The sequence below is a fragment of the Lytechinus variegatus genome, chromosome 6 (assembly GCF_018143015.1).
Source record: "Lytechinus variegatus isolate NC3 chromosome 6, Lvar_3.0, whole genome shotgun sequence".
NCBI classification, from domain to species: domain Eukaryota; kingdom Metazoa; phylum Echinodermata; class Echinoidea; order Temnopleuroida; family Toxopneustidae; genus Lytechinus; species Lytechinus variegatus.
The window spans coordinates 30,581,544-30,653,632 of NC_054745.1; the positions used below are offsets into that span (position 1 = coordinate 30,581,544).

Sequence of the window (72,089 nt, forward strand, 5' to 3'; positions counted from 1 at the left end):
ATGTTGATGCCGATAATCTTTGGCTATTTTTTGCTTTTTTGTTAATTTTCCTTCATTTTTCCACCATCACCATAATCATCACCATCACCATAATCATCACCAACATCATCACCATCATCATAATCATTATCATCATCATCACCACCAACATTATTATGTCAGCCACTATGGCTGATTAACCTAGACGTAAAATGTTTTCAAGGTAATTGATTATATACCAGCTTGGCGTTTACCAGCAAAAAATGCTGTCCTGCCGAGTTCCTACGGGAGTTACCACAAACATCATAATCACCATCACCATAATCAACTTAATTATCTCCATGTTCAACGCCATCTTTAATGACATAATGGTTGGAAGACGGCCTGTTGGAAAGAAGATGAACGTTCTATTGTTCACCCGGAGAAAAACTTTAAAACAGATAAATTAAAAAAAAATGATATTGGTGAAAGTTAAAGAAAAATCCATCAAAGATAATAATAATGATAAAGCTGGATTTAAAAAAACGCTTTTTGCCAGAGGATACAAAGCGCTGCTATAATTACCACGGCTTTAGCTCGAGCTATCATCACGAATTTCAGGGGAGACACCAGTTATATTTTCAATAGGGGCAATTAAATACCTTCGCCAGTTGATCTGTTATAGTTTCATTGTCATAACGCCACCTGTGTTAAATATGTGAAGAATGGCCGTTCGATACGTGGGCTTCGCCTTGGCCAATATAGGTGTTGATTTTCACTACTAATGCGAGCTTCATACAAATGTGACGTCATATATTTCTCTCATATGGATAACGGTGATATTGCAGCGTTACACTACACCGTAAAAACGATGTCTAAACTTTTAAGCACTTGTTTAAGCCTGTCACTCTAACGACAGGTTGTTTGATCTTTCAAGTAATTGCTGCTTTGAATTTGTTTAACCCTTATTAAACAACTTTTTCAAAACTTAAAGCAATATTCATGATAGTTGTTAGGCAAAGCGTTTAAAATTTTGAATAGCGTTTTTAAAGTACAAGGGCACTGTCTTGAACTTTCAATTGTGCATCCAGGGGTCCGTTTCATAAAGCTGTTCGTAAGTTAAGAGCAACTTTAAGAACGACTGGTGATACTTTCTTATGCGCTAAACCATCGCCAATTAACATTTTGGTATATACTCTTTACCACAAGAAAGGATCACCAGTCGTTCTTAAAGTCACTCTTAACTTGCGAACAGCTTTATGAAACACCCACCTGGCTGGGGCGGCGCACCCCACCCCCTTATATTTTAAGAATTGCCCATTCATGTCACTGAACCTGCATATATGGCTAAATATATGAAATTTGTCATTCTTTTCCTTTTAAAATCTACGTCATTTAAGCGCACTCTGATTAATTTGCAAACAAAAGTTAATAATTATGACACAAATAAACTATAATAGTCATACTTTGCAGAAGCATCACGGGGAAATATAAGTTAACATCTACGATCATAACCTTTATATTCCAGTTGATCATACTTCATAGTGTGTTCACAGTAAGCTCAAAGTGTGTTCTGCGTGTGTTCACAGTATGCACAAAGTGTGTTCAAAGTGTGTACACAGTGTGCTCAAAGTGTGTTCAAAGTATGATCAAAGGAGGCGCGATAGCTCAGTCGACAGAGCGGGAGTTTTATGCATATTCCGGTGACCCAGGTTCGATTCCCACTTGATACGCTAGTGCCCTTTAATAAGGCACTAATCCTCATCATCTGGTCCCACGGACAGGAACTTAAGCCGTCAGTACTCTGGTTGCTTTCCTACAAGCATTAATTGTTTCTGAGTAATCAGGTAAAATGTGAGTTCAAATTCTTTTACAGTGTGTTCGAATTGTGTCCGCAGTTTGGTCAAAGTACATGTTTGATCAAAGAATGTTCGCAGTATGCTCGAAGCGTGTTCAAAGTGTATTCAAATGCGTTTATAGTGTGTATTTACAGCGTATTCACACTGTGGTTACTATGTGTTTACAGTGTGTTCACAGTGTGTTCAAAAGCGACTATGTGGAGTTGTTAAAATCAAACAGTGTGAAAAACAATTTCACTCTTGACAATAAAACCGTGTGTGTTTACAGTGTGTTCACATGCATTGTCAGTATATGCTATTCACATTTGCCGTTGATAAAAGACACTGTGAAGATGATTACCAAGTGAGCATACAGTGTGGATGAAATGTAGTCCGCATTGTGTGGAAACCATGTACTCGTTTCAAAGCAAAATCAAAGTAACAGTACATATTCGAATATCACAAGCATATCAATGATAGTACATTAAAAATGAGGCAAAACTGACCTGAGGTGAACGGCAATGATTTTGGCTCTATAGAAGTAAATAATACAGAACTTGCCAAGAAAAGCCAAACTGGTATGAAAGATAACGGAACACTGTTTTGCACTATTCTTTAATCATTGTGAGTTAAAGGTATTGTTTAACTTTGTGAGCAGCCGATTTTAAAAATTCTCAAACCAAGATGAAACATGTGTACAAGTGCACGAATTAGAATTAATAAACTCTGAAAACAACCATTATTGACAATGAAAAGCTAAAACTACAAGGCAAACCCCGATTATGTAAATAGGCGTCTTATAGACGCCTAAATAGTACACATAAGTGTATGGGATAAAATTAAGATGGTATTTCCGGTCACTTTATATTTCAATTTTTGAAGCACTAAATAATGATTTTCGAATGCAATTTTTTCTGGGCTTCATTTTTGTAACATATCACAGACACAGGTGACAAGTGTGACATTCTCGCTCAGATTTTTTAAAAGTCAAACCAATGTTAACCAATCACTTTAAGACATATTCTTATTTTATGTTGTATTATGGTTTAACAATTTGTATATTTGTTTGTTGATACCGACAACCATTTGCCATTTTCCTCACTTGTTTTCCTTCGATCTTTCTTTTCGTCTTTCTTTTAATGTCTTTTCTTCTCAATCAATTCTTCCTTTTCTTTCTCGATTTTCTTCCGATTCCCGAATCCCCCTTTTCAAAGAATTGTGATGAATTAAAAACACACTCAAATTGAGATCACTATTTTTCATCTTTTAACTATATATTTAGAACAATCTTAATTGAGTTTGATATATTTACATTTTTATCTCCATGTTACTGTTCCCTTTATGTAGCTCTTATTTTTAAACAGTCAAAACTAACTGTCTTTGCTATACAGCTAGGGTATTGTTTCTTTTCTTATAAGAAAATTGTAGTCATGCCATATTTTTTTCATTTCTCTTTGAATTTTTTTTTCGCTTTCTTTATTTCCCTCTCCCCCCCCCCCCTCTCTCTCTATGTCAATTGCATGTCTAGTAAATCTGTCTAGAGCAGTGGCGTTAATGAGACAAACATTTTGAAGGGGCCAGATATATATGGCATATCTTCTTTTTTGGTTTTTATTGTTTTTATTTCTTTATTTCTATATATATATATATATATATATATATATATATATAATATATATATATATATATGTAAAGCTTTACATGTACAACAGCTTTTGGCAACTCTTTTTTATTTAAATATTGTAAAGAAATGGATGAAGAGAACAATGGTAGGCGTAGCTTAAATCAAGGTTCCCCAGAGCTATCTACCCTTTGGAAAAATTGGTGATGCCGAAAAAATGTCTCTGCCGGGAATCGAACCCGGGCCCCCAGCTGAGGCATGGCGGCTTGTCATTGTTCAAAACTCACCTTCACCCGACAAAGGAAAATATAATTGGTATAGTGTCGAAAATCTGTCTATCTGACGGTCAATCGGATCTGGCTCGCCCTCACCATTAACCCGTCTCTGTGGTCTAGTGGTTAAGGCACCGGCGTTCAAAGCTGGGGGCCCGGGTTCGATTCCCGGCAGAGACATTTTTTCGGCATCACCAATTTTTCCAAAGGGTAGATAGCTCTGGGGAACCTTGATTTAAGCTACGCCTACCATTGTTCTCTTCATCCATTTCTTTACAATATATATATATATATATATATATATATATAATTATTATTATTTGTTTTTTTTTTTTTGGTGATAAAGCATAGACCCCCCCCCCCTGTGAGCCAGTGGTCTAGCGTCTATTTACTGAATTCTTTATTCACCTACTATACGCATTATACCGAGAGAGGGCGCGACTCCTATAATCTATTGGCGGCAGAAAACCGAGTCTCGGTTGACGCCATCAGTCACCTTTTTTAAAGGATGTTTTATTGTATTCTCTCAAATCCAAATACACAATCACATTCTATAAGATATTTGTACAAACTGTTTGAAACATGATTATAAATTATACACTAAATCCATAACAAATATAAGTATACAAATTATACATCAAACTTTAAAAATACTAGAAATTAATACTAATACGTTTCAGAAATTACAAAATGAAATATTAACAAAACATATGACATGTTAAGAGAGAGAAAAAAATGTTGTTCCACCTAACACCCCCCCCCCCTCAGTCCCCAGTTTAGGAGCATTCTCCCCTTTATGCCTATACTCCACATGGAAGGGACTCCGATTCTCCGTATTGTTTTTTTTTCTTCATGTGGTTTTATTTATTTTGTTTTGTGGCATTGTCTCTCGTTGTATGTTTACCTTTGCCTCTGTCTCCCTATTTATTCTTTCAATTAAAATTTTCTCATTTCCTTCAATGAAGAGACATCTTACCTCTACCTAGCGCCAGCCTTCTTTCTTCCCATTCTTCTTCTTTAAATTACATTTTAATTTCATCCATGGTTATAAGTGCACCCTTTTCCCTCCCTTTAAAAATTAAAAATGGCGCGAATAACATTTTCTCATTTCTTAAATGAAGAGACATCTTACCTCTACCTAGCGCCAGCCTTCTTTCTTCCCATTCTTCTTCTTTAAATTTCCTTTTAATTTCATCCATGGTTATAAGTGCACCCTTTTCCCTCCCTTTGAAGATAAAAAATGGCGCGAATAATCGATTGCCAAATAACACAGAGATTAGAACTGGTACCTTGTAAACGAAACCCCAAACCCCCGCTCTACACTTAAATCTTAAACCTAAAACGACTGGGCTATTTGAGATGTATTGGGGACTGGGGGCATGATGACCTCCCCCCCCCCCTCTTCAGGGTCCCGTTTCATAAAGACTTGCAACTGTTGTAACTCTGCCAACTTATGGCAACTACCATGGAAACCTTGATTTTGATTGGCTGCTGAACCTTGTTGCCATGGTAATTGTCATCATGAAACAGGCCTCTGATCTCTGCCGCCGGTCGCGCGATCGCGGCACGCACATTAACATAATCTACAAATCAGTACCAAAGAAAAATCTTTAAATGATGATTTTTTTTTTATCTACATGTATTATGAATAAAATATGCAAATTTATTCGGGAAAAACATTATTTGCATATCTAACACCCAATTTCACTTCAAATTTTCCTTTTTTTTCTAAATGTCGTCTTTTTAATCTAATTTAAAGGTTTCCACAAAGAAAAGTTGCGAAAGTTAATTTTCCCTTGGTATTTCTTTGGTGTTTTTTTATGTATTTCTTTGCGTTTTCATCTTTTATTTTTCATTGTTTTTTTTTCAATGGAAATTATTTCAGACCATTTAACAGCTAAATCAAACCCTAGATTAATTAAGCAGACCAACTAGAATGAAAACTAAGCACACTTTCATGAATTTCATCACCCAAAGACTTTGAAATTTTGCATTGTTACTTTGATTTTGTTATGGGCCATTTACGGCACGACATCGTCTCACAAAAAGTCCCGTGGCGTCGCAATGCTATACCCGTACGACATGAATTTCATTTGGCCTCAAAAGTTGTGCGAGACTTTAAAAATAAACTTATAACATTTTGCGGCGTTAATTCTTTAGTTTCGGAAATATCGCGCGAAGTGTCGAGGGGGAAGGGGGGGGGGGCAGCATGGCCCCAGTCCTTTTAGGGTTAAGTTTAGCGTTAATTATTCTACGATTTTATTTTGTGTTTGCATTCATTCTACTGTATTCATGGGTATTGTTCATTACTGGTGTAGCCTACGAATGATCTAGCTGATCTAGCCCCCTCCCCCTCCAAAAAAAAAATAAATGAAAAACCGCACGACTAAGAGATAGGGGATCAAATGAAATGCTAAGCTGGATATATGATAATATCTAGGCTTATCGATTGTATGTTGTTAAGCTTTATCACAAAATCACATCTTTTTATTAAAGGTCAAGTCCACCTCAGAGAAATGTTGATTTGAATCAAAAGAGAAAAATCAGACAAGCACAATGCTGAAGATTTCATCAAAATCGGATGTAAAATAAGAAAGTTATGACATTTCAAAGTTTCGCTTATTTTTAACGAAATAGTTATATGAACGAGCCAGTTACATCCAAATGAGAGAGTTGATGATGTCACTCACTCACTATTTCTTTTGTTTTTTTATATGAACGAGCCAGTTACATCCAAATGAGAGAGTTGATGATGTCACTCACTCACTATTTCTTTTGTTTTTTATTGTTCGATTTATACAATATTTCAATTTTTACGAATTTGACAATTACGACCTCCTTGCCTGAAGCACAAAATGTTAAAATAATGGAATTTCACGTGTTCAGGGAGGAATGAAACTTCATTTCACATGACAATGACGAGAAAATAAAGATATTTAATATTTCAAACAATAAAAAACAAAAGAAATAGTGAGTGAATGACATCGTCGACTCTCTCATTTGGATGTAGCTGGCTCGTTCATATAACTGTTTTTGTGAAATGAAGCGAAATTCTGAAATGCCATAATTTTCTTATTTTACATACGATTTTGATGAAATTTTCAGTGTTATGCTTGTTGAATTTTTCTCTTTTTATTCAAATCAAATTTTTGTTGGGTGGACTTGTCCTTTAAAATGGCCAAAGATTTTGCTCACTTCCTTTTTAAAATATTGCCCCCTCAAAGATTTTGGCTCGCTACGCTACTGTTGTTGTTCATACATTATTTGGGTCTGCGTATAGGGGGCAAATCCATTTATTGTTCACATGGAAACGAAATTTAAAACATCCATGTCGTCTCTTTCGTTTCCGCCTTTTATATCATCCCTTTTTACAAGCCTTTATCTCGCCCCACCCCTTAATTTCATCTCAATTCATCCCTCACCCCCTCTCGAAAGCGCTCATGGACCCGCCACCGACCCTCTTTCTCTTTTGTCTGACTAATTAACAATCGGGCATGTTGATTGGACACTTCCTTCGCAAACTTCCTGCCAAGTTAAACCAGCGAGGAGCATTCATGTAACGAGCTCTCTGATTGGCCAAACATGCTGTCTGTCAAACGAGCGGTATACAGGGGGGACACGTGTGAAGGGGATTGATGTTATTCCACACACAGTCACGCGGGGATGAAAGGAGATCATTTAAAAAAACGCACCGGAAACGAAGTGAGGATCATTATTAGTGTCGCATACCTAGTGCTTAATTTGGCCCCGGTTAATGTGAATTATTATCATACTTCGGCGAAATTCTTCTGCGTGGCACGACAAGCGTATGTGACTGATTCAAATTGAAAGTACCATTTCTTTCTTGTTCGATTACATGAACTTAATGAATATTAAACTCGACGTTTGGATACATAGAGAGAGGGAGGGGAAATTCAAGAGAGAAACAAGAAAGGCGGACTGTGCTACGTGGTTATTCTTCGCAATATTTTGAACGGAATTTATCTAATGAAGGAAATATAAGCGGTAAGTGCATTTTGACATCGATAGTTTAACGGTACGGTTACACCAACGTAAGGGACCACAAGCCCAACCGATCGTATGTCATTGGTAATAACCTAATAGCTTTGATCGGTCTGGTATCGGTTTCCTTTAGTGTGACTGATATACAAATGTATTTTTAAAAGAAATGTGAAATATTTTAAGGTGTGTATCGTTGTTACAAAACATGAAAATAGCTTGTCGAGTTTGTTTCATTCCATATCGTAATACACTGTTGGAAAAAACATATTTTCTTTTTAATGAAACAAACTCGACAAGCTATTTTCATGTTATGTAACACTTTTTTCATTTCCATTTATGCTCTATATTATACTGTTTTTTTTTCTGTTTTACGAACTAAGAATGCCCTATAAAATTGTACTTGATTTGTATTGCTTTATATTACTTTGTATTATATTTTGAATGGAAATGAAATAAAAGAATCGAATTGAATTGAACAACAATACACAACTTTTTTTCCAAATTCCATATCGTAATACACTGTTAGAAAAAAAATGAAAATTTTGCAGAAGAAAAAATTTTAAAACAGATTTTACAGAAAGAAATAACCGAATCATTCTGTAAAATTGTTATAGCAGGAAAGATTTTTTTTACAATTTTCTACAATTTTACAGAACACGTCTGTTTAAAAAAGGGGAAATTTTTTTAATAAATGTGTAAGGTTACATACACCAATTACCAATTTTCTGCAATTTTTTTTCACAGATGCATGTTAGAAACACAGTGCAGTAAGTTTATAGGTGTTCACGAGACTCTGCTGCAAGATTTTTTGTTTTGTTTTAAAGTACAAATTTTCTAACAGTGTACACTCTAAAAATAGGATTTGTTAAAATGAATGTCTCTTGAGTAATACGTGTCCAAGCACCGAGAAAAATAGTAAAAGTCGACCAATTTTGGATTGGTTGAAATCTACCAGGAATTTGATTGATTTGGACCAATTTTATTTGGCGGACATAAGAGAATGGTAATTTTTACCATTCCCTATTTAGAATGTATAAGAAAAGAATGTTTAATATTTTTTTCCGGTTTTCTCCCCGATATCCTGTTTTGACAACACGTTTTCATCCACCCCATTAATAATAATAATAATAATCCGCTTTTATATAGCGCTTAATCCATCGGAACGACGTTTCTAAGCGCTTTACAGATATATTATTACCCCGGTCATCGGATTCAATCAGTCATTCCCGCACACAATGTGTGCACATCCTCCACTCCCTGGGGAGTATTCCAGTCAGTCGCCTGTGAGGCGCACACAATACTGGTCAAGCTACAATGACTTTCACATCCTACCGGGTACCCATTTAGCACCTGGGTCGAGAGTGGCAAAGTGTGGATTAACGCCTTGCCAAAGGACGCCAGACCGCGGTGGGATTCGAACACACGACCCTCTGTTTACAAGGCGAGAGTCAGAACCACTACACCACGGCTCCTCCATTAGCGTCAGTGGTCAAGTTCATTTATGTAAATAGACGTTGAGGCTGATCAAAAAAAGCATTATCTTTTTAAAATCAAAATTGGATGCCAGATTGATTGATTTGATTTGATTTATTCGTTCTCTTCTGCATGCATTCATAACATAAAAGAATATTGCACAGCATACAATTTTTTACTGTAATTGGCATGGATCATAGAATGTATGAACTAAAAATGCCATTATAGCACACGTAAAGCAATGATCCACTATTAATGGTCAAGATGAAAGCTATGGAGATTATGATGGTCATGATGGAGATAATGGTGATGATGATGATGATGATAATGATGTTGATGATGATGATAATGGTGATAATGATGTTGATGATGATGATAATGGTGATAATGATGATGATAACGGTGATAATGATGATGATGGTGATGATGATGATAATGGTGATGATGATGATAATGATGGTGGTGATGATGATGATGGTGATGATGGTGATGATGATGATAATGATGATGATAATCTGATGATGATTAAAGTAAAAAATTTGTTCAAAGTTACGAGATTAAGTTCGCTTAGATAGCACGAAACAAAATTGTAAGCATAATTGTTGCATAAGATGTATTAAAAAGTCAATTTGTGTAGTTCTAAAAAAGGAAGATAAAGAAGGGCTTGATCGAATCATTTAAAATTTTATTACTGTCGATTGCATATATACTTAATGGAGCTCCTAACATTTTTTTTTACATTTACTAGAGAAGTAAACTGATTTTCGATTCACATTCAGTGATAAACTAAAAAAAAACTAAAGATAACAAATATAAAAACGATAATCCATATTCAACATCCGATTTCGATGAGATTTTGATGTTACGCATGTTTGATTTTCTCTATTTCATTAAAACGAATTGTTGGCTGTGTAGATAGAATCTTGGCACCGAAACATTTTGTGACAAACTGACTGGGAAATTGGTTCATGTCTGATATGCTCTCAAATCGTTGTTGAATTAAGTAATGGTTTTATTGATCGCTTGTCGTCCAAATGCGTTTTGAAAGCGTTCCAAGAATTTTTTTTTGACAGGGGAGTTTAAAGTAGCCCGGACGGCGCCTACACTCTAAACAAAAATACCGGGTAAAAGTGCTCCATGAGGGTAATTATGTGTCCAACCAACATTGGGTATTTCTTTAAGGCATTTTATTTATTTATCCAGTGTGATGAAAATTTCGCCAATTCTAAAGTAATTGCTGCTTATTTTTTAACCTTACTGGACCATATGCTTCCGACATTGGGTATAATACTGCCCAAAATTGGTTGGATACATGATTACCCTCGTAGTGGTAAAAATTTTACCCAATATTTTTTACAGTGTATAAAGGCGGTTCCATATTAAAGAGGGGGAGGTGGGCAGGCGGGCAACCTCCCTTTGCGATTGTTTAAAGTAGTGCAACGAAGCAGAAGAGGAGAAAAAGTGGAAGAAAAGGAGAAAAGGAGGGGAAAGGAAAACAGATACATGCATTAGCATTGTGATACAGTTGCGAAGACAAATGTTTCGTCCAAATGGCCCCCTGTTACTTTGTGTAAATGGCATTCGAACTAGCAGCCTAAGTGAAGAGCCCGACCTCAGGCTTTCAATATCGTATATCTGGCCAAGTTCATTACCCATAAAGCATTATTCTGAGCGGTATAGTCTTGTAATAGAGACCACTTGAATGATTGCACAGAAATTCTATGCTCGATGCATTGATTCTTATCTCAACTCTCATGTTACCAAGAGGCTAAACGGTTACTTTGATTGATAACGAATTTATTTCATTTCAACATTTTCGATAAAATTACAAAGTAAGGCGAAAGCATTGTGAAATGAAATGCGAACCTTCAGGAAAGCAAACCTTATTCATGAAAGTTCTCTTCAATAAATAAGTGTAAGACATACACTGTAAAAAAATATTGGATAAAATTTTTACCACCACGAGGGTAATTATGTATCCAACCAATTTTCGACAGCATTTTAGCCATTTCGGAAAGCATATTGTCCAGTAAAGTCATTAAAAAACCCAGAAATTACTTTAGAATGGGCAAAACTTTCATCACACTGGATAAATATAAATGCCCAGTGTTGGTTGGACACATACACATAATTGCCCTCATGGAGAACTTTTACCCAATATTTTTTAGAGTGTATTAACACAGATATACAAATCATGTATTGCATATTAAATATAAAAAATAATTGCACAAGTAAAAGGCTAATTTGTTCTTTGTATTTATTTATCTATTGGATTATTTGTTTTATTTATTTCATACTGCAGGGTAAGCCTGTTAAGGTATGCAAAACTGCTTTCCAAAGGCGCCCTGCAGTTTAACAAATAATTCAATATCATAGCAAATCAATGTATGTACCATATAATACAGTAAAAACAGAAAACATTATACACACATAGAGTGAAATCAACAATTACTCATGGAATCATTACATTTACATCAAGTTATTCAGTGTAATTACATGTATGACAGTCAGAATTTTAATGATTTACAGTGTTGTTTAAATGCATGTTTGAAATGCGTGCTTTTTGTAATACAAATTGTTGTCTCGAAATGTAAATTTTTCAATTAAGACCAGCTATTTATATCACATAGTCAGTATGAAATCATGCAGGGTTGGTCAGATCTGTCACCTTTAAAATAACATGGCACTTCGGCCTCCCATATTAACATCTGTTGTTATGAATCATGCTACACCTAACAGTGATCCTACACATTAAAAAACGAAGAGCTAATTTAGCTCTTAAAGAGTGTGTATGGTGATTGCACTTCGGAGTGCTGATTTGTCTAGTTCAAATTTGAACGAAAAAAAATCAGCGCTCCGAAGTGCAGTCACTATACACGCTCTTTAAGAGCTAAATTAGCTCTTCGTTTTTTAGAGAGTACAAATTAAAGGGGAAGTTCACCCGGACAGAAGTTTATGTAAAAATAGGGAAAAATGGAACGAAAAAATATTGCCGAAGATTTGAGATAAATCCAGCAAAGAATAAAAAGGTTATTAGGTTGTTAAGTATTTGATTTGTGACGTCATATGCTCGCAGCTTTCCTACATATCGTCTGGGTTGGGTTCATACTTTCTTCAATTGTAATTACAATTACGTAATTGACGAAATCTTAAATTACAATTACTTTTCAATTAGATTACCTTATTTTTCAATACAATTACTTTCTAAATTAGTTAAGTCATGAATGAAACCAATTTTTATTCTGTAGATCTACATAGGAACAACCTATTTCTACATCATTTTAAGTTACAGAGAAACTGGCAAGATGAAGGTTCAGGATTAAGAACACGTATTCTGCCTGTTATTATCTTTGATGATAAAGCATTTGACATGAAAAAGGTCATGAAATTTAATTCATTAAATAAGCAAGTTACCGTAATTAAATGTAATTAAAAGAAGTTCACAGTAATTGAAGTGAGTTACTTATTTTTTTTTAATTACGAATACAATTACTTCCCGTCTCAAAACTTCAATTACAATTACTAAAAAATGTAATTAATTACATAATTAATCAATTACCTTGTAATTGAGCCCTGCATATCGTATGGTAAAAAATAAAAGAATTAAAAAAAAAATTTAAAAATCACGAAAAGGGTTTTGATTATGCATTCAGTATATCAGTAGTCAAATTATTTCACACCCATTCCTAAAAAGAAAACAAAGACAAGACATCAAGAACCATTAATTTTTTTTGAAATTTATGAATTATTATGATACATAACATACGGTGCAGCTGCTCGTTTATGACGTCACAAATCCCAAACTTAAAATCTAATGACTTTTTTAATATTAAATGAATTTTCCGCAAACATTCACGAATAATTTGTATTATTTTTTTCTGTTAGTTACAAAAGACCTTTTTTCAGGGTGAACTTCTCATTGCGTGAAGGCCACTTGTTCAGTGCAACCACCCTGCCTGTGGAGAATCAGATGTAGTTCTCTGCAACATTCAACACACATTTTAGATTTTTTTTTGTTATTCACCAGAGCGTTCAAAATATTTAATTTTGAGCATATTTTTGTGTTGGCCCTCTGTTGGTGGAAAGTGAAGTTTGTCTGAATTTTCACCAAGCATGCCAAGTAATCTCTCTTTTTAATTTAGAAAAAAATGACTTTAAAAATTCGATTTAATTTAGAGCCAAGTTATATGATGAATAGCTGTTATAGAAACTGACAGTGTCAAAAAAATCAAGCATTTATTCCCCAAAACAAAAGAAAATAGGCCAAACATTGCCAACCTTATTTCACCACTCAGGGAGTTCCTACCTAGGGACAATGTTATATCATAACCTTGTACATTTGACAAGTGACATAGGTCTATTATTATATACTGTAAAAGATGTTGTTTTATTTTTCAACACGTATTCTATTTCCTGTTACTCTAACAGCATTTTTTTTTTTACTTTTAAACAATATTTTGATTTCATAAAATAGATTGTTTAAAACATTGAATGTTTAAATTTAAAGAACATGTTTAAACTGTGGGAACAACAGATATTAGAGTGACGGGTTTAAACAACGTGTTAACATTCTCAAACAGCGTGTATACAGTTTTTTTTTATACAATATGATATTAACTGAATGAATATTTTGATGATCTGCATTCGCTTCAATGCACAAATCAGTAAATTTAGGAAATCTATGTGAATGCTTATTTACTTTGTACGATACTTTCTTTTCATTTTAATTTCAAATGAATTTGAAATAAATGTGATTTTGAAATGTATTTTTTTTTATTGATGTTATCATTGTATTTATACCAATATCCCGACCACTACTTCTACCACCACCACTACTGCTGCTGCTGCTACTATTACTACTACTACTACTACTACTACTACTACTACTACCACCACCACCAATAACAACACTACTACTATAGTACGATTATTACTACGTACCATTACTATTATTATTATTATTACCATTATCATTATATCAGCATTATTATTATCATTATTTTCATTACTGTTAATATAATTCTTTTATTATTATTTTGGTTGTTATTTTTGTTTTGTTGCTGTCATCATTGTTTATACATTAAAACTCTGTTATTTTACAGTACAGATCAAATACCGTTGATAATTAGTGAAGCTTCATCAAACTTGTTTGATTTTTTCTTTTCCTTAACAGGAAGCCTGCCATTAGAGTACAAGTGGTCAAAATATCAGGATATAATTTGTCTAATCACCAAATGGAAGTACCCGGATGTTCAATATAACGGCTTATACACCATCCGAAGACAACGTCGAAGGCAGGACAATACACCTGGTTTACTTTCAAATATGATAAGGTATTTTTTACTTTGTGATCATTAAAAAAGCTCTTCTTTCTGACTTATATCATATGCTAGGGTGTACGATCGGTAAATTGCAAATTCGTCCACTGCCAACTCGTCCACTCACCACATGGTCGACCTTCATTTAGTCTGATGCCATTTCGTCCATCAACATTTCTATCAACCATTAGGCCCAATAACCTTTTGGTCGAATCATCACTTCGTCTGATCACCAGTTCGTCTAATTACCCATATTCTTTTCATTCATTTTGCACAATTAATACCATAAAGTAATGAGACCAAATGGTGTACGGACTAAATGGCTATTGGACCAACTGGTTATTAGACGAAATGGCATTAGACTAAATCAAAGTAGACCATGTGGTGAGTAGACGAACTGATGATAGACCAAATGATAGTATACGAGTTGGTAATTGGACGAATCGGCATTAGATCAATTCGAAATAAACCATACGATCTTTCATACTGGGAGCGACCCAGAAATCGTATCTCCAATATCACAACCCCCCCCAGCCTTAAATGGGAAGTTGAAGTTGAAATTTGTTGTGAAAATAGCAGAAAAATAATGGAAAAATATTGGTAAAGGTTTGACGAAAACCCATTAAAAATCAAGAAAGTTATTAGAAATATGTGACGTCATAAGCGAGCAGCTGCCCCATATGTTATGCAATGTAAAAGGCAAAAATTTCAAATTTTTAATGGTTTCTGATGTCCTAGTTTTGTTTTCTTTCTAGGAACAAATGTAACATTAATTACGGTGTGCCACAAGGAAGCCTTTTGGGACCTCTTCTTTTAATAATATATATTAACGATTTTTGCAGATCATCTTAAATTCTGTCTTTCATAATCTTTGCTGATGACACCAATTAATTTTTTTCTGATAAAGACCCACACACTCTTGTTCAAACACTCAATCAAGAACTGTCTAAAATACTCGAATGGATTAGAAGTAACAAACTTTCTCTTAATATTGAAAAAACAAAATACATGTTGTATAGTAACACCTTAACTTCATCACCTAATAGTATTAAGTTTGATAATTTTCAATTGGAATGTGTATCGACTATTAAATTTTTAGGTGTCACTGTAGATAATAAGCTTTCTTGGAAGTGTCATATTGACCATGTTGACAGTATTTGCAAAACAATTTCTCGTAATATTGGTGTTATGAATAAATTAAGAATGTTCCTCCCGTCGACTTCCTTACTCACACTCTACTCTTCTTTAGTATTACCATATCTTCACTACGGTCTGCTTATATGGGGAAACACACATCAAACTTTACTTAACAGGATTTTATTGCTGCAAAAGAAAGCACTTCGAATTGTTTTTTCTTCTCACATACGTTCCCACACTGATCCTAAATTTTGAAGATCAGTGATCTTTACCTACTCCAGCTTGGCCAATTCATGTACCAATACAATAATAATATGCTTCCTTTTATTTTTCCTGACATGTTCTTAAAAAACAGCTCCTAACACAATTTCCCTACTAGAGGTCGCGACGACCTTCATTTGCCCATGTTCAGAACACTGTTCGCCCAATATACATTTACATATAGGGGCCCAAAATTCTGGAACTCTCTTCACCCTGATATCCAGTTTTCCCCTTCTTTTAATTCATTTAAAAGAAAATTAAAATTTATTTTGTTGCAATCTTACAAAACTTCACATTGATTCCTTTTCCTCTATAATTCATTTGTTTATTTAATGTTTACCTGTTTACAGGTTGCCCTCGGTGTTGGTGTCAGATTGACTACACTTCCCCCCCCCCTCTCTCTCCTTCTATCTTTCTCACTTATCCCTGCGGTTTTTCGCAGTTTGTGCAGCTATGTTGTTTATTTTTACTCTTGTTTGTGTGGTTTATTTTTGTTGTTATTGTTGTTGTTTTGTTTTGTTGTGTCTTCATGTCTTTTTTGTCTCTGCTCATCTTTTAATTTTAATTTCCTTTATTATAATTATTATTTATATCTTTATTTCATTATCTATTTTGTATTGCCGCTCGTTTTTGACCCATATAGTTTTAAGTGTTATACTTTTTTTCGTCTTGAGTGTTCCACACTTTACAAGCTTTGCTTTTCAGTGGACCACTTCGTTTTTCCAACATTTTTGATATACATGTATTATCTTCTAAATCAGGTGTATATTCTTTATATTTGGTTTATTTGAATATTTATGTCATTTGTATTTTCTGATCTTATATTTTATTTGTTGTAATTATTGCTCATAAATTTTGTTGGAAAATTTAATAAATGAATGAAATGAAAATGAAATAAATGATTTTTTACTGATATAATGAAAGTACAACAAAAAAACTTTTTCATTTTTTTCATTGATTTTTTACCATATGGTACGTAGGAAAGCTGCTCTCATTATGACGTCACAAATCAATTAATCAAAATTCTAATGACTTATTTCTTCTTTTGCTAGATTTTTCCCAAACCTTTGGCAATAGTCTTTATTATATTTTATGTTATTTTTACAATAAACATTTTGTCAGGGTGAACGTCCCCTTTAACATTTCATTTCATTGTATCTTATTGCAAAGGTTCAGGGGACACCATATTACAGCACATTTTGGTAAAGTAGGACACTGTCGGCATAGTTCTTTCACCCCTCTCTGGCACTCTGATCTCTAATAAACGATACATTGATACATTAATCACATTAATTAACATGCTATGTTTTCCTATGTCCTACATTGGCAGATACGCGAGAGTTCCCCCTCCCCCTGGGTTTTATTGTTGCCATGACATTACCTGATTCTTGGCCAAACAGAGGTTATCTCTTCAAACACGGTCGTACTTCATACAAAAAACAACAAACACTTAAAGAATAAAATCAAAATACAGTTCAACAAAAACAAAAGAATAACGAAAATGTTAACATTGAAGCCAAGGTTTCCACTCAGGCAAGTCATGGAGCTCCATGGTCAAGCTTGGATTATAATGGCAACCTAGTCTACAGGCCCAGACCTTTTATTTTGGCAATTTGCATAGTGTATGATACATAATGCAGAGTCTGAAGTTGTGAGACTAGACTCACTTTGTCCTGTGGCTGGCTGTACTTATTTTTATACAGAAAGAAAGTTTGGCGTCTAGTCTTCGCTCTAGACCGGGTATAATCGTTAGGGTGTAAAAATTTGAGTCTGTACTTACAGACTATGGCCAATCTTTGCAACCTTCTGATATGCCATAGAAAATACAGCTTATTATTATTATTATCATTAATATTTTGTTTTGCTTGTTAAATATTTGTGACATATTCTGTTTACTGTATTCTCCTTGTAAATTTGTTTATGAAAAAGTGGCAGAAATCAGTAAATGACTGAAACTGAAAATCGGGGGGGGGGATGAAGATCTGCGGTTCATCTGCCCCCCGCCTCCCTTCCCCAAATTCGCTATACACTGTAAAAACTGCGGTGTTAAAACTGACTCCAATTGGTGTTAATAGAGGACCACACCCTGAGGTGTTAAAATTACACCCTATAGATTAAACATAACACCAAAGAGTGTAAATGTAACAACAAAAGGTGTTGTAATAACACCTATAGGTGTAAAACTAACACCACCAATTTAACACCGGTGTAAAATAACTGGTGTGGTCCTCTATGTACACCGGTTAACACCACGGTTTTTGCTGTGTACTACTGCACTACTATATTAAAATCAATGAATGCTTAACCTGTCCATGAACAGGGATCTTGTAGTTAATTATGTGACTAAAATCCGGTCGACAGCTATGAGGGAATTATTGTGGGGCCGGGTAGTCTTTTTATTATGCGATGAACAGTGTAAAGGGGGCTCCGGACATGACACAGGATATGTGGATTAACCAAGGAAAAAAGACATGATTTGATAGACCAGCTTACACTTCCCATTTGAATTCCACCTAGACTAACTTGAACGATATGTATGTCGGGCAGCTTTTAATTTTGCCCCTGGTTTGCCCGACATATCATTGGTATTAAATGAAGACTTTTAAATCAGCTTTTCTACTTACAAGGGTTGCTAAGATCAGTTTTATTAGATAAGTGAGTTAGAATTTTTGATACCCATTCGAGAAACATTGGTATATGCCTAATTTACATTTTATTAGTTTACCGACTTTGGCTATTACTTCATGAATATTCAATAGCATAATCGCCAATCACATAGTGGAATTTTAACACACCTTTCCACATTAATAATACGTGAAAACGGTGATGAATATTCATTTCAAAATGACAAATCACGAAATGAAATTGCTACCTGTATACACGTGAATGGGTAAAGAGGGTTCGGAAAAGGGATGTCAATGTTTCACAAAGACAATTTCAAAAAGGGTAATATATAAGGTCAAGCTGTTGTGACGTCATGCTATATTGTATCATTTTGGCGGGAAGCCACGGATGATGCCCAACGATACGCCGCCCCAGAGGACATTATATTTTCCACAGAAGTGATGGAGACAATAATATTTTTATGACAGGAAGTTTGTCAATGATAGAGAATTGAAAACTAACTCAATATATCAGGCGTGTTCTACTTTGCGATATATTCTAGGTCGTTCTTTCCTCAAAAGTAAGCTAACACGTAGCCTTGTTGGGATTCAATTTTGTTGAAATAAAATATATAAGAAGATAATAGATGAAGATGATAATATGTAGTTTGTCATATTCAAAGTAATACACTGCAAAAACTCTGGTGTTGATTTAACACCAGTCCGGAATCTATATCTGTCCACACCAGAGAAGTGTTAAACAACACCAGTTTCGTTTTGGTCTAACACCAGATAGGTGTTTATAAAACACCGATAACAGCATCGGTTTGATTCCAAACTGGTGTTGTTTCAAAACTTTTCTGGTGTGGACATATATAGATTCCGGGCTGGTGTTAAATCAACACCGGAGTTTTTGCAGTGTGAATATTGCAGGAGACTTAAAAGAGTATGGCGTTTCGTGAACATTCCCGAGCTCTTTTGCTAAGACACGAGCCAAAATCATAATTTGTACCTTGAACAATGGAGCCTTTGTTAGGGGAGGGCGTAGGTCGAAAACGTATGTATTTCCAAAAGTAAAAATACAGCTCTACACAATAATACGATGTTTGTCGGGAAATATATACCATAAACATGGCAGGATTGGGATTTTTGACGCAAGACATTTCTGAAAATATAGAAGTCTTCAATTATTAATTTTGTTAACTTCAGGGTGTATTCCATTTGCTTATCCGGTTTTCAGTTGGAAATCCCCCGGGCTGCCGGACTACATGTACTTTGCAATATGATGACTTCATTCGTCATTCTAAGTAATTCATGCCCGCTATTTCACTAGCTCGCCTCTCTAGTTCGTTTCTTCATGGACCTATTACGAATGGTTTCTTTCTCCTTTCCTCATTCGCTTCCGTTTAGTCCTTTCTTGTTTGTAAATTGCTGTTTAAGTCATAATTACAACCGTATGCTTTCTGGATTTTACACTGCAAAAACTCCGGTGTTGATTTAACACCAGCCCTAAATCTATGTCCACACCAGAGAAGTATTGAAACAACACCAGTTTGGAATCAAACATTGGAATCAGAAATCGAACCGATGTTGTTTTGATACTAATTGGTGTTGTATAAACACCTATCTGTGTTAGACCAAAATCAAACTGGTGTTGTTTAACACTTCTCTGGCTTGGACATATATAAATTCCGAGCTGGTGTTAAATGAATACCAGAGTTTTTGCATTGCAGTTATTATTACCTCGGTCATCGCAAAAATTACCATTCAAGTGTCTGTTTGCCTAGTTAAAAAAGGGATGCGCTAAATTAATGATTACATAAGAAATTGGGTAATGCTGGAAATTAGCCAAATGAGCATAAGTTTCAAGCAAAATGTCGGAGTTTCAAGTTAAGTAATACTAATACACTGTCCCACATGTGCTTTTTTCGTGTTTGCTATTCACAGTGTGATTGATTTCAGCAAAGATTTCATGATTTCAAAAAGTTCAGTTTATGCAGGGGTGGTGGATCGAATTTTCGTTTTGGGGCAAAGCCAAAAAATGGGCACTTTAAAAAAAAAACATTTTGGTGCAAACGGATATTTTTACCATGAGATTGTTATCTGGGTGAAGACGTTGTGTTTTGAAGTAATTAAGTTGAGCAATTTTTTTCTAAAATGATTTCTGATTGATAAGATATATATTTAGGTCTTATTTTTCGTGAGCGAGCGTAGCGAGCGAACGGTTGGAGAAATGATCAAATCTGAAGTTGTAAAACTCGCTTTTTGGTGAATTAGGGACCTAATTCCTGTTAAAAGGGCATCCTTGCGAGATGTGCGAGCGCGAATCAAATAAACATTCCGAGCATTTTTTTGTATAAATCATGGTATCATAATCATATTACTAAAGAATTAACGCGAGCGCGAAGCGCGAGCATGAATCTCAATAATAATAATATAGTGACCAGAAAAGGAACCTTTTACAAATGAATTTAGTGGCTCATGAATAGGATACGGGCTACATATCTCACCAATCGAATAATGCGAGCACGAAGCGCGAGCTAAAAATTTGTGATATTCTAACCATAAAAATTGACATTATAGGGATTTTTGTAGTTCCGAACAGGACAAATACCTTATAATAACAATAATTGATGCGAGTGCGAAGCGCGAGTCAAAACTTTTGTGATTTTCTGACCTAAAATATATTATGTTTTACTTCAAAAAGGGTATTCCAATTTGAAAAATGGCACATTTCATTTTGAAAAAAAAGGGCATTTCTATTTTCAAAAAGGGGCATTTTTTTCTACAGGGATTTTTTTTTGGGGGGGTACTTGCCATGCCCTTCCGCCGCCCCTGAGTTTATGTGACTATACCAGATTTGCATCAAAGATAATGAAGCGGGAATCAATCTTGGTATTTTATGAAATCATGGTTTACTGCAAATACTTTCATTTATCTTTACCCTACCTTTATGTATATTTTCAGAATCATATGGTCGTCGAGACGGCTTATATTAGCATGGTGTTTGGCACTTATATTCACAATCATGATTAGCGTGAGAACAACACCCCGACATATCACCAGGGCACGGACGAAAAATCAAGAAAGTGAAGGTATGTACAAGTTTTCATAGGAGAGGTTGTCCATCTGTCTCCTCTTTAACCCTTTTTTTCATAGTTTAACCAACCAGGTTAGGGTTTTGTTGCATATTTACAGCTATTCTAGATCTGGACGTTAGTAGTTATTCATTTAGAAAACCCTCCTCATTTCTCTCGCTTTCCACAGAGGACCGATGTATTGGTGTGTGAGTGAGTGGGGTTTTCCAAACAAATAACTACTAACGTCCAGATCTAGACTAATTCACAGCAAGTACTGTGCGTTGTGGCGTGCGCCTGTAATCCAAGCTAAGCTATGAGGGGAAGTTACAAATTGGTGCAGAGGTTCGAGGTTCGAGCCCTGGTCACGTCTTTTGGATGGTGACGTTAAAGGTCGGTCCCAGACGTAAATAATCATATCTGATTGATACACGTCTGACAAAACTCAAATACACACACACACACTCACACACTGTGGAGTTGACCATTGTTGACTGGTGTACATCGATGACCACACCGTCGGTGTTAAATTGTAGGTTTTCTTTCGTCACCTCATGGGTGCTAAACTTAATGTAACCTTTTATGGTGTAATTTCTTACACCTCGGGACTCCGTTTTAACACCGTATATTTAACGATTGATTGCAGGACACTTACCATTGACTCAATTTTCAATTAATCATTACAAAATCAGTCCCAATCTTTGTTTTAAGGGGCCTTATTTCTCTCATTGATTTTATGTGTTTATTGAAGCTTTTCTTTATTATTGATTATTCATTTGTTCATTTCTCATGCAGTGTTATTCATTCTTCGATTATATTTTCATTTCTTCATTTGCGATTAAATTTGATTTCACAAGGATGGTGGTAAAGGGGGGGGGGGGGGTCGGCCGAGAAAAAGGGACGTCACGTCAGGGATCTGTTTCATAAAGCTGACTATATTAACAATTACAGTTAAAAACTACTGAAATCCTTCAATCTGACTGGATGATATAAAATTTGTAGGGATCGTGCGTATTTTTCCGCCCAATCCCTATCAAAATAACAAGGTGCCGCCCTTGATGCCCCCGTCTTACAAAGAGGTGCGATTGATTTGATCCATCTCAACTATGGAAAGCCAACAACCCCAAAAATGCATTCAGTTCAAAATGCTTTCTTGATATGATGTATACTTAAAGGTCAAGTCCACCCCCGAAAAATGTTGATTTGAATTATTAATAGAGAACAATCAAACTAGCACAACACTGGAAATCTAATCAAATTTGCACATGTATATAAAATAAGAAAGTTGTGTTTCGCTTAAGTTTCACAAAACAGTGATATGCAAAATTCAATAACGTGCAAATGAGGCAGACGATGATGTCCCTCCCTCACTATTTCTTTTGTTTTGATTGTTTGAATTATACATTATATTGGGGTTTTTTATTCAGATTTGACAGCAAGGACCAACTTTGAAATGTAATAACTCTCTAATTTTACATCCGATTTCGATTAAATTTTCAGTGTTATTCTTGTTGGATTTTTCTATTTTTATCAAAATTACTTTTTTGTTGAGGTGGTCTTGGTCTTTAATATAGATCCATTTTTGTCTCGACGATTTGGTAATTTGCTCCTGTTTAATTTTCCAAAAAAAATTTTTTGTAAGAATGACGACAATGATGGATTTCTATATAGTTGAGAATGGCCGATCAATCTCAACTCTTTGTGAGACCGGGTCCGATAATTTGACATTGATTTTTGTTCGATTTCATCCAATTATATTCATTTATGTTTTTCTTGTTGTTGCTTGGATTTGGGGTTCGGGTTTATCTTCACGCGATTCCACACACCTACCTGACCAATCAAACCAACCCACGCCAAATGCTGTGAAGGCATCGTCATCCTTTCGAGAAAAAAAATTCCTACAATTTTGTTTCAAAGAAAATCATTTATGAAGTATCCCTGACTAGATCTTAATGTTTCCTTTAATGGGGCTTATGGTTTTCTTTAAGGGAGCGTGTGATTTTCTTTAATGGAGCTTATGGTTCTCTTTAAGGAGATAAGGTTTTCTTTAAGGAAGATAATGGTTTTCTTTAAGGGAGCGTATGGTTTTCTTTAATGGAGAAATGGTTTTCTTTAAGGGAGCTTATGGCTTTCTTTAATGGAGATAACGGTTTTCCTTAAGGGAGCGTATGGCTTTCTTTAAGGGAGCTTATGGTTTTCTTTAAGGGAGCTTATGATTTTCTTTAAGGGAGCCTATGGTTTTCTTTAATGGAGATAATGGTTTTCTCTAAGGGAGATAATGGTTTTCTTTAAGGGAACGTATGGTTTTCTTTTAGGGAGATAATGTTTTCTTTTAGGGAGCTTATGGTTTTCTTTTAGGGAGCTTATGGTTTTCTTTTAGGGAGATTAGAGTATTCTTTAAGGGGGCTTATGGTGTTCTTTAAGGGAGCCTATGGTTTTCTCTAAGGGAGCTTATGGTTTTCTTTTAGGGAGCTTATGGTTTTCTTTTAGGGAGCCTATGGTTTTCTTTAATGGAGATAATTGTTTTCTCTAAGGAAGATAATGGTTTTCTTTAATGGAGCTTATGTTTTTCTTTAATGGAGATAATGGTTATCTTTAAGGGAGCTTATGGTTTTCTTTAAGGGGGCTTATGGTTTTCTTTAAGGGAGCTTATGATTTTCTTTAAGGGATATTATAGTTTTCTTTGGGGCTTATGGTTTTCTTTAAAGGATATTATGATTTTGAAAATTTAATTTGCTTTTTTGTTTGTAGGTTTGAATGTGAGTTCCTCCTTGCCTAAGGGGTGTCCTACGATGGGTAAGCTAACAAGATTCTTGTAGCTAAAGAGCTCCAAAGGGTATTTAGGCTGAAAAAATAATGTATATCAAAAAGAGTTACAAGGTTCATCAATCAAAAACGCTGAAAATGTCATCAAAATCTGATAGCAAATAACAAATTTATTGAATTTAAAAGTTTAGCCTTGTTTTGTGAGAACAGTTCCATGCAGTCTTGAATATGCAATTTGTGATTTAATAATGTCTTGTTTCCATTTTCCCTTTTTGTGTTATTAACATAAAATCATGATTATTTTATATTTTCATACATGTGTGTATGACATGTCTCCTTTGTACCAAAACAGGTTGCAGCACATTTATCTTATGAAATAAGTAGTTATTCATTTTTTTTTCACTTTTGGACGTGGCGAACAAAATTTAAATAAATAATATTTTATACAATAGAACTAAAAAAAATATATATGACATCATTTTGCTCATTGAATATCCATGAAGACGTGCCATAGAGCTGTTCCATTGTAATAATGCACATCTTTAATCCTTTAATCTTTTCCGATTTTGATCGAATTTTCAGTGTTTTTTTTTCTTCTGATTCACCTCCAGAGTAGAACTTGAATTCGTGATTGTGATTAGCGTTCGTGATTCTAGTTTGGTTTCACATGTGCCAAATATTCGTCATTAGCCGTATTTTTCACTGGAATCATCAGTCAAATTATGATTTTCATTTTAAACTTTTGAAAGGGCGGTTAGTGTCATAGGCCCGTATTCTGAAGTCAGGTTTAGCTTAGACCATGGTCTAACTCTGTGCTAAAATTATAAGAAGCCAAAAGTGTCAAAATTCTTATCAAGTTGTTGTTTCTTATGTTTACCATGCTCTTTCCTGATTCATCGATGGTAAAGACAATCATCATTTTATACTTCCTAGACAATTATGAAGGATTTGAAAGCCAAATGAGCTGAAATATGTAATAGTGATTTATGTATTAAACGATTGACTATCCATATTTAAACCACAAATTTAAACCTGAGTTTAAGTTAAACCCGACTTCAGAATACGGGCCATTAAATCCATTTATTCTTCCAGCCTCCTGAAATCCTTATAATTGCATTGGTCATTCTCCGTTACCTGTTGCATGGGCTGAAACAGGTCTCCATGTGATTGAAAGGGCTGAAAATTGAACCTCTACACTGCAAAAACTCGGTGTTGATTTAACACCAGCCCGAAATCTATATTTGTCCACACCAGAGAAGTATTGAAACAACACCAGTTTGGAATCAAACCGATGCTGTTTTAATACTAATTGGTGTTGTATAAACACATATTTGGTGTTAGGCCAAAACCAAACTGGTGTTGATCAACAGTAGATTCCGAGCTGGTGTTAAATAAACACCGGAGTTTTTGCAGTGTAGACCGGTCTTTCCTAATACTCAGAAGGACGGGGAGGGGGCTAAACATCATTATTGTTGTTTTTGTTTGTCATCCTCATTGTCACGTGGGAAGTGACTTTTTTTATTATTTAACTACTGCTGCTCGACACCAAATAAGGAATACGTAAAAACTGAGGTTTACATTTATGAAAGATTTAATCAAAGCTCTTAAATCATTCTGTGGTTTCCTTTGATTTCTTTTACAATGAGTTACATGAAAATATACATGGATATGGATTATGGATAACAAAATATAACTTAACTTAAACGGTAATATCGTTGATGTGAGCCACCATCACCATATCTGGTCTGACACGCCCCACTTGGCCCTGGTGGTCGGTCCAGTTCCTGGCCTCCGCAGGTTGCGATGTCTCTTCTCCACTCGGCCTCGGCCTCCGCAGACTGTGTTACCCCTCGATGAGTATAGCCCCCAGATAAGAGAGATGTGGCTTCAACGAATTAGTGGACGAGATCGAGCCCCCAATGATGACATGAAGTTTGACCAGTCATGTCGGTGGAGAACCGGCGGCAGCTGGGGTCGTTATCTCGTCACCGACGTAGTCCCTCAGTTATAACTTAGACTGCCTATACGAACATCTGTAGTCTATTCTGGCTTAGGTGGTTCTCTGTGCGGTGGAGATCGTATGGGTTGATTGGTGGTTAGCAAGATTTCACAACTAGATACGTTTGTCTTTTTAGGGATATCAGTGAATACGTCTTGATATTCACAAAGGATCTTTTGAACTTGCATCTTCATGCATTTTCGTTCCTTAATGAACCTAGCAACCTCCTTTGGACAATCAGTCAAAAATTGCTCTCGCAATATCAGATCCTCAAGAGCCCCTCTACTACTACTATCTATCTTAGCTTAGATACGTTTGTCTTTTTAGGGATATCAGTGAATACGTCTTGATATTCACAAAGGATCTTTTGAACTTGCATCTTCTCATTTTCACCCAAAGCTGAATCTTTCTCAACACTATCTACAAACTCCTTTTGAGTTGAACTAGGCATTTTAGGCATTTCATTACCCAACTCAGAATTAAGTTCGGTCATCTCTTCAACTTCCATGACCTCATCCATGAGCTGAATGACCTCATCATCATCATCAACTTCAAAGCAACCAACAACGGGTGTGTTCACTGGACGACTATGATATTTCTTCAATAAATTGATGTGATACGTCTTAGCTACACCCTCAACATCTACTATATAATCATAGTCAAATTTGACTCCTCTGATTTTGTAGGGACCTTGCCATCTCACCAACAATTTATTGTGCTCAGTCGGAAGGAGAATGAGCACGTCGTCACCTACATTCAACTTTCTAGTCCTAGCTTTCCTATCATAGTACCCCTTGTACCGTTTCGCAGAAGACTTCAGTGTTTCTTGCGCAATTTGCCAAGACTTGATTAACCTATCTCTCAATTCTATGACATATTCATATTCACTCTTAAGTTCAGGCTCTAACTTATCTGCCGTCCACAATTCTTTCAGGCAGTCCAATGGGCCACGAACATATCTCCCATATAATAGTTCAAACGTGGAAAACCCCAAGCTCGAACTCGGCGCTTCTCGTAAAGCAAACAATAGAGCCGGGAGGTATCTATCCCACTGAGACGGTTCTTCGGAGCATAACCGTTTCAAAGCCGATTTCACAACCGCATTGTAAAGCTCGACTAACCCGTTACACATGGGATGGTACCGAGAACTTGTCAGTTGTCTGACCGACAACAACCTACATACTTCATGTCATCATTGGGGGCTCGATCTCGTCCACTAATTCGTTGAAGCCACATCTCTCTTATCTGGGGGCTATACTCATCGAGGGGTAACACAGTCTGCGGAGGCCGAGGCCGAGTGGAGAAGAGACATCGCAACCTGCGGAGGCCAGGAACTGGACCGACCACCAGGGCCAAGTGGGGCGTGTCAGACCAGATATGGTGATGGTGGCTCACATCAACGATATTACCGTTTAAGTTAAGTTATATTTTGTTATCCATAATCCATATCCATGTATATTTTCATGTAACTCATTGTAAAAGAAATCAAAGGAAACCACCGAATGATTTAAGAGCTTTGATTAAATCTTTCATAAATGTAAACCTCAGTTTTTACGTATTCCTTATTTGGTGTCGAGCAGCAGTAGTTAAATAATAAAAAAAAAGTCACTTCCCACGTGACAATTTTGGCATCGTTCTCTTGACCATTGTCATCATGGTCATTGTTTTCATTCTGTCCGTGTTATCGTTTGGATTTAGGGCCTTTTCACGCGTGAATCTTAAAACACCATTGTAATAATGATAGCCACTGTAATCGTGACTGTGATTAGCGTTCGTGATTCTAATCATGTTCTAGTTTGGTTTCACACGTGCTAAATATTTATCATTAGCCTTATTTTTCACCGGAATCATCATTAGAATTACGATCTTTTTAGCCGTGTGAAAGGGCGGTATATCTTGTCACGTCAATCAGCAATTTTATCGTCTTTTTCTTCACTTGTTTTATTTTCAGACTGTGCTTGTACTACTAGCTCAAGGCAGGATGGACATAAAAACCAGCCATCATCTGACGCAAAATGTACTACGCATTCAAGATTTGGTATGCAAGGCTTCATATCATATCTAATTCGTAATCATATAATATCAAACATAAAGTTACGTGTGTGTGTGTTGTAACGTTTGAACAGTTAACTTTCATTGATGCCTTTTAAGTCTCCAACGTTTTCAAGGAAAAGTCCACCCCAACCACATGCCAACGATTAGTTGATTCGAATGAAAAGAGAAAAATATATATACTATATGAAATATTCTAATTTTCTCCTAATGGTCAAGTGAAACAACGATTAATTCCTCCATGAACATGTGGAATTAGCATTGTTTAATACTATTTGGTTCAGTTGTTCCTTATTATCAAATCTGTAAAAGATGAGATACTGTGTCATTAAAACCAAAAAAAAGAAAAGAAATAGCGAGGGACATCATTGACTGTCTCATGCATGTTACAGAGTTGTGCATATAACTGTTTTGTGAAAAATAAGCCAAACTTTAAAATGTCATAACTTTATTATTTTACATCCGATTTTGATGAAATTTACAGCGTTGTGCTAGTTGGATTTTTCACCATTTCTTCAAATAAACATTTTTCTGGGGTGGACTTGACCTTTAGCATGTTTAGGGGGAAAAATATTGTATATGTAAATTTTCATTCGCTACCACATGTAGTGTTCAGACGGTAGGCAAGTATGCTTTAAAAATCATACCAGATTTTATCATTTTTTTGGCAAAGCTATTCGGACAATACATGTCGCAAATGACCCGTGCAATCCATGGCTAATGATCGAAATTAAATTGATGAGGGTTAATATTAATTACTGAACATTTGATAATAAACGGATTCAATGTCATAGAAAATAGCAAGAATAAACAACCCATTAATCAATTAATTTGTAATTAATGCCATCAATCAAGTGAGCATGTAAACGTCATTAAAACATTAGCAATTTTATCAATTTATCAACATTTATATGACAAGTAATATCGTTAGATAGGGTGTTACAACAATCAATATTGGCAATTGCTAAACTCTCCTTATATCAAAATGACAATTTCTTATGTAGCTTTTATCAGAGGGATTGAATGACGTGTCAATTCTGTATAACAGTATTTAGTCCTCATTATAAAAGGCTTGATGACATATAGACAAGGGGATGTAGGGACCCCTCCCCCGATCGTTTAAAACCGTTTTCCTACCATTTTATTGTCGCAGTGGTACACTCGCACACGTACACACAAACCATAACACTAACACACACAAGTGTGAAAATGGTTAGAAAACAATAAAGAAAAAGAAAATAATGGATAGAAATTTAGAGAATATAAAATAGGACTGTATATACAGTCGCGTGTACTGTACCTTTTTTTAATTGAGAAATAACTATATCGTATCTTGAGGTTGTCTATAACCCCATGATAAAATACCATGACGCCGCCCTTACACACATACGCACACCACATGTTTATCCCATCTTACAGGCCACCCACACGCTCATACTATCTCACACACAACCCACACACTCATATCATCTCACATGATGTCACACACACCACACACACTTACCACCACCCACACACACACATGCTCACACCCACCTGCACGCACCCCACACGCTCATACTATATCTCACACACAACCCACACACTCATATCATCTCACATGATCTCACACACACCCATACACACTTACCATTACCCACACACACTTTTTTTAAACACACACGCTCACTCACACCTGCACGCACCCCACTCATACAATCTCACACACACGCTCATACTATCACACAACACATGCACACTCATCCATTCTAACGCACAGCCCACACGCTTAAAACATCACACACACACACACCATCATACACATGCACGCTCATCTCGCCCGCACACGTGCGTACCAAGATTGAATACCCCACAATGCGATTCAACGAGCATTATTTACTACAAACTTACAAATAAATTTGACAGCATTTTCACAGAGGATAGCATGAAAATTAATACACTTCTTAATAACTGAAAGCGTGTGAGTCATTGTAGAATGTATAAAATGAAATCCTTGAATGCTAGGGTAATCAAAATTGAGATGTTTATCATGTGCAACTTGTTCTCATTTTCTTTTTAATAAATATTTAAAAGCCAAAATCAAATGCATTTACTTTGCAATACAAATACATAAAAATCCAATTGATCGAAACCTACGTATGTCTAATTACAATATTTTTAGAGAAATAAATTTAGAAAGAAAAAAAAACGTCCTAGTTTGACCAAATGGGTAATATTTAATTTAACAATACATGAAGGCCTACATACAATGATTCATCTTGAAATAACACTGTAGAGCACCTTATCATCTTATAAATGTTCGTTAAATTTCATTTATCTTTTCTCTTCATATTAGAACTCAACAAAAGCTATCAAGTCAATGTATCAAGTATCGATATTGCATCTATCGAAGATATCGTATTTGGTGACGATCGTTCCTGCGCAGAAACGTACGTAGAGAGTGTAAGCGCAGCCTTGATGACGTCATCGTCTGATAAATTAACACCGTACTATAAAAACCATACAGCATTCATTGAGGCCGAAAAAGGCGGTATACAAATAGGAAATTACACCTATTCTCCAGGGGGAAGGTGGAAACCTACAAATTGTAAGCCTAAATGGAAGGTAAGACTCTCAATCTTGTTATATTATTTACTTTTTTCTTCATGAAATTTATCACACTGACGGATCCGGGTAGGGGCACTTTCGGCACCGTGCCCCCCCCCCTTAATAACACACCTGAAACAATGAAAATATGTCATGCTTTTTCAAGTGATGACCTTTTTTCTTTCTTCTTTTTTTTTTTGCTTGTCATTTTTTTGTATACAAAATGACCCCGATTTTGTAGTGAAACCATTTCTTTTTTCTCTCAAATTTTTCATTTAATAAAAATACCCCTCCGAATTGGACCCCCCCCCCTCCCCTGCTGGATGAGGCGTTTTAAAGATGCATGAAAGGCGTGTAATTTGCCTGTAATCCTGCATCATTTCCCATGGGCCCTGGTGCACAAAGACTTGCGGTCAGTCACAACTAAAAAAAGTTAAAGCGCAAGTCTCTAATACACGCATTTCATTGGATGAAAATCAAATTGCGATTGAGTTTTGTGAGTTACGGGCCCGGGTTATATACTGCATGGTCTTCACATTGCGCCAATTATACGTGGTACAGACAATGCTGCAATAAGCAATGGAATGCAATACGTGATAAAAATAAATGACGTCACAAAGAGGTACATGTAGGTCGCATGTGCAGATATGATGTCGTGCAGGGAAGCCCTTTGATATATAATACATTTTTTTACGATGCTTTCATTTAAAGAAGAATATAATGTACCCGCTATTCACAGGTAAACATAATTATTGCGCCATTCACAGGTAAACATAATGATTACGTCATTTATTTTTTGGCTTATTTGATCAGTAGGCCTATAGATAAGACGCAATACATGTACAGAGTATTTTTTTGGGGGGGGGGGCTGTGCCGTGTTGATTTTAATTCGTGAAAATTTGTAATAGAGAACGCTATAGGTTTTTCGCAAAATGGGTGAGACAGGCAAGTGCCTGCTCCGTCCTCCTTAGGCAAGGGTCCCTAGCCTTTTTGACAATGTTTCGTGACTTGGCTATAATCTTCGTCGAGTAGACTGTCGCTGAAACGAGACTAGCGGTCGAAGAAGAGAGCTGGCGAAACCCGGATGAATGCGTTAACGAGCGACTTCAGTCCACGGTTTTGTTTTAATTTCCACGCTTCAGTCGCTACATGTAGCTCGTTCGCCCGGCTTTGAGCGATTTTTGTTTTCTTACTCGTCTCTCAGTTTCTGACAGGGCCTTGTAGAAAGGCTACGTCCTCCCCCGCCGATAGTACGAACATGATTTTGGAGGTTTTCTTTGATTAAATATTAGCCGTGTACATTGTATCACTGGAAGGCAGGGATGAGTAATTAAGACTTCCTTGACCTGTACAGCCACAGTTTCCTATGAACACAATCACATACACACACCCACACACATGCGCACACGCACAGAAAAAAGAAAGAAAAACAATAATCAGAGGGGGTAAACCACCGTAAAATCATTCCGAATATTATTCTAATTTATTTGTCGTTTTATTTTAACAGGTTAGCCCTTTCATTTATAAAACCTGCTCGACCAAGGGGCCCTGTATCCATATGAACTAGGACACATAACAAAGCGAGAATAAAAGCGATTGATTGATTTAATTATTTTGCATGTCAAAATTCAACAGAACTGAAATAAAACGAAATGAAACTGTCAACAAAAATACATACTGTATAATATTCAATGAGAAAAAAAAGACATAAGAAAGAAACCAAAGTCACTAAGAAACCAATAACAAAAGTAAAGTATTCATGGACCTACACTGTTAGAAAAAATAAAAGAAGTTCCTGCAGCAGAGTCTCGAGAACACCTGTAATCTTACCGAATTGCGTAATAATCATTCTGTAAATTCATAAAACAAGAATTTTTCTGCAATTTAACAGAACAGGTCTGTTTAAAAAGGGGAAAAGGGTGTTTTATTCAAGGAAATTTGTAAGATTCCATACATCAAATACCAATTTCCTGTAAGATTACGCAAGTCGGTAAGATTACAGGTGTTCTCGAGACTCTGCTGCAGGAACTTCTTTTATTTTTTCTAACAGTGTAAAATATCATCATTATAACTACAATAGAATAAAAAGTAAAATCGATTTGTTTTCATCTTAATCGTAATTTTCTGGTATGATGAGCGGGTGGTCATTGTTTGATGCGAGTGTTTTAACCATATACACAGTTAAACCATACAGAAAAGAATACAGTCCCCCACAGTGTTTTGGACACAATGTAAAATCACCTTCACACTGTGAAATTGTCTAAACGGTTTTAAAGTGTTTAAAATCTTTTTTAAAAAGTTTAATTTTAATATTTAATTCTCAATAAATTAAGCATGGCTGTTTAAAATATTGTAAGGTATAAAGGAGGCAAAAGTTGTCTCTGATTTTCATAATTATTGATAAATGAATGAAGGTTAGGGTAAGGGTTACTCGGCCTTTGAAATATGCATAAACAGAGAAGGTTCCATATTCAAAACATTTCTTCTCTTAAAAACAAACTGTGTTGGTTATTGGCTGACACGAATATACCATGTGCTAGAATAGAATGGCAAGTCTAATGAATATTGATTTTATTATGCAAACATTTTTGTTACTTTTTATTGACCCTGAATGCTCTTTAAATTTGTCAAAAATAATTAATTCCACAAAGATGTTTGTACAGAGTGTTGCATAATCATTACGAATAAGCACAAATGATTATTGAACAAAAATAATATTGTCCAATTATATTAGTGTATTACCCTGGCCGCAGCTGAAGCGTCAATAAATAAATTCCAACGGGTACCCATTCACCCCCCACCTGTGTCGGGTGCAGCACAATGTGGGTATATTTCCTGCTGAAGGAAAACACGCCGTGGCTGGGATTCGAACCCACGTCCCTCTGATTGAAAGAGGAGAGTCGTACACTGTAGACCACGACGCCTCATGCTTTCTCATGTTTGTACACATTGCAACGCAACGATAAATAATTCATTTGTTTGCGCATAGAGGGAGCTTTTGTTTATATTGTGCGAATAGTATATCAATCTTTATTATCATCATTACTATTATTAATGATATATGCATTGACCAACCTAATAAGGTGTTTAAAAGAGTGTAATATCAGGACTATTGATAAGGACATGAACGCTAAGTCCTGTCAAGACAATACGACCCCTGTTGCCAAGAATGCCAGCTCCAAGGCGAGGCAAAGACCGACCTTGCATTTGTGTTACTGTGAGTAAAGGTTTTTAAATGGTTTGAATTGGCAACCGATCACAAACTCGGCAACTTCCGCACATGATTGTCTTCTAATTACGTCTTACTGGACATTGTGACGTCATGGAATGAGCTAGAGCATACCGTAGGCGGAAGTCGACTAAAATTACATTCCACCGGGTGATAGCATGTATGGACCATGGTGATAGTTACTATGTAAACGCGTAAACCAAGTAAACTGTAAATATGCAGGGATGAAGCATTTTTCAAGTGATGTCGGGATTTTTTTTTACCGTTGAGTCCTTTAAAGGTAATGTTTAACTTTGTGAGCAGCTGCTTTAAAAAATTCTCAAACCAAGATGAAACATGTGTACAAGTGCGTGTATTAGAACTAATAAACCCTGAAAACAACCATTATTGAGAATGAAAAGCTAAAACTACTATAGTATCCCGTAATTAGTAACCATCTGGAATAAAATTATTGGAAATGGTTTTTTGACTGATTTGAGTAGGTATGGGTGTCAACATTTACCAAAAAAAAGTTAGGAGGAATACGGGTTGGGGAAAGTGCTTTTTTCAAGGTCAAAGGTCAATGACCTTTTCATATATACTGTATAATGGTATCTCTGAGATGGAAAGGCGCAGGTTGTTGATAATGGTGTCAAAATATGCAAATTCTTACTAGAATATCAAATAAAATAAAATTAAGTACCTAGAATGCACTTTAACCAAAACTTTCAAGGTCAAAGCCTTTCAAAGTTCAATGACATTTTTTTACATTATGTACCATAAACGGTACAATGGTATCTCTGAGATCAAAAGGCGCAGGTTGGTGATCTTGGTGTCAAAATGCACAGATTCTTACAAGAAGTTCAAATGAAATAAAATCAAGTGCATAAAATGCTCATTCACCAATGAAATTCAAGGTCAAAGCCTTTCAAAGGTCAATGACCTTTTTTTTACATTATGTACCATATAAGGTATAATGGTATCTCTGAGATGAAAATGCGCAGGTTGGTGATCTTGGTGTCCAAAATGCACAGATTCTTACAAGAAGATCAAATGAAATAAAATCAAGTACATTTAATGCTCATTCACCAATAAAATTCAAGGCCAAAGCATTTCAAAGGTCATTGACCTTTTATTACATGATATACCATCATACGGTATAATGGTATCTCTGAGATGAAAAGGCACAGGTTGGTGATCTTGGTGTCAAAATGGACAGATTCTTACAAGAAGATCAAATGAAATAAAATCAAGTACATTTAATGCTCATTCACCAATGCAATTCAAGGTCAAAGCGTTTCAAAGGTCAATTACCTTTTTTACATTATATACCATATACGGTAGACTTGTATCTCTGAGATGAAAATGCACGGGTTAGTGATCTTGGTGTCAAAATGCAGAGGTTCTTACAGAAAGATTAAAAAAAAAAATGAAATTAAGTACCCAGAATGCATATTAATCCATAAAGTTGAAGGTCAAAGGTCAATGACCTTAATAGGCTATATATCGTATAATGGTATCTCTGAGATAAAACGCATGTTGGTGATTTTGGTGTCAAAAGCAATTTTTGCAAGAAGATAAAAATGCACAAAATAATAATAAAGAATTATCCTTCGCCTTTAAAATCCAAAGTCAAAGGTCAAAAGTTAATAAATATTCATATATCCATGCAAGATTCCCCCCAAGAAATTAATCCATCATATTCACATTTTATTTGTGAATAGTAGAAAGAAAGATAGCTATTTGTAATGAAAACTTGCTTGTTTGATAATTTTACTCTGAAATAAGGATAAATGATGGCCATGAAAAATATATTTAGGGGTTATAGGTCAATCAACTTTGTCAATAATGACAGGGCATTTAAGTAAATAGGCCGATAACTTTATTGTGGCATGTAGGTATATAGTGATTCTGATGGGAAAAAGACTGACCTGCTTGGGAAATTAACAGAAATTTAATAGTTGATTCTTTGACCAATGATGATGTCAAAATACAAGTTCGAGATGAAATTGAGATCAAATAAAACTTTTTAATATATACATTGCCAAAAGTGTAAAAAAAAATTATGTTTGATATAATTTGAAATGGTGAAGTTTTCTAAAGTAGCATTATTAAGATATGCATTTTATAAATCTAAATCAAGGTACCAATTTCTCTGAAGCAATAGGTCACTATTACGGTAAACCTTGAAATGCTACAATCAATTCTATAAACTATAACTTAATCTGTAAATGGAAAGGATAGGCCTAACCCTAATGGCATGCATCATCCAAGAACATTTTTTATATAGCCAGGGACAATGATGAATAATTATAATAAGGCAATCATTATAGCTGCAGCTTTGGTCATAGTAAATGAAGTTAAGTGTCTCAATTTCGGCAAAGAGTAATCAAACTCTTGAAAACCTTCTGAGATTTTCAGGACTTTGATCTGGCCCATTCAATGAAAGCCTTATGTTCTGTCAAGGGATATCAGACCAGGATCTATATTACGGATACGTTGCACAGCTTGATCCTCAAGAACTGGAAGTGGTGCTGTAGGAGTTTTGTTAGGTCGACGGATGTCTACCTGTAAGCTATTATCTCCTTTTGAATTTTATTTTTATGCCTAATTTGTGCATGGTAACAATCAGTTGTTCTGGACCAAATACATGATCCTTGTACAAATTGATACCTAGTAGAAATAGCATCATGGGTGACGTACGGCAGCTAGAGAGCAGATACGAAGTTTTGTCCTGCAGCATTATAGCATCTCAAGAGATTCTGGCAGCTCGCAATGAGAGGTAATTAATAATAATACGGGAATTCATCTTTGTTGAAGTTAAGATACATGCTATTTACTATGACAAAAGTTGCAGCTCTAAGTATGGCCTTCATTTCATCTTCATCGTCATCCCTATGCTGATTGGAAATGCTCTCAGATGATTCTAGCTGAGAGTTAGACCTATCCTTTCCATTTTCAGAAGATTAAGCTAATAGTTTATAGTATGTATTATAGCACTGAGGTGAGTGGACTATCGCTGGAGAGAAAAAGACACGACCACCTTGATTTAGATATTATGATGCATTAAATGCTGCTACTTAAGATAAATATAATTTCAAATTACATACTCGATTTTATTTATTTTTGTTCATTGTTTTTGGCAATGCGTCACAGTATATGAAGAAGCGTTATTTGGTTATCAACTTTTTTTACTTAATTTCCACTGATATTTTGGAAAGAGTTCATTGACCTCTGACCCCTAAATACATTCTCCATGACCTTCATTACTTCAGACTGAATTTATGAAACCTCCATGTTTTCATTACAAATTAGCCATCTTTATTTACATTATCACAAATAAAATTAGAATAAATGTTTGTTATTTTTATGTCATACAGATATATATAATATTTCATTTGATCTTGGAATTCAAGGTTGAAACTTTATTCTTTATACTGATTATGGTGTTGTTTAATCTACTTGTACAATATTAATCTTTGCATTTTGGCACCAAGATCACCAACCTGTGGTGTTTTATCTCAGAGATACCATTATATAATATGGTATATAATGTATAAAAGGTAATTGACCTTTGGCCTTAAAATTTATGGGTGAATGTACATTCTATATACTTATTTTTTTTCTTCATTTGATCTTCTGGTAAGAATTAGTGCATTTGACACCATTATCACCAACCTGCGCCTTTCCATCTCAGAGATACCATTATACAATATGATATATATAATGTAAAAAGGTCATTGAACTTTGATAAGCGTTGACCTTGAATTTTATTGTGAATGTCCATTCTAAGTACTTGAATTCATTCTATTTATCTTCTTGTAAGAATCAGTGCATTTTGACACCATTATCAACAACCTGCGCCTTTTCATCTCAGAGATACCATTATACAATATGGTATATATAATGTAAAAAGGTCATTGACCTTTTATAAGCGTTGACCTTGAATTTTATTGGTGAATGTTCATTCTAAGTAATTGAATTCATTCTATTTTATCTTCTTGTAAGAATCTGTACATTTTGACACCATGATCGCCAGCCTGTACCTTATCATCTCATAGATACCATTATACAGTATGGTATATAATGTAAAAAAGGTCATTGACCTTTGAAAGGCTTTGACCTTGAATTTTATCGGTGAATGTGCATTCTAGGTACTTAATTTTATTTTATTTGATATTCTGGTAAGAATTTGTGTATTTTGACACCATTATCACCAACCTGCGCCTTTCCATCTCAGAGATACCATTATACAGTACATATGAAAAGGTCATTGACCTTTGACCCTGAAAAAAAGCACTTTCCCCAACCCGCATTCCTCCTAACTTTTTTTTGGTAAATGTTGACACCCATACCTACTCAAATCAGTTGAAAAACCATTTCCAATAATTTTATTCCAGATTGGTTACTTTGGGGTCTAATTTAGGGATACTACAAGGCAAACTCCGATTCTGTAAATAGGCGTCTTATAGACACCTGAATAGTACACATAAGTGTATAGGATGAAATTAAGATGGTGTTTCCGGTCACTTTATATTTAAATTTTTGAAGCACTAAATAATTATTTTCGAACGCAATTTTTCTGGGCTTCATTTTTGTAACATATCACAGACACAGGTGACAAGTGTGACCTAGCTCAGATTTTTTAAAAGTCAAACCAATGTTAACCAATCACTTTAAGTTGTAATTTGACAGTGCTTAGAAAGTAATTCGAAGGGAAAGCTTGACTCAATAAAGAATGATACAACGGTTGCTGCAATAAATGAAATTATAGCAACACCTCCTAAAAATAATTGATAAATGATATCAAATGAAATGAATAAAGAAAGAAATGCTCTCTCTGCAAAAGAAAAGGGAAGATAATCGCTTAATAACGGCCATGGATATCCTCCTAGAAAATTCAATTCAATCTATTTTCATTCTTCAAAATAATACAAATAAGTACAAGCTAGATTGATTCAATTTAAATAATAGCATGAACAAAATTCAATATTGAAAAAAAGATGATATACATATTCGAAAGTGATTTAGATATGAATTAACATACATGTCAAGTTTAAATCAATATCATTAAATATAGTTAAATCAATGCAATTATATATCATAAGAAGAATGGAGGGGTCCACTGAAAAGCAAAGCTTGTAGAATGTGGACCCCTCAAAAAAATAAGACACGCAATGAAATATATATTTAAAAAGAATCAATTGTTATCATCATCATTATTATTATTATTATTATTGATTAGACACTGATCCAGGGGATGGATAAACTAGCCCCGCTCGTTCAGACCTTGTTTTGGAAGTATACAAACTTTTAAACTTAAAGATACGAGCTAAAAACTGAAGAAAATTTTACACATTTCTCTTTTAATCAAATAATAAAAATGATTGATTGATATGAAATAAACATCTACAATATGATCTAGGAAAATTCAATGTTGTTGATTAAACTGACTTAAATGAATAAAATACATATTTATCAAAGATGGTGCAGTTACTATAATTGGAAAATAAAATTACAAGGTGCAAAGTTGTGTTTTGAGTAATTGTTTATTTTGTTGAACGGAAATAAATAAATAGATAAGACATAAATAAATAAAATATATTTGATATAATCGAAGTAATAGTACACATTCAAAGCAATATCGACAGTTCAATGAAATTTCATAACAAATATAGAAGATAACTTTCATACCGTCATGTATACGAAAAATATTGTGTCCTTAATGTTTCAATAAAAATGTGATTTGATAATTTTTATTACAAGATATTTATAGAGAGCTGCTCTCATAATAAATAGGTCACCAATGCTATGAAAATTCAAAACTCACATATTTTTGGATGAGTTTTCGTGAAAGCTTCACCCATATGTTTTTTCTAATACCTCAAATTCATCGTCAGGATACACCTTTCCCTTAATGGTAAAAGACAGTACACAGCAAAAACTGTGGTGTTAACCGGTATACATAGAGGACCACACCATTTATTTTACACCCGTGTTAAATTGGTGGTGTTAGTTTTACACCTATAGATGTTATTACAACACCTAAGGTTGTTACATTTACACTCTTTGGTGTTATATTCAATCTCTAAGGTGTTATTTTAACACCTCAGGGTGTGGTCCTCTATTAACACCAATTGGTGTTAGTTTAACACCACAGTTTTTACAGTGTAGTTGCATCAGACAATTCTTTCTTGAGAAAGTCGACTAAAATCAAGGTTAATTGCAACGGTATTTTCATACACCTAGATCTGGTACATTATTTTTAACTTATTTTTATAAAATCATTAAAGCATTACCAGCAGCTTTTTCACCTTCTTTGACCTTTGTAAGGTGTAATGCGCAATACAAAAATTGTGTTATCATTACCAATATAAGCTCAAAATCGATAATTCTGATGATCACTAACACAGAAAAGCATATGTGGGATAGTGTAATAATATTGCTTCGAAAAACACCCCGGCGACATTTGACAGAATTCCGTGCTAATTTTGCTCATTTCTCAGCAATTGCGCATTTTCTTCTAAACATGCTAGAGCTATTTGGCACATATTATTTCATATGTATATACATACAAACACTTCGGTGGTAATTTCATTAGATTCTGTTCGAACTCATTTTGAGATCGTTACAACAACTGGTACTTATCTTAACCCTCAAGTATGGATTCCATGCCAAAAGCGCATCACAATGATATCAAAGACTGTGAGGAACTGGAAGGTCACATATTTATACAAAATGCAGTCATTTTCTCCACACTTGACACACACATTAAGCCTTCGAAATATTGTATTGAATATATCAGCGATTCTGACAAAGTTAACTTAGTTAGTCACCTTGTCGGGGCACAATGTACTTTTTCATTATCTTCTTATTCCATTGTTTGCTAAAACCGTAAGGATGTAAAATGTAGGTACAATAGTTCGTCACACCACAAGAAATACGCCCCCCCCCCTTTTTCCATATTGAATTAATCTATTCAATCTCAATGAGGTAAATGGTTAAGCAATTTACCATTCAATAATTACACCGTATTTGCAAATATTAAAAATTATAATGTAAATTGTATTTCTAAGAGTTTGAAACGTTTCTAAGCGCTCTACAAAATATTATTTAATCATTTATTTGTTTTATTTCCAGGCAAGATAATAACAGACATGACAGCTTTAATACAAACATTACAAGAGAAATATAAAATCGAGCAACCGCAAATGCCTGGGGAGCACCTAAAATGATTTAAAAATTCTGTCGAGTGGTTCTTCACATTGGCTGGTGCCTATACACAGAATAACGTGAAGACGAATTATATGTAAACATGTAATTATAATCAAACTTCTGAATGAATTGATATGAAGAAGAGAAACAAAATAAAAACTTGTTTATCATGACAACAAATAAAACAAATTGTATCGAACCAGCATTAATTGTACATCAATTAGAAAAATTGTGTTTTTTTTCACACTGTGGTCACCTCGACAGTGTGACTTGTCATGCTTAAATGATAATCACTATGATACACAGTTCTTGTATGCTGCATATCACATAATTATATAACGTCCATCCCCGCTGGATACTACACAGTATAAACAGTGTGATCGCTAGTCTGAAAGCACAGACTTATATTTGACACTTAAACCAATTACAGGTCTAGAGTAAAGACTAGACTCCAAAGACTAGTATCAAATAAGAGTAGAGCCAGCCACAGTACATAGAGAATCTAGTCTTACTACTCCAGACTCTGTATTGTCTGGTTAGTTAGTCTTCAATGCACAGTCTTATATTTGACACTTCAACCAAAACAGGTCTAGAGTAAAGACTAGACTCCAAAGACTCTGCCTGTGTTAGCCACAGTACATAGTGAAGCTAGTCTCACTGATTCAGACTCTGCATGATGCACTACGCGAATTGCGAAAACCATGCAGACTATTGTGATCACGGTGTGTTCACATAGTGGACTATGTGAACATATTATTCGCATTGTTAAAATGCTCGAATTCAACAGTGTGAAGGTTTTGTCACACTGTGGACATCGACACCTCGACAGGTGTGACTGTTCACAGCGTGTTCACACGGTCGACTATATGAATACGTGATCTGCACTGTGGAAATGCTGAAATCTAACAGTGCGAAGGTGATTTTACAATGTGTTCCACACTGTGAACACACTGTGGTACACACACACACACTGTGGGAAACCGTTCTTTCAAGTAGGGATACACTGTAAAAACTGCGGTGTTAAAACTGACACCAATTTGTGTTAATAGAGGACCACACCCTGGGGTGTTAAAATTACACCCTAGAGATTAAACATAACACCAAAGAGTGTAAATCTAACAACAAAAGGTGTTGTAATAACACCTACAGGTGTAAAACTAACACCACCAATCTAACACCGGTGTAAAATAACTGGTGTGGTCCTATATGTACATCGGTTAACACCACAGTTTTTGCTGTGTATGCGCCTCCAACAACTTGGATACTGAAAAGCATGAATAACATATTATATCATAATGACTTGAATAACATAAAATGTAGGCCTAATTGGGGATGCCGGAAAAATGATCTTCCTAGACAATATCACGTTCATAGCTGCATTCTTTCCGTTTGCCTCAAAATAGAATATTCCTTGCACGTGTTGTTAGACGGTGTTTTCATCATGTTGACTATAATTGACATACTGGGCTTCGGCTAATGATTTCACGAGACAATACCTGGGTTTCGTCTTACAAAGAGTTACGATTGATCCAATCAATCTCAACTCATGGAAATCCATTAAAATGTCATTTTTTCTACATGAAATTTGCGGTTACACTTCACAATTCTGAAGGTTCGTAATTCTGAAACACGTAAATTGCCTATACCTCGAAGTTCGTTAATCCGAAAACGTAAAAAGGTTCGTTAATCCGAACATTTGTGGCGTTATTCCGAGGGTTCGATAATCCGAAAACGAAATAAAGTTCGATGTTCCGAAGGTTCGTTAGTCCGAAAACAATTAAGGTACGTTGTTCCGAAGTTTCGTTAGTCCGAAAGCGAAATAAGGTTCGTTAATCATTTAGTTTTCGGACTAACGAACCTTCGGAATTACGAACCTCATTTCTTTTTCGGATTAACGAACCTTCGGAATTACGAACCTCACTTTGTTTTCGGACTAACAAACCTTCGGAATTACGAACCTTCTGAAATACGAACCTTCGGAATAACGAACCTTCGGAATATCCGAACCTTCGGAATAACGAAGCTTCGGAATTACGAATGTATGCGGAAATTTGCGCAATGTCCTATGTACATGTTGTAAGCAAAGAGAAGCAAGTTGAATTTTCAAGAAAACAATGAATGTATGAATATACGTCATAAAATATTTCGAATAAACGTGAATAATAGATTTTGACGTTGCTGCTTTCCATAGTTGTGGTTAATTGGATCAATCGCAACCCTTTGTGAGACGGTAGGGACCAACGTCCTTGGCCTAATGAGATGCCTGTCATAAATGTTTGTATACTTTTTCTGAAGTATGACATGTATGAGTGAAAACAATTCATTTTGTATAAAATGTATGAAAATAAGGAGTGAATTTTCAATCGATTTTGATTAATTGATGACGAATTCATTTTATTTCAGATTTTCAACAAAATTAAGAAGTATGGCGAAATATAATACAACACACCGAAGTTCCCTTGACATTGACGTCACGACCCATTCAATTCGGAACGAATATACACTGCAAAAACTCCGGTGTTGATTTAACACCAACCCGGAATCTATCTATGTCCGCACTAGAGAAGTATTGAAACAACACCAGTTTGGAATCAAGCCGATGCTGTCTTAATACTAATTGATGTTGCATAAACACCTATCTGGTGTTAGACCAAAACGAAACCGGTGTTGTTTAACACTTCTCTGGTTAACACTTCTGTTGTTGACAGATATAGATTCCGGGCTGGTGTTAAATCAACACCAGAATTTTTGCGGTGTAGGGTGAATATAATAATATCGAATGTTTTACATAATTTCATTTGTTAAAAAGATTATTTTTTGTTTCTGCTAAGGTTGCTCAGGTAGTAAGTCGACAGGAAAGCCTATTCTGCTATTTTTTCACTCAACATCAATTAGAAAGGTTTGGTGTGAATTTAGAGTAAACGAAATCGTAAGAACGGATGTTATGCAAAATTTCACATGCTAGTAGGCATGAAGTGGTGAATTTCACTCAACAAGAAGTAAAAGTAGCTCTTAATCTAGTGAAACCTATTCACTCCTCAAATAGATCATTATTCACTTATAAAGTCTGATTATATTAACATAAATAGACAAAACAGAGATAGAAACTATGATCATCGAATGTGTGATGGGGTGTCCGAACTTCACGGACTTTCCAAAAATATTCATCATGCTTAGATTTGTTCGCAAAATATTCATGAAATATACAAAACCAATTCAAGAAATAGTTACCACATTGACGGCAAGATCCTAAACTATAAAATCATGGACGAAAATGTAAAGTAGGTCAAGGGGTTTTGCAGGTATTGCGATCGCAAAATTCTATTCCGATCGGCAAATGCGCGCTGTGCTGGAAAGCCGTTCTGAAAAAGTGTGACCTAACTTCGCGTACCAAAGTTTTGTGGAGATTTAAACAAAAACTCAAGCTCAAAAAGTGACATATTTATATCAGATTGATGGCAAAATGCTATATAATCGGTTAGTACCACATTTAACTCACATTCTCCATTATTTCTGCTTGCAAAAGGGTGATATCGTCATGCTTGTTGATAATATCAGATTTCCTTAAAACGGGCGCTAACGGTGACAAATTTGCCGATCTTTTGTCAATATTTTCATGAATACTGAACTCATCCTAAAGAAACTTTCACCTGAGGATAAGTTTAGGTCGCTTTTCACGTTGATGATGTCAGATTTAATTACATTGGCTAGTTGTTTAAATAATGTATGGACACGCGCAGAATTTGGACTCACTGCCATAATACTTACTAAGTATTTATCGTTGTCTTTAACAGTATTGTTCCCATTTTCATTATTTTGAAATGATTTTTAGTGTCATTGATATGATTATCAGTATTACATTATTATTGTTCGTTATCATAATCATCATCATCGTCGTCGTTTTCATCACCACCATCACCATTACCATCATCATCGTTTTCATCATCGTCACCATCATCATCATCATCATCGTTTTCATCATCACCATCATCATCGTCTTCATCACAATTATCATCATCATCACCACCACCATCATCATCATCATCATCATCATCATCACGTTCATCATCATCATTATCATTATCGTTGTTCCCATTAGCATCGTTCTTTTATTTCATTTCATTTTATTGATTTCTGCAACTATTTCCATATATATACATATTGACAATGCACGCTGTTACTACATGAAAAGAAATCGGTAAACACGGGAGAAGCATTTTGTAATTAAAATCAAGTATGACAATAGTTATATATATAGATATACAGGATATATATTATTCATTTCATACTGTCTATCCTATATATTTTAGACGATGAAAAAGAGGATCAGTGGGCGACAGAAATGTTGATTTTGTGCAGATCCTTGCAGCTTTCTTTTCTAGACGTGGACGAGTTTTGTTTTACCACAGTTTGCCCTGATAGTGTTGCAGTGGTCGAACAAATGCGTAAGAAGGGAATGCCCTGGCAAAACAAAAGCTCAATCTGTATAATATTCCGATTCCTTTATCTACTATCATTACCATTATCATCTTCATAATCATCTTGCTCATTCAAAAGCGCATACATTCGTAATTCCGAAGGTTCGGATATTCCAAAGGTTCGTATTTCCGAAGGTCTACACTCGTTATTCCGAAGGTTCGTAATTCCGAAGGTTCGTTCGTCCGAAAACAAAATAAGGTTCGTAATTCCGAAGGTTCACTAGTACGAAAACAAAGTGAGGTTCGTAATTCCTAAGGTTCGTTAATCCGAAAACGAAATGAGGTTCGTAATTCCGAAGGTTCGTTAGTCCGAAAAAACGTAATGATTAACGAACCTCATTTCGTTTTCGGACTAACGAACCTTCGGAACAACGAACCTTATTTCGTTTTCGGACTAACGAACCTTCGGAACAACGAACCTTCGGAATAACGCCACAAATGTTCGGATTAACGAACCCTTTTACGTTTTCGGATTAACGAACATCGAGGTATAGGCAATTTACGTGTTTCGGAATTACGAAGTGTAACCATTCAGAAGTATGGTTATTCTTTCACTTCGGATCATATACAATGTCTTGGCTGCTATAAGGTTTATGTACTTTGGGGAAAAAATCGCTCGAATTCAATTCAGTTCAACATTGATTTTTCTTCCGATTGACATTTCATCCATTTTTCATGTAAAATGTACAAATCGATAATAACATGAATATAGTACCAAAAAAATTAATGTAAAATATAGTATTTGAATTATATGTAAATGGAAGGATGCGTAAAACCCAGAAAGCAGGTGCTTTTGCCGCAATACGCCTGTACATATCATACATTGAAACGATTTAGTTCAGATGGTCTTTTTCTCAGCGACACATAGCACTGAAATCGCGTACTAGATCTCGTTGATAAATTCACATCATACTTCCATTATTCCATGTAATATTATCTTTCTAGAAGCTAAACGATAGCCCATTGGGTATCTTTTCCATAAATGATTCATGCTAAATCAGTTAAAGTATTGAAGAGGCGCGGGGGGATTCGCTTTTAGTATCACGATCATGTGTCACGATCACCCCAATTCACATGCAAAAGATAAACCAGTGGGTGTTTCATAAAAGCTGTTCCTAAGTTCAGAGCGATTCAAGAGCGACTGTTGAACCTTTCTTATGCGCTAAATAATAACTAATGAACAAATTTACGACAAGAAATTATCACCAGTCCTCCCTAGAGTCGGCTTTATGAAACGGCCCCCGGAGTCGTAAAACACTGAATAAATCATATTTACTCAATAGTAATTGGATAGCTTTCTAACAATAAGGCCAGATGATTGATAAATGGATTTTAAAGAAATATCATGCCTTGCCACGCCATTTCAAACTGAAATAAAAATGTCTTACAAATCAATAAAAAAATAATAATAATGTTCCTTTGATGAAGATAAGAGATTGAAAAACAGAGAAAGAAAATACGAGTAATGGTCCTCAAATGCATGTCTTTCACGAACAAAAGAAGTGATTTTTCTTGTTTCTATATGATTTCGATCATGTATAGAAATAATCATGTATAATATTGCAGCCTTTCATAGCTTCAATGCATAGTATGAATGTTCAAAATTTTACGCAACGCTGTTTCTTATGAGCCTTACAGTAATTGCCTAACACCTTTAACAAGCATGCTTAATGTTAAATTTTGATAAGATTATAATCACTCGTTTAAACCATTTAAACATCCACTGTAAGGTCCAAATAGAAGCCTGTATAGCTTCTTTTTTAATACTGTGTACTAAGCTTGTGTGAAATTAAATAACAGTTATTGTTTAACAGTCTAAAAAAGTGTTACAAATGTAAACAACAAGGTTTTTAATTACGCATGGATGTTAATCACCTATTATAAAGTTCGCACATAGCTTGTATGAATAGTTTAATATCGTGTTCACATAGTCTGTATAGATATCAAAATGTGTTCAGCTATAGTACTGAGAAGCGAATTACTTTTCACGTGTGAACAACTTCACTTATTGTCAAGTGGAATGCTGCTTTAAAACGACTAGTAAGGTATCCCCGTGAATCATCGCAGGACTTGGATTACAACGTGCCAAAGCTAATTAGTAGCTAGTGAAATAAAACTGTGGTGTTGTACATCACATCCCTACCACCGTAAACATAAAAAGGCTTAACCAGAAAACGTTTATAGCACTACAGAAAATCCAGATAGCACGTATGTCGTGTCAGCTAAATGTATGAGGGCAGTGACGGATCCAGGTCGGGTTGTATTCGGTTCATTCCCCCACTCCCCCTTTTTTTTTAAAGAGGCACACACAAATTATGGGAATTTGCCATGCATGCGGAAATGTGACTTTTTCTTCTTGCCTGTCATTTTTTCCTGGAAAATGATGACTTCCAGTTTCGTAGTGAAACACTTTTTTTTTGCTTGTCCAATTTTTCCTTACAAAAGTGCCCCCCCCCCTTTTTTTGGAAAATCCTGGATCCGGAGGATCTTTTTAAAAGTTGAAAAGTGTGGATTTGTTATACAGTCCGGAAACAACTTTTGGCGGGGCACCCTTTTTTCAACTGGTCGGGCATAGAAAGATAAATAGAAAGAAAAAAAAAAGAAAGAAAGAGAGAAAGAAAAAAAAAAGAAAGAAAGAGAGAAAGAAAGAAAGAAAAATAGATTACTATCTACCTGTGTGATTATCTTTTTTATATATTTATCTATCCATGTATATATCTATAGACAGAATATAAACAGATAGATGGATAGATATGTAGATAGATAGATAGATGCCCTGTTTGATGCAGTTGGGGGCAAATAAAGGTTTTCGGAATTTCACTCTTGAACAAGAACTCGGATTCTAAATCAAAATCTCTGATCCCTACTGCTAGCAAAATTTGATTTGCACTCCGCATGGTCAGACCATCGATATAACAAAAAATGGATGGAGCATCAAAGCGCCCTTGAGGCTACCGGAAACACTTAAAAGTACTACAAAAGGTCAAGCGCGCAGAAACTTCCACAATTTTGTCTCTTGCGTAGTAAATTCTCACTCGGCCAGGAGCCTGTGTCAAAGAGAGTTTAAATTGACTGAACTCAGAAAAAAATATCCAACCAAAAGAGCGTAAAAAGGAAATTGCAACTGATTATCTATTGATTGATTGATTATTAACAAATTTATTTATTTATTTATTCATTTATTTATCTATTTATTTTTATTTATTAATCTATTTATTTATTTATGTATTCATTCGTTCATTCATTCATTTATTAATTAATCAGTTAATCAATTTATTTATTCATTTATTTATTTATTCATTCATTTATTTATCTATTTGTTTATTTATTTGTTTATTTAATGTTGATTTATCATTCATTTATCTATCTATTATTCAGTTGCGTTTAAACATGGAGATTCTATAAAATCAACATATTGCGAACTTGGCTCTTTTTTACAAAGGCCTTGAGTCTCTTTTCTTAACGATTTGTTATTACAACACTGACAAATGATGATTTCAATTTCATTTTACTGTATCAGCCAAACAAATTATTTTTGATAATGTTAAACTGCTATTGCAATCTTAATACGAAATCAAGTTTTATGAAAAATGACGGATCCCTAGTCCGATAATGCCATGCAGCATCAGACCAAGAAAATATCGGGGGTGGGGGCCAAATATTGGCTGAATCACTGGCCGCAAAGATGAAACTATATTTTTTCAGGTATTCCCCTTGCTTGTCTGGTATCGGCAGGCTATAACCGGCATCACATCACACGAAAGCGCAAGGAAGACCGGCTTTAAACTCTTGCTGACCTCAATGATTATCGTCCTCTTCCCAATGTTTCCCTTTCTCTTGCCGCGATGATTCCATGTCACGTGACATGGCTTTCCGTTCATGTACAGTCAACCAGCCCCCATGCATCTCCCACTTCCCCTTGCCTCTTTTCTTTCAAGAAATATCTCCTGTGTTTAATGTTATTTTCAGCCGAGAACCCCCCCCCCTGCCCATTTTTTTTCCAGTTATTAATAGATTACTAATCGGGTGCTTCGCGTCTAGTCTTAGGCAAATATCTCGCGTTTCTTATATTATATTCGATTCAATTCAATTCAATTTATTTTCATTCATCAAAATAATACAAATAATTACAAGATAGATTGATTCAATTTACATAAATAATAGCATGAACGAAATTCAATATTGAAAAAAAAATGAAATACATATTTGAAAGTGATTTAAATATAAATTAACATACATGTCAAGTTTAAATCAATATAATCAATATCATTAAATATAATTAAATCAGTGCAATTATATATCATAAGGAGAATGGAGGGGTCCACTGAAAAGCAAAGCTTGTATAATGTGGACCCCTCAAAAAATAGATACCGAGAACCCCATCCCCTTCCCACCTCATTTTTTCCAGTTATTAATAGATTACTAATCGGGTACTTCACGTCTAGTCTATATAAGCGCAGACTGAACTTTGACCCTTCGTAGAAAACTCAAACCTGTGCTCCGTAACACAAAGATTAGTGATCAATCGCTAAATGAACTGACCAATTAATATATATGTTACAAGTGCAATCAGTTTAAAAGAACTTAATTCGTTATATTTGTTATCCGATTTTGATGAAATGTTCAGCATTTTGCTCTGTGGATCTCACTCTATTCGTTTAGATATGAATATTTTCAGCCCGGACCATCCCTTTAAAACACCTTCCAAACTTACTGTAAACATCATTTGTAGATAGGTAATACGTACTGCAGGGCTATGCTATGATTTTCAAGTAGTGAAAAAGGGAGATTGGGATAAACAGATGAGGAAAGGAAAGAGTATCGAAAAGAGACACCGTTATCCGTCTTATTCGATAGAAGAAAATCACAGATTGTGTGTTATTGTAATAAATTTTATCTTTTTATTTGTATTTGATTCAATATAACATTTTGTAAGATGTGTGAATGGAAATGCAAATTAAAGGGGAATCCAGCCTTGGCCATAAAATGTTGTGTTGGGAAGGAGAAAAATAAATTGAACAAAATGGTGAAAGTTTGATAGAGATTGGACAAGCAATATGATAGTTATAGCTGCTTTAAAATTGAGATCACTAATACTATGTAGATTTCAAATTGGCAACTGGGTAAGTAAATTATGACAAGGGGCAAGGACAACTTTCCCATATGCCATGTACTTTATTAGCAGGGATTTGTGGTTTTCTCCTAAGTACCCATTTCCCTGGGGCAGTAATCTAAATATAACCCATGTAGTATATTGTTTTATGCCCTCATGAAAGAAAAATATAATTTTAGATAAAACTTTTGGGAAAAATGACATTTTAGCCATAATATGTATTGGAGTACATGGAAGAGTAGTCCTTGCCTTACATCACTATGACATCCCATATGCGGCCAATTTGAAAACTCCATGGGTATAGCGCTTACCAATATTTACAACCTTTAAAAATTCATATCTTTCTTTTTGTTCGTCCGATATTGTTCAAACTTTCACCTAACAACTTGTCTGATTTTTCTTTTCCTTATAAAAACAATTTTTTATTTGGGTTGGATTTCCCTTTAAGTAAAGTCTTATGTCTATTTCTCAACCCCCCCCTCTCCCTCTCCCTCTCTCTCTCTCACACTCTCCATCTACAGGTCGCAATCGTCATTCCATATCGGGACAGATTGGAACATCTCGGAATTTTATTACGTAATCTTTACCAAGTATTAACTCTTCAAAACCTTGAGTTTGGCATCTTCGTGTCGGAACAGGTGAGTCAGCCATCCTCTTCGAACTGTAATCCATCTCTGGCGGGGGCCCGTAGTGGGGGGGGCGGGGGGAACGTGCCTCCATCTTTAATGGCCCTTTTGTTTAATTGCTTGCTATCTTTTTTTAAAAAGAACCAAAAAAATATTTCATTATCTTAAGTAACATCCTATTTGAATTATTATATCAAATTGAGTTATTATCATATTCTAATTTATTTTATGCGGGGATGTGGTTCTGGCTGGAAATAATGATAATAATAACAATGATGATGATGATGATAATCAGATTTTGAACAGGATATGACACACCCGGGGGGGGGCACTCGACCAAAAAAGTAGTAGGGGTGTGCCGCGAGCGAGACAAAAAAGGGGGCCTTGGAGCGGGCGTATTGTACGTGTTGTAAAAAGGAGGGTCCTCGGAACGGGCTTCGGACAACAAATGTTTGTGAAAACGGGAGTCCTTGGAACGGATCGTATTAGTGCGTATGCATCCCTATGGAACGGGCATGCGTGCATGATGCAGCTAGGGCGGCCTCCGCCGGGTTGGGCTCGCGCAGAGGCGATGATCGGACAGCGCTCTGCGGCCGCTTTTCACCAAAACTGCAGCTCATTGTAGCAGATCAATGCGACCGGAACAGCGTAATGAAAAATATGCGAAGCTGTGGAGCGGATTTCTTCTTTTTTCTCGTTAAGACAAAAATGCTGTGCCATATGGAACAGAAATTCAGTGTAAAAATGGGGGTCCCCTCAGCGGCACATACCCACTATGCATTATATACTGAGTGCCCCCCCCCCCGGATGACACATTAAAAATATGTCTCTATGGGCTTCCGAAAATAAAGGAGAAGACGAGATGTGTTGTTGGGTTCACTTTGTTGAGGTTATAGGCACAATTTAAATAAGTAGGTTTTAAGGGCTGTTTTGAATTTGTTAACTGAATCATTTTTTTCAGGGAATTTGGGAATTTGTTCCATGAATTAATTATTTTGGATGCGCCACTGCTTCAGCAAAATGCAAATGGCGGAAAGCTATTGCTTAAGATTGCGTACATGCACTTCTTCCGATTGTGTAAATATGATAATTATACGGGGTCAGAAATGCATAAACCCCCTTTCTCCACTTATTTTACGGATATGGCCTATATACAGAATCCTGTCTAGATATTTCCACAATATTGATGCAACATTGCGTAATTGCAGTAATATGAACGGGGTTCCCTGAAATATCGCTTGGCATTTCGCGGTCTTGACTGCAGTGGCGTGATTTTTCGGATATTTCTGCATATCTACCGTTTGAGTAAAAAAAAAAGTTGACACCTCAAAAATCCCCAATTTAAGGGAAAGATTTGCCATGAACACGTGATTATTATTTATGACCTGAAAGAATATGCTCTCCCAAATAATTAGATACCATATGTGGTACGAGCTAACGCTTTAATGACCAGGAGATTTGCAGCGATGTGAATTTTGAGTTGCGCCAAATTACAGCATGACTGCCCTGAACATATGCTAAATGAATCCAGATGTCAAGATGCCATAATCATATGCGGGTTTTATTAAAATCTATACCAATACACATTGTCAGTAATTTACGTTATAATTGTTTAATAAGTATCGATTCTGAAGTTAGTTTCATTGAAAATGGATTAGCAAATATGTTTGCTAACTCATGTAGGATTTTGGCATCATTGGCATCTGGATTCATTCATTGCAGTCTCACCTAACTTCGGCGCAAGTCCAAATTTGCATCACTGTAATAAATGCCTACTGATTATCCACGTGTGAAGACTTACCACATAAATATTATATCACTTTTTTGGAAGATACTTCTCAAGACAAATATAACGATTGTGCGTTTATGATATATTTTTCCTTAAGGATTTGAGAGGTTTCGAGTTTATTTGTTTTTTTTACTCACTCGGTATATAAACGCATTATAATCTTTTTCTTTTCGTGAGAGTTGTCTTGAATTTTAGCTCATTGTATCTTCTATCACTGTTTTTTTTCTTCTCCTTCTGTTTTCCTTTAGGATTATAATAATGCTTACAACCATGTTATACTAAATAATATCGGAAACAGAAATCTGGCCTAGTTTTATTTTATTCTTTTTTATTCGAATTTGACATAATATTCAGCAGTTACACAGTAAAAACGCTGTTTAAGATTTTATACAACGCTGTTTACTATATAAACCATATAAAGTTTATGATTACCCGTTTCAACAATCATGTTTAAGTTATTTAATATTAGATATTGAAAATTAAACTTTGTTGCTTAAGATTTAAAATCTTGTTTAAACTGTTTAAACAATTACTGTAAGGTTCATATAATAAACGGCGTTGTATATTTTTTAGGTGTAATAACATCATAATCGTTCACTTTCCTTTCCCTAGTTTCCATCTCTATTTATTTTTTCTTCATTTAGGCCAACGATAATGTTTTTAACCATGGTCTAGTAAATGACATTTAATACATAGAATCAAAATTTGGCCTTTTAAAAGGAAAATCTCTTTTTTTTCTGTACAGAAATCGAGGCAAAATTCGGCAATAATTTTAAAAATGATATCATAATCATGTTACCAATTTCTCTTTTCCTTTTCTCCTTCCATATTTTTCTCTTTGTTTCCTTCTTATAGGATAACGATAATGTGTCAAACCATAGTGCATTAAAGAATATTAATTGGATACATGGAATCAACCAGATGTAGTCTTTAAAAAAATTATAGAAATTTAGAAAACATTCAGCAATTAATGATATCATATATCACCCACTTCCTTTTTCTATCTCCTTATTTTCCCCATCTTTAATCTTCATTTAGGCCAATGATAATGTGTTTAACCGTGGTCTATTAAAGAATATCGGATACATGGAAGCAACCAACTTTGGATCGTGGGACTGTGTGATATTTCACGATATCGACCAGATACCGATGAGGGCGACAAACTGGTATGGCTGCGACGAGATGCCAAGACACTTGTGTGCGTACGCTGAAGAGCTTGGATTCAAGTGAGTGTTGAAAACATTCATAATCGACTACAGTACATTGGAATATAGATACCTTAAAGAGATGGTCCCGGCTTAAAAGTATTTATATCTTAATACATAGAGTAGATTCACTGAGCAAAATGCCGAAAATTTCATCGAAATCAGATAACAAATAACAAAGTTATTGAATATTAAAATTTAGCAATATTTTGCACTAAAGGTATCACAGGCCTAAATAATTTCCTATAGACTCGTGTGTTAAAGTGGCGCTTTAAGGAAATTCATAAGAAGAAAGGAGGAAATTCGAGGGTTGAATGGATAGTGGATAGGATATATGTCTGACATTCCATATCTGACCAGAAAAGGGTACCCCAACCGGCTCATTTTAAAAATAAATCGGAATTTATAAAGACTACACCTGACAGGATCATATTCATCACTTGAGAGAATAAAATGGCCCTAATTCTTCCGCCATTAAAAATATAGTTCGAAAGTGGTGATATATCTTTTTAATTTGGAAATGGAAGTTCACTAGGTACCCTCCGTAGAATCAGTGTTAGAATTTCAATCACATTCATTCATTTTGGTCAATCAACAATATCAAATTAAAAAATTGAGAATAGGTTGGCTGGAATGAATATCTTTTGCCTGCCAGTTGAAATTAGGTCCGTGTAACCTATATGCATAGTGTTTACGCCCTCTACTAAACGCTGGTTTAGTCTTGCGGACAAATATTTTGCTCATTTTCTTTTTCTTGCCCTTAGATTACTCTACGGAAGCATATTTGGCGGAGTTGTTGGGTTAACAGCAGAACAGATGAAGAAGTCAAATGGATATTCCAATGTTTACTGGGGGTGGGGTGCCGAGGATGATGACCTTCGATCCAGACTCGCTAAAGTTGAATATAAAATTCATCGAGCCTCGGGCGAAGGCTACTACAAAACGTTGAAACATAAGAAGAAGTCAGCAAGCCAAATCTGCCCTGAAAGGTAAAAAAAAATCAAATCATGCCTACGTAAGAAAAATACAGTATACACTGATATCATAATTTGTATTCATTTGATATTCAGTAAGCTAAAAGTCATCATTTCACTTTGTTCTGATTTAAAAGATTGGGCTTATAGTGTCTCTAAATTTAAGTTTTTCATCCTATATTTTGGTCTGTTTCAGGGTTTTTGAAGAAAAATAAAAGCATTTATACACCTGCTTCATCTTAGTTGGATTTTTTTGTATTAGCTGCTCACAAAGTGAAAAGATACCTTTCATGAATTCATTTATTAAATAATTTATTTGAATATTTCATACACAGATTTATTTACTTGTCCTTATTAACCTCTTCATTTAATCTTTACTAGATCTAAAACCAAAAAAAATATTCTTTTTTTTGTCATGCCTCTATACACACTATAAAAAAGGGTTCAAATTTAAACTGTAATTGTCGATACACTAGCAGCACCACATGCGGTGCTAATGGGTGTAATTTTTCTCATTTGTTCACGTTTAAGGGTGCAGTTAGCTACAAGTTAAGCACCTTATAGGGTGCATAAATGAACCACGTTATGAAGGTGCAAATTTGATCCTTTCATGACGTCAGGTACTATCAACCTTAAAATCGTGAAAAGTTGCACCTTTTAGGGTGCAACCGAGCATGTCATGGTTCAATTATTAACTTTAAAAATGTGCAGTTTTGCACCGCTTTTCCATTTAGGGTGCAAGATTACACTAAAAAGATGCCAGTGTTTCAATTAAAGTGCAGAATTTTGATAGTGTGTGTACTGTCAAACTTATTTCAACTTTTCTCCAAAAAAATTCTACAAGGCCATAGATTTTAGTATATAGGCCTATATTGATATAAAGGCGCACAAACATTTTTGAAAGCTGTCATTATGATGTTGGTGGTGCACAAGTGACTTCATCATATTCAAAGGAAAAGCATGTTCTAAATTCAAGAGTAATAATCATATTTTGAGATGTTATGGTGAAAAGGTCAAAATAAAATTTTGGTATTGAAATAATGTTGAATCTTAGACCGGTAAATAGGTCTTTTTCTGTCAGAGATTTGCTCCGCTGAGACTTCGTCTGGCACCGCGGCATAGAAGGAGAAAAAACAGAAAATGTTGGAAAAACTCCTCCGAATCAGCAGATTTATCAGCCGAGTCGAATCTAGTTCAAGTTAATTTTTTTTCTCAACAATATAAAAAAAAATATACAATATGTACCAGAATGAAAATTACCTCAGAGAAAAACGGGAACTACTGAAAAGTTCATGAGAACTTGTGAGTTGTAGCTCCCAGTAAAACAAGGTAAAATACACATGAAAATCAAATAAAAAATAAACACACAGCATCAGCAATCACCAGCATACATACAGGGGGATGGGGGCAATCGGGGTAACTGTAGAATTAGGCAGAAAAACACTTTGAATATTCACTTATACACACGTTTTTTTAACTTGGCTTTAAATGAAGTTAAAGGCCTGGTCACACCGCCCGGGCGTTGTTGGAGCGGTCGTGGAGCGGAGAGAAAAAAAAATCATCACCACTCGCTACCGTTCACCATTTTCGATTTCGATCGTTATTTTTTGTTTTCGATTTTTTCCCCAATTTTGTGAACGAAATTCAACTCTCTCTCCCTACCGCTCCACGACCGCTCCAACAACGCTCGGGCGGTGTGAACAGGCCTTAATGTAGTTGAACACTTAATGTTATCAGAAAGATTGTTCTATGCCAGAAGAAATTCACCCGATTTGTAATATTATCAAATAAAGCAAATGTTTGTAATTATTTATCTTGTTTTTCCCCCTCTCCCTTTTTCTGTTGCAGGTTTTGTTTGTTTAGTCGATTTGCTGAACGCATGGAGTGGGATGGCATTAACAATACACGATACACCGCCAACGTTACGCTCAATCTACTATTTACTCACATAGCTGTTGATGCGAGGAAGGAGGACTGGAACATATTTCCTAAATGCCAGAAGTAATGGACCGGAGGGAGATGACTAAAAAAAAACTGGCTTAAAAGTTGCTCGACTGGCAACTATACACTGCACAAACTCCGGTGTTGACTTAACACCAGCCTGGAATCTATATAAGTCCACACCAGAGAAGTGTTAAACAACACCAGTTTCGTTTTGGTCTAAAACCAGAAAGGTGTTTATACAACACTAGTTGGTATTAAGACAGCATCGGTTTGATTCCAAACTGGTGTTGTTTCAATACTTCTCCCGTGTGGACATAGGACCTATATAGATTCCAGGCTGATGTTAAATAGACACCGGATTTTTTTCAGTGTATAACAGACAAATTTGTACTTGTTTGAAAGAATGTGTCCTGATGATATTCCATATGAAATTTACCTAGAATATTGCATCGGGAACATTCTCGAAGGGATGCTCCAGGCTGAAAATAAAAGGATTTGAACAGATTAACAAAAATCAGACGAACCTATTGCTGAAAATTTGATCAACATCGGACAAGCAATAAAAAAAAGTTATGGCATTTCAAGGATTTGCATTATTCCGGTAAAACAGTTCTAGGCATGTCTTTATGAATATTCAATGAGCAAACTGGTGATGTCATGATAATATATCCCTAATTATTCTTTTGTATTGTATGAAATGAGGTTAATTCAATTTTTCACTCCAAGAACTAAAAATAAATGACTTGATAAACGATTTAGTGAATTACATTTTCATTGCTGCAACTGATTTCATAAGAAGGAAGACATATCATTCACTCATGTGTGGAAAAATTAAACAATTATGGTTTCATTTGATAACATAACAAAAAGGATAGTGAGGATGTGACTTCATCAGTTAACCTACTGAATATTCATGACAATGTGAATACAAATATTTTCCAAATTTATTCCGAAACTTTAAAATTCAGAAACTAAACTAATTGTTATCAGATTTTAATATTTTCCCCATTTCAATCCGTGAATTTTACTCTTCTTATTTAGATATAAATATTTTCACACCGGAATACCTCTATAAATGACGTCATCAACATGGCGCCTCAAAATGTGACATTTTGCCTTGGTGATTTTCAAAAATACGTGTCTAAATTATAATTTTAAACAGTAAGTGATTTTACCTACCATAATGGGGATTTTCAGGTAGCACACATGTAGAATGTCAGGCTTCAAACTCAAAGTAAACTTGTTTTTGACTAAACCCAGACGTGAATCCAGGGGCCGAAAGGAAACGGGGGGGGGGGGGGGGAGAGAGGGAGAGGCGAGAAGGAAGAAGAAAAGTACATGACAAAAAGGGAATAGGACTAACTGGAATTTTTGTATCATCATTATTGTATACCTTCTTTCTGAGTCACTGAAAAGAATCAAGGTCCCTTCGACAGTTTCAGTTCTCGCTTCGCACTCGCATTGGTTCGATAGGCATATTTTTTCAGGGGGGGGGGAGGGTGGTGAGTAGGGTACGTGCAAAATTTCGAGAAAAAATGGAAAGATAGGGAGGGAAACTACCGAGCTTGTAATTTGGGTGCTTTTGATTTTTTTAAAGTGAAATTGATGGATGTCTTGTACACATTTGCTTGATTTTTGTGAACATTTACAGCAAACAAAATGTAAGTTTTCAAGAATTTCCATTTGGGCAAGTGTCTACCCTGCTCCCCGCTTCGTATGGCCATGGCTTGATAGGCATCTTATTCATGCTTACAACAGCTGCTCAGAATGTTTAATCTTCATGAAAATTCATCAAGATCAAATAATATCATGAATAAAAACTGGAATTGGAGAAACCGACGAAGGGCACTTTTGCACACTGCCATAAAAGTTACATCGTAAAAAAATATTGGGTGAAATTTTTACCACCACGAGGGTAATTATGTGTCCAACCAATTTGGGGCAGTATTGTCCCCAATAATGGAAACACATTGTCCAGAAAGGTTAACAAAATAAGCAGCAATTACTTTAGAATGGGCAAGATTTTCATCACACTAGATAAATAAAAATGCCCCAAAGAAATACTCAATGTTGTTTGGACTTGATTACCCTCATGGAGCACTGTATCCCAATATTTGTTTATGTTTATATAACATTCAGTTAAGGGCATTATTGATCTGATGACGTCACACACTACCTTTACTCTAATCAATATATTTCATATATCTAAGTTTCTACAGAGGAAATACTTTTTAATGAATCTCAGAATTGCATCTGTTCAATGATGTGTCAAACCATGTATAATATTTCATCAAAAATTAGGGTATATGAAATTTCGCAATAGAGAACGGGCAAGTGTGTGATGTGTTCGTCTTTCCTGAAAATACTCATAATAATTGTGATGTAAGACTATGTCTGGTAATGAGAACATTAAATAATATGTTCATTTGTTGTATATTTACTCTCTCTATCAACTCGACATAAGAAATGACTTGGTCTATCTCCTATAGCCATCTTTGGCATTACGCGACGCGGTTTTACAAAATGTTATGCGATTGCGCAGAATAGTCATTCCTGCGTTCATGTATAGGGTCATGGGACAACGCGTTGAAAAAAAAATCACATGCTTAATTTTCATGGCAATGTGTGAATTCAGTATTAAACTATAAAGGCAAACATTTAGGAAATTTTCCTCAAAAATTACTGTTGATTACTTCTGATATAAAACCTTGACGTTGGTGGCGTTTTCTCAGTAAGTGCAATAAATAAAATTATCTTTAAAATATGATGTGTGTGAGACACTTCCAAGTCAGTGGTGTGAGAGTGATATTTAGCATGCGTGAGGGTGTTTGTATGTGTTTGTGTGAATGCATGAGGGTGAAGTGTGCGTGAGGTTGTGTTAGGGAGGGTGTTTGTGTGCAAGCGCACATGTTGAAAAAGCGCGCTTTCGTTCATTCATTAAAAGAATTATTTGTTTTCTTCCGTTTTTACAAAACATGATTTTTCAACATAGATTATATAAATCATTTCTTATATGAATGAATATGAATGTATTTTTTTTTTGGGGGGGGGGGATAGAAGGTTTTATTTCCTATTAGCAATAGCTTGTGATGGATTTTGCTTGAGAGTGCAATTACGTATTCATTAATTGGGAATTTTTGGAAACTGAAGTAAAATTGCTACGGGCCCACCCTCTATAAAGAAATTTTATCGAAAAATCATGAATCCATTGATTAATACGGTATCGTGTCGTATTTATTTCTGGGGAGAGGGCTGCTATTATAGTTGAACTTAATTGAATTATAAGGGGGATACCGTGCGCATGCAAAAAAAAAATAAGAAAAGGGCCTTTTTCGTGGTCGGGCAAAGCGGAACGTGCGTTCAAAGCACATAACTTTGTTTTAATACCGTTGTGGAAAGCCGGTTTTATAGTGGCCAAAATCGGGGAGGGAGTGGTTTTTTTTTTCAACCCTATTATGCAAATGAAAGATTTGACGCATTATTTAGGGCACGGAAAAGCTGACAAATTACATCTTGTTTATGGTACTTTGAGATCGAAATGTTATTACTTGTTTACGAATCAATTTTAAAGTCCGTTTACGAACATAACTGTCTACCTTTTAATGATATCCAACCCCTCCAGGATTTCTGAGAGCATAGAATGTAAATCTGTTTAATTTTATTAAATGGTATTTACTTTGGATGGTTTTAATCTACTTTTCTTAACCCGAATGCTGAAAAAAACATGAATGATTATAAGTACGGAACCTGATAAAAATAATGTATTATGTGATGGTGCTCGGTAAAATTTATGTCTCCACAAAATCCGCAATCATTTGTTTGACGGTCGTGTTTCCAACTGTTTTCAATCTTTTGATGTTTTCCCATTTTCTGTTATTATTTGAAACTCCGTAGACTTGACGGTTTTAGAATTATCTGTAAAAAAAATTGTGAAAATTTCTGGATTGGTTATTTATTTCATTATATATATTATTCTCCAATTGTCATACTGAATATTAATTGATTAAAATGCTTATAATATCACGTGTAACTTTTTTTATTGTATGTGGTGTTCATTTAATTGCCCTCTACGTTGTAAGAACTTTGATGGTATCCTACTGCCAACCCCCCCCCCCCCTCCCTTCTCTCCGAATTCTATTGACCAAACAACGGACATGTTGAAACACACATGGATTGGTTTAGGACTACAGGCAACCGCACATCTTACGACTGTTCACGATCCGATTTGGAACAAATCGTATTTTGCTACTTTTCTGAAAATGTAAATGGAACATATAATTTTTATTTGAGGTTGAAATTATTTGAAAGAATACTAATAAAACCATTTTGAAATATTGCAAGCCTTTGTTTTGGAGCAAAGGCAAAATTAGTTTCAAATCGTAGCCAATCGTACGACTACTATGACGTCATTACGACTAGATATTGAATCTGCTTTTATTCTAAGAAGGATGATAGCTTAGTCACAAATTTGAACATAGGTATTCGTACGATTATTTCGGACATTACACAGTAAGATATTCCATGTCCCACTATTAGCACCAAATTCTTTAAGATTTCATTCCAAAATAAGGTCGCAGACCGATCGTAAGGTGTACACCAAATAATGATCAGTGGTAAGTGAGGAAACGACATCGGTTTGATTCTAAATCGGTGTTATTTAAATACTTATTCGGTGTAATTATCATATTACCAGCCTGGAAAGAACATTGTGTCCTACCTTGTACTCCACAATGTGTTCACAAGGTGTTCAGTTTTCCAAAAAAAAATCACAGTGTGTTCAGTGTATCCACAATGTGTTGACAGTGTATCCACAATGTGTTGACAGTGTATCCACAATGTGTTCAGTGTGTTCACTCTGTCTTCAGTGTATATACAATGTGTTCACAGTGTGTTCATAGTGTATCCGCAATTTGTTTGTTTACACTATATGATACACACTTTGAAAAACACTGTGAACATACTATCTTGCACACTAAACACATGAAACACACTATGAAGTGGATTATGAAAATATTGTGATCACCCTATGAAACACACTAAACACACTATGAATGTACTATGATACACACTAAACACACTATGAACACACCCAGAAACACACTTTATGTATATGAACACACTATGAAAACACTGTGAACACACTATGAAACACACTGTGAACACACTTCATTTATTTGAACACAATATGAAAACACTGTGAACACACTTTATGTACATGAACACACTATGAAAACACTGTGAACACACTATAGAACACACTATGAACACATTGTGAACACACTTCATGTATATGAACACACTATGAAAAGAAAACACTGCGAACACACTATGAACACATTGTGAACACACTTAATGTATATGAACACTATGAAAATACTGTGAACACACTATGAAACACACTATGAACACACTGTGAACACACTGTGAACACAAAATGCAACACACTATGAACACTAGCTCACTACGAAAATACACCGTGAACACTGACATCGTTTTTTCCAGCTTGGTCAGCGTTTTTAACAATGTATAGAGATGAAACGAGAAGCTCCAGGATTTCTCAAAGCTCGCTGTAGGCTCACCACCCCCCCCCCCCCATCCCGCACCCCCCTTGAGAGAGAGAGACATAAACAGAGACAGACATAAACATGATTAAAAGGGGAGAAGAGTGATTCCAAGCATCGATTATTGATTAATACCGATAAAAGGATTTCAGCTCAAGGCTGCCAAACAAACGTGATAACAAAAGATACGCATTCTGAGCAGCGCCGAGGTTTTCACTACGTATTATAGATTTTAACTTAATTACGTAATAGCTCTTCGTGCGTGTATGAGGTCTCTTGATAGAGAGAAGATAATGCTGATGCCCCTATAAAATATGATGATTGTACAGTTTCGAATATGATGTATGTTGGCAGTCATTACATTTTGCACTGTTGAGGAGGAGACGAAGTCAGTGAACATGACTAGGGGGAGGATCGAGAAGAAGGCCCAGAACCGCCGGGAGAGGAGATCCTTCGTTGCTGCCCTACATGTCAGGAGGCATAATGCGTTAACGGCCAACAAGTAAATAAGTAAGTAAATTAAGTAAGTTAAATTAAATTAGAATTAATTAGATTAATTAATCTAATTTAAAAAATGGTCTCTATTGATAATCAAACATGATAACAATCATGAAAAAACAGCAAGAGCTGGGTAAATCATGTTTACATGTTGGTGTTGGCACATTATTAAATACAAAGTAAAAACCATAGTAGAATGCATTAAAAATGGCTATACATATAAAAGTTAATACAATTTAGATAAAGCATAAATGGCACTGAATGAATGAGTGTAATATGAACGGTAGAATTGAAGGATAGGAGACTGACACTTATTTAAATGACAAAAATAACTGTATGATGGGGCGGGGATGACCATTTTGTATTACCTTTCCTAGTCTTTTGTAGAGTATGTCAACCCAAAATGGACTGTTTTTAAATCATGTCGTTCTTATTGGAAATTGTTGATAGTTGTTTGTACGACGAAAAGATATGTTTGTATGTTTTTTAGAGGTAGTCATGTCTTGCACAGAGGATGAGTTGAAAGTGATTTTGCAAAGTTATTGAGTGAGTATATAAAGTAAGTAAATAAGAAGAAAGCTTGAAGTTATACAGAATCCTGCCGCTCGTTTAATTTTTGGCTTTGGATCCCGAACTCATACTACACCCCTACTTAAGGAACTCCACTGGTTACCTCTATTCCAACGCATTCAGTTTAAAGTCTGTTTATACGTATACAAAACTCTAAATCAATTAGCACCTGGATATCTTAATAATACCATCAAATTATACACACCCACTCGTAATCTTCGTTCAATCACTGACACATGCAGACTTTGCATTCCCTTGTCAAAACTCTCCTCTGCCGAAAAACGGTTTGCCTCTTTCAATAAGAAATGTTTCCAGTGTTCTTGGCTTCAAATCATCCCTTAAGACATACCTTTTTCCTCAATAATTAATATTTTTCCTTTTTATCTTGAATATTGTATAGTAATCATTGCAAATATTAAATGTTTCATACTTTTGTACGCGCTATGGTACTTTTTGTTTTTAGCGCCTCTAAATACCCATTATTATTATTATTATTAATAAGTGAGTAAGTAAGTTAGTAAGTAAGTAATTTAGATTCTATTCATATTCGAGAGATACGGGGACGTGCAATCTACATATTTCCTCTGTTGTTGGTGGCTTTTTTTTCGAGGGGGTCAGGGGATAATTCCCTTTCGTCGGGATTTGGACGCCCAGCCCCCAAAAGTGCCCCGATGCATCTAAATAATGGTTCCCTCAGTGATCCTTTAGTAGTTTTATCATTATTTCTATTTTGGTTTTATAATTATACAGTGTGTCTAACAATAACAAAAAAAGAAACCCGTTTTTCATGTTTTTACGAAAAATGTGGTACTTATTATATAAGGCAAGAGTGGAATCTCATCTCTCGTTTGAAACCAACAGCGAATCGCTCATGCACGCATGGCAGATTACAAACAATGAATATTGAGCCATATCAGAAACGATTGGTGCAGAAACTTAGGTGTGAATCTGAATCCACTCTTATCTCATTTCAGGGATCAGTGAGAGAAACTTAACAAAGAATACAAAAGAAATGCTAATGAGCCAATCATCGAATGAGCACGGTTGTCGTATCACGAACCAATCTTGTCCAATTTCAGTTTTCCAATTAAAATTTCAAACTCGTCTTGCTTATAACGCATGAAGTGTTCGTCTCATATTAGTTATCAAAATAAAGAAGAAGAATTGAATTATAGGATTATGTAAATGAAATGTCATAATTCATTTGTCGTTGAATTCAAAAGAGATGGGAATCCAGGTTTCCTTTTTTGTGGGACGCACTGTATTGTCGAGATACAAAATAAAATAGATTTTCATGTGAAATCGCAAAATCAAGAGGTTTATTTACTTCCCGTCCACATGCAGTGAAAGAACAATAAATAGTAAATATATCCCAAAGGGCATGTATTGATGATAATTGTGCGCCTGCATTGTTAGAAAATTTCAACTAAAAAAAAAAACCTGCAGCGAGAACACCTGTAATCATAGGCGGCGGAAGCGGGGGGATGGGGGGACAGATTCCCCCAAAAATTTGAGGTGGAGGACGATCCCCCATAAATTTTTAGTTGATAACCTTTTTTTTTTTTTTTGCTTGTCAATCCCCCTAAAATTCCGCCGCCAATGCCTGTAATCTTACTGCACTGTGTAATATTACATGCATTTCTGTAAAATTACAGAAAATAGATTATTGGTATGTGTATAACCTTACAAATTTATTGTAATAAAACTGTTTACCCCTTTTTGAAACAGACCTGTTCTATAAATTCTATAAAAATTGTATAAAATCTTTCAGGTTTCAGCAATTTACAAAATGACTTAGTTACTTCTTTCTGGAAAATCTGTTTTGTATTTTTCTTATGTAAAATCTTCTGTTTTACCTAACAGTGTGCAAGAAAATTATGTAAGAGAATTCGCTGAGCAAAATGTCGAAAATTTCATCAAAATCGGATAATAGATAACAAAGTAATTGAATTTTAAAATTTAGCAATATTTGGTGAAAACAGTCGTCATGAATATTCATTGAGTGGGCTGATGATGTCACATTTCCACTTGTTCTTTTGTATTTTATTTTAATATGTGAAATATTGTTTATTCATTTTTTCCTCCAAGAACTAGAAAAATTGGATTGACAACTGATTAAGTGCATTAGATATTTATTGCTGACTTTATGTAATAACATAAGAAAACGGAATGTGGAGATGTGACATCATCAGCCCACCTAATGAATATTCATGGCGAATGTTTTTCACAAAATATTGCTAAATTTCAAACTTCAATAATTTTATTATACTTGTTATCCGATTTTGATGAAATTTTCGGCAATTTGCTCAGTGAATTCTACTCTATTGTTGTGTTGGGGTTGGATCTTATTGCTCTTTTATTTTCAACCAGACTTTAAATGAGACGAAGCAATACAAAGCTGTACAGTTCATATATACATTTATTAAATACTTGATGATGATGTTAACAAATAATACAGGAACATGAGTAAGTCTGATGGTGACTATACTCTGCAGTATAAAATATAAACTCTTCTGTAGCTGTCTGTATGCTGGAACAATCTGTAAAGTAATCTGCAACCAATCTATAACCAATCTGCATTCTCTGAAGTAATCTGCTTTTGGTTCAGAAGTGAACCCCTTTTATATTGGTCTGGTCTAGACTCTTTACGATCAAACAGGTGTTGGTCAACCTTGGACGCCATAACTTTACTCTGAATTGGGGGAGTTGATCTTTTATGGAGAACATGAAATGTAGTGAATAAGAAACCCATAAAATGTGTGTGTGTCAGAAGTTTAGCTGGAAGAAGAATGAATACTTTCTAATGAAAGTTGGAGCTTGTATACTTCATGTATAGAAGTATTGATTACAGTATTGATTATGTATAGACATAATATTGAATATGTGAGATATGTCTTATCATCACATAACACCATGTATTAATTAAGATATACACATTTTCAGCCCAGACCATCCCTTTTAAATCTGCGACCAAATTTAGAAATAAAAAGTTATAGAATTTAATGCTTGGTGAAGGACAGACGAAAGAGAGAGAGAACACAAAGCATTCCCAACCATACAATTATTAATGAAGAATGAAATGTGAAATTGAAAAATGCCTGTGTGTCCATGTAGACAGGTAGAAAGCATGTGAAGATACACGAATATACATCCTAAATCATGCAAACATAGGATTGTACATTATTAGATCATGCATTTCATGAGAAGTATTTTAAATTTGAAATCAAAGAAGAAATCATTCAGAAGCAGAGGGTGAAACTGATACAGCAAAAAAAAAACAGACATCGAAATTTCTTTTTTTTTCATTTAGGCATATGAGTGTTGGTTGGCGACCTATCAAAACCAAACACAATTTCTTTATCACATTTTACGAAGAGATGAAATGATTTGGTTAAGTTCCATTTAGTATACCGATTAGCAGGGAACTATAAATAATGTTAAAGCGATCTGTTTTGCATTTGAATTGTTGAAATTTGGGAGTGCTTCTTAGGGGGTGTTGCAAGAAAATATTTGCAATCAATATTCTGTGAAAATTTTACAACTGACAAATCAATTTTTAACTGAGGAAAATAAAAAAAACTCTGCTTGTTTTAAAACGCAGATTACAAGTTAATCACGAATTTGCAATTAATTGCAAGATATATGATTGATTTAGAGACCAAAAGTACACTTGCAATAGATTGCAAGTTTCTTGCAACATACACCACATTAGTGTCATGTTGGTTTTCTTTTAAGGGGATAACCATTATACAGCAATGTGAGTTTTCTACTGTAAAGTTCATAGTAACGGCGTTTTATCAAGAAAATTCTAAACAGCTTTTTTACCGCAGGTGCCCTTGTGGGTGTTTCATAAAGATATCCAGAAGTTAAGAGCGACTTTAAAAACGACTGGCGATCCATTCTCGTGTATGGTATTCATTAATTATCTAGCGCGTAAGAAAGGTTCTTTAGTCGTCCTTACTATCGGTCTTAACGTACGAACAGCTTTTTGAAACATCCACCCGGCTCCCTGTTTTTACCGACCGTGTGTGCAGATCCAAATCACGTTTTTATTTCATAATCGTCAACTCTTTACATTCGTTTAATGAAGCAATTAGAGAGAAATGCATGCATTTGGGGATTTACCAAATTAAACTCGAGGGATCGAGGCTGAAAATTCATAGCTTTACACACAGTGAGCAAAGTCACTATATACATGTATAGAAATGAAGGCACATGAGCCCGGAACCGGAAGGGGGGCTAGGGGCATCACCCCCCACACACACACACACACACTTTTTTCCAATATACGTTAAAGGTATTGTTTAACTTTGTGTGAGCAGCCGATTTAAAAAATTCTCAAACCAATATGAAACATATGTACAAGTGCATGTATTAGAACTAATAAACCCTGAAAACAACCATTATTGATGTAAGACCCAATATTACAACCCTCAACTTACAATCCCTTTAAAAATGTTCCCTTCATATTTTGATGTAAGACACGCCTTGATTCCTTACAACCCAAGGGTAGAAACATTATCATCACGCGCAGAATGTTATACATGTATATTTACTTATCATTTTTCTAATATTAATTAAACTACGATCTTTAACTGTAAATGATTGGAGTGAACTGCCTTTTTTTCTGTTATGCGTGTGATATCGAAGTGACACTCTATTCATTGCCATCGAAGGATTATACATAAATATCGACAGAAAATAGAGTGTTACATTGAGAATGAAAAGCTAAAACTACAAGGCCAACCCCTATTTTGTAAATAGGCGTCTTATAGACGCCAAAATAGTACACATAAGTGTATGGGATGAAATTATGATGGTGTTTCCGGTCACTTTATATTTCAATTTTGAAGCACTAAATTTTCATTTTTGTTACATATCACAGACACAAGTGACAAGTGTGACCTTCTACCTCAGATATTTTAAAAGTCAAACCAATGTTAACCAATCACTTTAACTATTAACGGAAAAACTACCATCTGATTGTTATTTTGCAATATGCAATATCCCCACCCTCCAACACACTTTCAATAATGTTCCAAAGTCTCTGCCCATCATAGTCAACATGGTCAACAAAATCCGAGGAATTACCTGAAATTGTCGGAACTTAAAATTCATTCAGCGCTGACAACTTTTATGAAATGACCCCCCCCCCCCAAAAAAAAAAAGGTCACCCACTTTGTCAACTTCTCTATCGCTACATTTTTCAAGATTTTGTGTGGGATTTTTTTTCTTTCGAAACCAAACGAATCGGCAGCACTTCTTTAATGGATTCGATGTAAGTATGATATTCTTCCGGTCACAAGCTTGAAACCAGATCGACGGATTTTACCCACTGATCAGGGGATAAATTGGGAATAAAGATACACGTCTACTGCCAAAGGGGAAATACAAGCTTTGTGGATTTTTTTACCCCTCTCGAAATATGCAGCGTTGCAATACTTTTAGGCGATGATTCTGGTCACTTAATACGGGCTATAGCTTTTCATACAGATCTGACCCAAAAAATATATAAGCATCCCCCTTTTCCTAATTTTTTACCCACACTCCGTCTGATTTTCTAACCCTGAGTGGCGTAGTGAGCTAAAACTTTTGAGGGGCTAGATAAATCGTATCACATCGATTTTTTTAAGCAAATGCGAGCAATTAAGTGAGCGTGCAAAAATCATGACATTTTTATTACAAAAATCCAATTTTGTGATGTATTTTGACATGACATTCAAAAAATAATGTCACATGTCACCCTTGCATTCTTTTCTTTCTCTTTCTCTTTTCTTTTCTTGGTCGTGAAAATTTTCTTTTTCCTTATTTTTTTTTTTTGGGGGGGGGCAGCCCACCCCCCAACCTTCTAACCACGTTTTGACACCGGTAATTCAAATACTGACAAATAACAAAAAAAGATCCATTGTTGTCGTCATTTACGGAAAGAGCTTTCTGACAACTGAAACAAACCTCAAAGGTCATCTGTTGCGGAAGCACAATCTCGAGAAAAAAAATCTGACGACGTGCCAAAAAGGGGTCATTATTATAGCAGGGGTGCCCCTGCCCCCTCCGCTTCAATCGTATTTAGGCCTAATAATTGGATATTACGTTAATAATGTCTTGCTATTAAATTTGGAAGTCTCTTTTGAATACTTTCACACTAGATGATGTACAAACGAGAGTTTTCGCTCCGCTACGCACGACGTATTCAAGAACATAGTGAATGTAATGGAAATGCCAGTCAAATGACAACGAATAACTGGGAAGTCTTTAGCGAAACTTGGTAAAACGGAGCAGCAGGTTCATCCTAGGTCTCGCAGCTGACGAGAAATTGTAAATATGTCGTTGGTCCAGAGTCCAGGAACGTTTTGATTCACCAAAAAAAATCGACAAAGACTTCTTGGTTGCGCTTTGTCATGAGAGACATTTGAAAATAATTTTTTTTATGTTCTTGAATCGGTCCAGCGTTATGGAGAAAAAAACCTTTGCTATTACCTATATACACACATATTCACTGCAAAAACTCTGGTGTTGATTTAACACCAGCCCGGAATCTATATATACCAGAGAAGTGTTAAACAAGACCAATTTCGTTTTGGTCTGACACCAGATGAGTGTTTATACAACATCAATTAGTATGAAAACAGCATTGGTTTGATTCCAAACTGGTGTTGTTTCAATACTTTTCTGATGTGGATATATAGATTCTGGGCTGGTGTTAAACCATCACCGGAGCTTATGCAGTGTACACACATCATACCTTGTTCTGAGTTTTTGGGGGTGGGGGTAGGTGTGTTTTATCGTTGAGTTACATATGCGTTCATACCAGGAAGTAATTAGCAAATGAAGGGACGAGGTCTAAAATGAATGGTCTCATCCTCAGGACGGCTACTTATTAAAAAGTGGAAATTACATGTAAATAGAATCAAATCAATTCAAACCTCCATGTAGGTTATTGATCCAATGGCCGTATAGCCTATGTGATACAATGTTGAACTGTATCATTTTTTTATATTATGAATATAATTATATATTTCCCATATAGGCTTAGTATAGAGCATAGGCATTACATTTCAGGTTCCATCACGAAGCATCCCTTTAAATCTCCCAAGATTCACGTCTCCCTATATTCCATTTTTCCTCAGATGTTTTGTTGTTGACCTTGACTGATTTCGATACGTTTGTAAATTACTCGTCGTGTTTTTATCTCAAACGGGTCTGAATCGATAGACTAGGATCGGCCTACATGTTTTGAGGCACAGAGTAATAATTTGCTTTGACACCGGGGGATGCGGGAGATCACCGTAATGACACAATAATGGCACAATATGCCATACTCAGTCGAGCTAGTACCTCGTATTTCAAGTTCAACTCGCGATGTTGATGATGGAGTCACTCACCTTCAGCGCATGCATGGAGTACAATCTTGATCACGTGATCAGAACGCAACAATGAGATTGGACCTTCATGATTAAGGCTTTACACCTGTTGTTGGAATCGGTATGACACGCCCACAATATAACCGCATAGTGACCATCACCCTCGACCAATAGCAGCGGGAGGGAAAGAGAGAGAGATGAGGCAAGGGAGGGGGAGATAAAGGAGAGAGGGAAGGAGAAAGTGGTGAAGGGAAAGGGGAGGGTGAGTGTATGTGTGTGAGAGAGAGGGGGAGGAGACAGAGCCATTAGATAGATAGATAGATATACAGACAGACAGACAGATAGATAGATAGATATACAGACAGATAGATAGATAGATAGATATACAGACAGACAGACAGACAGACAGACAGATAGATAGATAGATAGATAGATAGACAGACAGATAGATAGATAGATAGATATACAGACAGATAGATAGATAGATATACAGACAGATAGATAGATAGATAGATAGATAGGGAGATATATTTATGGAGGGACGAGGAGAGTTGAGATTCGATATTTAAGATTTCTTAAAAGTG

The 72,089-nt window shown here is 35.3% G+C and overlaps 1 protein-coding gene across 1 annotated transcript; it reads left to right on the forward strand.

Annotated features, from left to right (window-relative positions):
- The first annotated feature begins 7,574 nt into the window (after positions 1–7,574).
- On the forward strand, positions 7,575–57,734 carry LOC121417352 (beta-1,4-galactosyltransferase 5-like). Its single transcript, XM_041611030.1, has 10 exons — positions 7,575–7,694; positions 14,338–14,497; positions 21,451–21,578; positions 24,312–24,356; positions 28,277–28,363; positions 30,713–30,981; positions 51,499–51,615; positions 54,431–54,618; positions 55,362–55,586; positions 57,420–57,734. Exons 2-10 carry the CDS (start codon positions 14,490–14,492, stop codon positions 57,574–57,576), a joined length of 1,224 nt encoding a protein of 407 aa, XP_041466964.1. The 5' UTR covers positions 7,575–7,694; positions 14,338–14,489; the 3' UTR covers positions 57,577–57,734.
- Positions 57,735–72,089: the final 14,355 nt, after the last annotated feature.

What these genes read in the sequence shown, in the direction of transcription:
- LOC121417352 (XM_041611030.1), top strand. An exon ending in GAAAAATCAAGAAAGTGAAG is followed by an intron (nt 21,579 to 24,311) that starts GTATGTACAAGT and finishes TTTTGTTTGTAG; the next exon opens with GTTTGAATGTGAGTTCCTCC. An exon ending in TACTACGCATTCAAGATTTG is followed by an intron (nt 28,364 to 30,712) that starts GTATGCAAGGCT and finishes TCTTCATATTAG; the next exon opens with AACTCAACAAAAGCTATCAA.